Source organism: Cibotium barometz, chromosome 44 (assembly GCF_041138505.1).
Source record: "Cibotium barometz isolate CiBa-2024 chromosome 44, ASM4113850v1, whole genome shotgun sequence".
In the NCBI taxonomy this organism is placed as follows: Eukaryota; Viridiplantae; Streptophyta; class Polypodiopsida; order Cyatheales; family Cibotiaceae; genus Cibotium; species Cibotium barometz.
Window position 1 is genome coordinate 43,800,647 of NC_141089.1, and position 72,089 is coordinate 43,872,735.

A 72,089-nucleotide genomic window follows, 5' to 3' on the forward strand; every position below is an offset into this window, starting at 1 on the left:
CATCTTGAGCAAAACTTGCAAATTCCTTCTTCTCTGCACTTGGTACAGATGCATCAGCCATGTCCGATTCTTTCTTTTCTCCTTCTCTAGCCTTTTCTTGCACTCATTTATGTAGTGCCATGGTTTCCTGTAATAGTGACACTTGTCCTTGTTTTTAGGCTTATCAGCTTCTTTCTCAGAATCTTTACTTGAGGATTCTAATTTTGGCTTATAGCCACCATGCGAAGAAGCTTTATCTTTGCCTTTCTGGCTGGCAACAAAAGCTTGGTCACCAACTTGCATAACAGATCTGTTTTGTCTAGATTGCTCTTCTTGCAAGAGTACTGAAACCAGCTCATCAAACGTAAGGGCATTTGGATTTCCTTTCATTATGAGTCTAAGGGTAAAGGCAAAACTTTGATAAGAATCTGGCAATGCATTGAGAACTGTGGGCACCAATGTACTATCATAATATATCTCATCCACATTAGCGAGCTGCTCCTTTTAAAATCTTTGATCTTGGTCAAGAAGCTATCCATTGAGTCTCCCTCATTCATGTGCTTAGACTCCAACTGTTTGCGCAGATATGCAACACGTGCTTCATTGCGCACCTGGTATAATGTAGCAAGTGCATCCTATGCCTGTTTTTAAGTCTTACATGACCGAATATGAGGAATAATGCTTCGCTATGAGTGCCCATTCGAGCAGGTAAGTGTAGCATTATATGGTAGTGATGTGTGTGAACACACTTAGGACCGCCAGGACACTTTTTCCCTCACTAGGAGGTTTTTTCCCCCCGTGCGTATGTACACCCTCTTATCTACTCATTTTGGGGCACACGTTTATTCATTCTAATCTAGTGAGTTTGTGTGCTCTCAAGCTTCTCTATCTTGTGTGTGTGCATTGTTGCAACCCTAACCCTAATTCCAACAATTGGTATCAAAGCTAACTTCCTTGACACTTGATCTAATAGTCTACCTCCCTCCTCACGACCCTGTTTTTCTGTCTCCGATTGAGATACCCTCTTAGGAGAAGGTATATACTGTAGTGTGCGATATACTAAGTATACAACATTTTTGGGGTCCACGGCGCGTTTTGGGCACCGCAAAGGTTTCTGCAAACATTCTGGAGAGGCATCATTTTGGATTGGTTCTGCTCGATTTTGGGTGTTTAGGCTATGCAGCGACAAAGATTTAGTGTGCAGCAGCATCTACAGTGTCTTCATCAACATCGACCATGATACTTTCGCCACCAGTAACACTCTATTCTCTACTCTGTGTTGTTTTTCATACACTCTGTAGGTGATTCAATCAGTTGGCAACCATCCGAGGTTGCATTCAGTGAATACTGAGTACTTGCAGTGTCTTGATAGATTGTGCATTTGGTAGACAGTCATGGCTAGCAATAATGATGTGCTCAACATGTTGTCTGCCGAGGACAAACTTGATGGGAATAACTACCCATTGTGGTCCTATATGACGAGGAATGTACTGGGTTGCTAAAGGCCTTTGGAATGTGGTTAGTGGTAGTGAAACTCATCCTTTTTCACAACTACCAATGCAACCAAGTGTTGCAGGTACATTTGAAGTAGAATATGATACAGATGTGGCTCCTCCACATGCACCACCAGTACCTCCTATTGCTGCTCAAATGAGATGGGATGGAATTCATTGCTTGCACTTTCTGTGAAAAAAGCGATGGAACATATAAAGCAGCCTTACCATGTGCTTAATGCCAAAATAGGGAAAGTCTAAGGACTTAGTGTACATACTTGCTTAAGACTAGTAATAAAGGCCGGACTATTTTTTAGTTTGACCAACCAAGTGTGAAAACTAGCAATAAAGGCCGGACCATTTTTAAGTTTGACCAACCTAGTGTGAAAACTAGTGATTTGTATAAGTCATTATTGACAATAAGCAATACACAATCATTCCCTTGCAATAAAATACTTGTGAGCTCTCATCTTCCCTCTTTTTGCTTGCTTGTATGCTATTGGATTCATGAATGCTAGATGGATGCTTGCTTGAATAGGTTTGTTTGTAGTTTGTCTTCTTGCATTCATTCCTCGCCTTCTGTGAGAGAGAACCATCCCCATCTCTTGTTGTCTCCATCTAGGTACAGAGACTTTCCCACCCCTTTGGCAAAGGAACATTCTAGAGAGTGAGGACGTGACGGACGAGCTAACGCACCCACATAGGAAAGTTGCATTTGTGGCTCTAAGGCAAGACCCATACGACACATGCTTCGGCAAGGCTAAGGTAAGCTCTTGACTCGAACATCTTCTTTTACTGTCGTATGTACATAAGAGGCTATTTTGGAATTATGGTTAGAACTTAGATCACTAAACCACAAGGGATGTTGGCATGAATGGGGTGTCATAAAGGTTTAATAGATTATAGGATATGTTTGCCTTTCTTTAGGCCCTAAAGACCAAATAGAACATAGGCTTGCCAATAGCTCGTTTATCCTAGATGTGGGTGTCTTTTTGTATAAGGACAAAATTTTTGTTCATTGTTACTGTTGAGGTGGCCTCAAGGCAAGCGGGTGTCATTATTGATGGCAATAATGAAAGATTGTGGTAATGGAAGAAGCTGGTTGTGGTAGTGCTACATGGGTGGGGAAGCAAGGGAGGATTAGGCCCCTAAACAACTACTACCAAAGGAGGCTTTTAGGATTTAGGATGGTGTTGGGCTTTACAAAGATTATGTTGAGCCACCTCAGGTGCTATCTGGAGCTATTCTCACACATCTTGAAGTTTTTGGCATGTTGGTGTCATTTGAACCAGAGGTGGTTCAAAGTGGCATTTTGGAATCTTTTGATGTCGCATACTCTCTACTACTCAAAATTTAATTTTCCCTCTTTTATCCAATCTTTTTACCACTAGTGGTTTCAACTACTTTGATGTCATGGGAACAAGCTCTACCTTGGTAGAGTGTGGATGCACGGTCCGCAAGTTGGTCGCTCGCCGACCTACATACAAGCTCATAACGACGTGGAATTGCTTGACTAAGTGTAAAGTGCTCCAAGTTAGAATTAACAATAAAGAGCATTCAACTAAACTGCTCTATTTTCATCTTCTTCCTATAACTCCCATCAATAAGTGAACACTATGATTGTACATAATTCGAGGGATGCCATGTGGGAGGGTGTAAATTTTAAGGTTAAGACTTTGCATCATGACTTTACATAATTCAAGGGGTGCCATGTGGGAGGGTAACTTTTCATGGTTGTGCAAAAATATATCAATTATCAAAAATTTTAAAACAGCAAAATTGATCCCCAATTTATTGATGTGCTGTCAATTCCCGCGTTCATTTTATGAAAACTTTTTAAAGGGTAGCCTTTCATCTTTCTACAAAATACCATCATGCATGTAGCATAACGATGGTGGAATACTGATCCATCATCATCACCATTACCATTTCCCTCATCAAGGTAGCTTGTTTCAAAGAAACGTCTCCCAGGTTTTGAGGTTTTTCCTTTCCAAGGGTTGGCATCGCAGGAGTTCACACAACACAGGAGAACAACACAGGAGAAAGAAAAACTGGTCTTCTCTCTCTCTTGATGCAGTCGGAGCTTAGATGCTTGATGCAGTCGGAGCTTAGATGCTTATGGCGATGGCGATGTTTCCAACATTGCAGAGCTTTCGTCTTTGAAAGATTTTTGCCATGAGAGCAAGCAGATCCTTGCAAATCGGTCTGTGACTGCACACAAAGCACCGTAGCCTTCCTCCTCCGAGCAGGAAAAACCTCAGGGCAAACAGAAATCGGTACAAGCAAGCATCATCATCTGATTTCTCTGAGCAGGCACAATCAGGGCAAACAGAGATAGGTCTGTGAACGTACAGAAATCTTTACCAAGGACCGTCGCTCGCATTTCCTCCCAAAGCAGCCACTGCCTTCCCTCAAGGTTAGGGAAACCAGATATTGCACAGAAATTTGCAGTCTGTTCAACAAGTTTAGGGCAACGACAGGTGAAGGCGCAGAAGAAGCTGAGAACTGAGCCCGCCGCAGGTGGAACTGGAGATCTGTACCATCATCACCATCGCCGTTTTTCTGCACGCTGTTTGAAGCTTGCATGTTGATCAGTTGACGTAAGCTTGCTTTCTGTGTGGATGTGAGGAGATGTCCCCTGTGCACACTCGTACCGGCGGGAGGACACACCATCATCATTTCCTTCGTCACCATATCTACTACAAACCTAAGTCCAAGAAGAGGAGCCGTGACAGGAAATCCGCTTCTCAGATTGCCAAGATGCTACGCAGGGTATTCATCTGGTCTTTCCCTTCCTGTGCTTTGTGTTTAGTTTTGCAGTTTGTTTTGCTACGCCTTTGCTTGTTTGACAAGGGATTTTACAGAAGTACCGGGCTTAGTAGAATTTTTCTTGAACTTTAGGCTGAAACTTGCCAATCCTCCTAGGAGGATTTTTTTCCTTAAGCCTCATCCTTGCAAGTCCCTGTTTACAAGCTAGAGGTGTTTTTGTAAGAGAAGCTCAGCAGGACTTTTTCCATACACCTGCTCTTCATCTGGGCCAGCTATGAAATCTAGAGGTTGGCTGTCTCTGTCGATTTCCTGTTGCTCAATCTCCTGTTACTAGCCGTCTAGGCCAGATGGCAGCAGCTTGTAACGAGGTTTTTAGTCGAGAGATATGATCTCCACACATCCTTTTTGTCCCCCTAAGTAAGGGTTATGTCATCATTGCTTTTTTTCCATTTTATCGTCTACAGATTAATCAGGTCCAACGGTCAGGTTGAAATTATATTTCTTCCATTTATCGTGTGCACTTGAACTGAATGTGCATTTATCAGCTTGTCTGCAAGTTGGTGTGGTTATTGGCCTGCTTTATCAGTTGCCTCTTTTTCATTTGCATTTTTTGAAACTGTCTGTGGTTTGGTTCTCTTGTACCTTTTGCTGTTCTGGTGGTTGGTCTTGACAAACTGCTTATTCCTTGCTAGGGGCATGGCTCATCTTCCACCCCTCCCACTCGTGAGCAAAACATCCAGAACCAGGTCAGTTAGTCATGGTTATACATGGGCTATACTAGATGACGGTGCAATTTTTTGCCTAGGGATGCCACTCATTCGCCTGCACTCACCTTGAGTATATGATTCAGGACATTGGGTTCCTTGCTCCGTTTTTAGATTGTGAGGTGTTGGTGTGAGCATAAGGTGGTTGTTCAATGTCTATAGTTTTCTCATGGTGCGCTGCTGTAATTATATGCCTCAGCCTGCAGCCAACCTGAGGCGATCGTCCAGAAAAAGGAGACCTGCCACCCATGGAGAGTATGTTTCTTACAGTGACAATGAAGATGACTTTGAGCTGGTGAGGCATTTCTTGCTGCTTTGAGGAGATTATTACACTCTTTTGCTTGTTCGCAACTCAAAATGTTTTAGCAAGCTATCAAAATGTTTCAGTAACGAAGAAGCAAATGTTAACTTGGTGTTGCAGAGGAGGCCATTTAGGCAATCGAGATCTGCAAGGAACGAAGCCAAATCAAGTCAAGATGAAGATCAAGCTCTCCCAAGGCGAGAAGGTCTGAGGCCTCGTAGAGAAACACGGCGTTTGAGGCAGACGTCTCCTCAATCATCTGAGGATGAAGATCAAGCCTTTTCTGAAGAGGATGACATTGAAGATGATGGTGATATCGGTGATGAAGAAGAGGAAGAGAGAGAAGAAGGGGAAGAAAATGAAGAGGAGGAAAGGGAAGAGGAAGACAGGGAAGATGAAGAGGATGAAGAGGGAGAGGGTAGAAGGCGATATGCTTTGCGCAATCGTACAGAAGTTCAACGCTTTTCTCCACAGCATGAGGAGAGACCACTTCATCAACAGAGATCTTTGTCTAAATCTTTTACCTTTCAAACTGGTGTGAAGCGTAACCGAGAGGGAAAGCGAGTCAGTTCGAAGTCAGACAAAAGGCATCGGTCGTCCAGGGCAGATGATTCTGATGATTCTCTTTTGATCGATGAGATTGTCCAAACGCAAGGTCCACCATGGCTTAAAGGAGGTTCAGTTTCAGGTCAGTCATGGCTATTTGGTGGGCTTGATATGTCAGGGTTTCAAAGTCGAGGCATGAATGCAGCTGGTAATCCTTGGGGTCCTCAAGGTGACCAATGGGCCAGTGGAGTTCCAACGGCAGGCCTAAGTCACAAAGGTGGAGCAGATATTCAACCATTGCAGGTGGATGATTCTGTAACTTTTGATCAGGTTGGAGGACTTTCGGATTATGTCCAGTCACTCAAGGAGATAGTTTTTTTCCCTTTGCTTTATCCAAAGTTTTTTCAAAATTATGGTATCAAACCTCCAAGGGGGGTTCTTCTATGTGGCCCGCCTGGGACAGGCAAGACACTGATAGCCAGGGCACTTGCTGCTTCAGCAACCCGTGCAGGGCAAAGGATCAATTTCTACATGCGTAAAGGGGCTGATGTTCTCAGCAAATGGGTTGGTGAAGCGGAAAGACAGCTAAGGATGCTTTTTGAGGAAGCTCAACGGAACCAACCATCCATCATCTTTTTTGATGAGATTGACGGTTTGGCTCCAGTACGGTCCAGCAAGCAGGAGCAGATTCATAATTCCATAGTCTCCACACTTCTTGCTCTTATGGATGGTTTGGATGCACTTGGGCAGGTTATAGTGATAGGAGCTACCAACAGAGTTGATGCTATTGATGGAGCTCTGAGACGACCAGGTAGGTTTGACCGAGAATTGACATTCTCCTTACCTGATTCAAAGGCCAGACAAGAAATTTTGAAAATCCATACCAGACCATGGAAGGAGCATCCAAGTGAAGATTTGTGCAAGGAGCTGGCAGCTGCTTGTGTTGGATACTGTGGGGCAGACCTAAAGGCTCTTTGCACAGAAGCAGCTATTGGAGCTTTTCGAAAAAAATATCCACAAGTATATACAAGTGATGACCCACTGCTGATTGATGTCAGCTCTGTTCAAGTTAAGCGCCTGGACTTTTTGGAAGCAATGTCAACGATTACGCCAGCTGCTCAGAGGGGCACCTTAGTTCAATCCATGCCCCTGTCTTCCATTGTGTCTCCTTGTTTGGAAAATCAGCTTAAGTGCATTATGGATACAATTGCTGGTATTTTCCCCATGAATAAAACTGAAGGTGTTTCAAAGTTTCCTGCTGACAGAGAGGGTGCTGATCAGCTTGCTGCATTTTCCACTCTCCGATATGGGTCTTCGTTCCCTTTTGTGTATCGGCCAAGACTCTTGTTATGCGGGAAGGAGGCAGCTGGCCTTGTAAGCGGACAACATTAAAAACTTCTTTCTTATTTCAGAGTAGGGCCTGTAAATCTCAGGAATGAGTCCTTGTGTGATTGCACTGACTATTTTTTCTGTTTCTCTGAACAGGAACACATTGGTCCGGCAGTGCTTCATGAGTTGGAAAAGTTTCCTGTACATTCACTCTCGTTGCCTTCTTTGCTGTCTGACATGGGATCAAGGTCCCCGGAAGAGGCACTGGTGAACATTTTCAGAGAGGCCAGAAGAACTACTCCTGCTGTTTTGTACTTGCCACAGATAGAGCTCTGGTGGGACACGGTAAGGTTTATGCAGTCATAAGGCCATATGTTTTGTATGACTGATGCCACTGGTAGTAATAATCAGTTCTAAAAGAAATTTTATTGCCGACTCTGTATTCTTTTGGTTGGAAGATTATATTAAGCTCCAAGGATAGTGTTTGATACTGATGTAATGGATTTTTGGTTGATATGTAGGCAAACACTCAACTGAGAGCTGTTCTGTTGATGCTTCTAGCAGAGTTTCCTTCAAATTTGCCAGTGCTGTTTTTGTCAACCGCAAAAACACTTAAAGCCGAACTTGAAGAACAAGTAGCAAGTGTTTTTGGTAGCTCCATGTAGGTGTTTCAAATATGCTGACACAGTAAATTAAGCTTACATGTATCCATTTGAATGCTGATTATTGAGTCATGCTGTGGCATGTTTCACCTTTGTATGAGTGTCAGCATTTCACATCTTTATCCTTACCAGTTTTTAAATTGTTACAAGTTTGTTGATATGAGCTGGGTCTCCATAAGATAGTTGCCTTACTGCTTTCAGTGCTTCTAGATTGTGCAGGGCTTTTGTTTGGCACCTTACAGCCCTTTTCTTTAGCTATTGAGGTCCATTTTGGAACTTCATGTACTGGAGCTGTGATCCCCAAAGCAAGAGTTGTCTGCTGAGCTCTCCTAAGCTCGCCATGATGCAGGAGCTTTCATCCATGAAGGCAGAACTATTTCCTTGCCCGCAACGTGATGTGGTAGTGACTGTGGCAATGAGTCAACAGAGGCCCCAGCATTGGATCATCAAGTGGAAACGCACCACCACAACGGACACAAGGAGGTGCATTGAAGGCTCCAATGGCACCGACTGACACTACACCACATCTCCACTGACTGACACTCCACCGCATCTCCAGAGAGAGGAGATTCCACCAGAGGTTACGCTGCCACCCAAGGCATCCACCAAGGATAGGAGATGCCACCGTCTCGACCTCGGGCATATATGGCCCTCGTCCCACCTAAGAGGACATCCTTATCCTGCAGCCTTATCTCACTTGGAGGACATCGTTATCTTGCAGCCTTCATACCACTTTGTACCTTTTGTCATATCATCAGCTTGTGCTATGTCGTCCTCTTCACTGTGACCTCTGCTGAGTGTGCATAGTACAATGAAGGAAATGTATCAGTGTCTCTGAGTAGTGCAAGTGTTTTCGTTACTTCCACATTCTCGTCTCTTCCGCCTCTTCTTGTGTTGTGTCCCGTTATGTAGTGTCTTCTGTGTTGCACCGTGAGCATCGAGGACTTTGGACATATTGTCCAGAGAGGAGCCACCACGTAGTGTGCCGGGCAGCCAGCCCTGCTATAGGTACACTAAAATTTGGCACGCCCAGTGGAAATCTCGAAACTGGGAGTCCTAATAGCTCACCTTTTCATTTGTGTTGCGTCCTCTTTCCGTGTCGTATTGTGTCCTCTTTCTTTGTGGCTTCCTCTCTGCATGCCCAATACACGCTCTCGTGGTAGTCCGTTGAGCCCATCTAAAAGTCCTCTTTCAATACGTTGCTACAGTTGAAAGACATTCAGCTACTTGCGAGCTAGAGAACCTCCTCCACCCCCTCCTATGGCGGCTAACCTTGGTAACCCCACCCTTGGCAATGTGGGAGGCCAAGCCAACCCTCCTGGTCCAGCCAATCCTCTTGGCGCAGAACCCCTTTCCACGGTGCTTGGCTGAGTCAACGTCAAGCTTCCCACCTTCAAAGGATCATCCACTAAAGATGTGGATGACCACATCCGACGGTTCATCTCCATTTGTAAGAGCCGAGGTCTTGAGTGGGAGGATGCCTTCTTGGTGCTCTTCGTGTCCACTCTCCAAGGTTCTGTTAGAGCTTATCAACTTACCTTGGTGACTTCATGGTGCGTCAGTGGGTGACACAAGCCTTACTGAGATCCACCCAGCAGAAGATTTGAGAGAGTCGGCCCATACCAACATCATTGTTGGAATTCCAGGAGCTAGCCTCCCAACTTGAAAATGCACGACTCATGTTTGAGTGCGATGTCGGCTCTGCACATCCAACAGTGACACAATCGGCGGATGACCTGGTGGCTCAGTTGAAGCGGGAGCTGGAGGCACTCAAAGTGAGCTAGAAAGCTCCTAGCGGCGAAAGTACCTTGCTCCAGCTCAAAAGGGAGATTGAACACTTGAAGACCTAGCACGAAGCCAAGGGGCTGTGGTGTGCTATATGCCAGTCACTTGGACACACCATTCAAGAATGCCCAAAAAAGAAGTACTGTTTCTTTTGTGAAAAAGGAGGACACGAAGATAAAGATTGCTACTACCTCAAGGGGTTCCGTCAACTCCATCAACAATAACCTCCTCATCCTGCTTCAGCAGTTCCCAACCTTGCCCATTATGCTACTGGTGCCGGTGCCGGTCCACAATCCTTCCATGGTGCTACACCTCCTCCTTGCCCAACCACTCCCTAGGTGACCTACCTTCCATCACTCATCCCTAACCCTCCTTCGCCAACCACCCTAGTGAACCGTCCTATTCGCCCTCCCCAACCTCGCAATTGTCTCGTCTTTTGTTATAGATGTGGGAATATGGTCATTACCAAAGCCGTTGTCCCCTTCCTGAGGGTGCTCTGCCTTGCCGACATTGTCCAGAATCCAAGGATCATTATACCCGTGATTGCCCCAAGCAAAGGGCATCCACATCCTCCGACTTCACATTCCCAACTCCAACCACCCACTTAGTCTCAGTAGGACATCCTCGATCTCAAGGACATCCTTCTCCCATCAGACACCCTCTGTCCACTTGCCAATCTTCCTCTCCCACTCTTGGGGTGTTCGTCACACAACCCCCACACCTACCCATGAGGATCCACCCCACTTAGTCTCGGTAGGACATCCTCGATCTCAAGGACATCCTTCTCCCATAAGACACCCTCTGTCCACTTGCCAATCTTCCTCTCCCACTCTTGGGGTGTTCGTCACAACCCCCACACCTACCCATGAGGATCCACCATCCACCACAGTGGTCACCAGATCACAAAGGAAGGTCGTGCCTCAAGAGCAACAAGGGGATGAGTCTGATGATAAAGCTATGTCAGTTCCCTGCATAGTCATAGATCAATCCTTCTAGGCCTTCAAGGACCTCCACAACCAACCTTCGATGTTGGACAACTCACCTACCCCTTTCCTTCGACATTCCAAACTAGAGCTCACACCCTTCTGTGTGGAGGATTTACTCAAGGGAAATACCATGTCTTTGAACCTTTTTGACTTGCTCCGGATTAGCCCAAACGTCCGACAATGTCTCAGTACACTGTTGGAGCAACTCCACCAATTCTAGTGGTGGGCAGTATGGTGGGTTTCCCCTTCCCTCTGGTGTTGCAGGTTGCATGGATATCAGCCGTGCCAATCCTTCTCTTACAGACTACCGGAGCCCCCGCTTCTCTGTGGAGATTCATGGTACCTTGCTTTTTGGTCGTCGATTGTGGCTTTGGGGTGAACTTCATGCCGGAATTCACACTCCATGGAGTAGGCCTCAAAGTGACGTGGCCAACTAAATTTGGTGTTCGGATGGTCGACCAACGGGAGGTGACTCCTATCGGCCTAGTGTGGAAGGAGTCACTGTAGTCATCCAAGGGATTCCATTCCTACTCGACTTTGTGGTGATTTGGCTTCCTGAAGTCAGAGGGGCCTACTCTTTACTCATTGGTCGACCATGGCTTAGGAGTACAGGTGTTCTACATGATTGGGGTTCCGACCGATTGTGGTTCCTCAAGAGCATGGCCCACAGGAGCTCAAATCGGAGGAAGGTCTGGATCAAGGGATCCATGGCGCCACAATAGCCTCCATTTCTTCTCCCAACTCTATGACACCCACTTCTTGGCCAACGAAAGAAGAAGCCAATGCAGAGAGCGCCCCAAGAAGGCGGGCCAAACTAGCCCACCCAGGTCCCCACCTTGGGAGGACCCACCTCAAATCGAGCTAAGCATCGCTGTAGGAAGAAGCAATTTTCTCTAGCCTCCATACCTCTACCTAACTCCCAATTGCCACCTTTCCAACCCTTACTTCCTCGCCGACATCAACGTTCCTACTGGCACCCTTCCCTTGTCCCATCTACTTCACAGTTAAGCAAGCCTTGTTACCCTATGCTACGCACCATCTATTCCATCATCACCTTATTTCATCTCGGTCATCCTCAACCTTACGTCCTCTTCTACCCACACCACAAGGGCTACCCATCACGGACGCCCTTGATCCTTGCCACACACGCTTACCCATCTCTTGGCTATCTTCCCCACCATCCTACACCCTCTATCACCATTGGTCACTTTCCTAAAAGGTAAATTTGGGTTGACTACCATGAGTATATAACATGCACGTTCCTAAAAGGTGAATTTGGGCATGTTCGTGGATTCATCTAGGTATATAATTCAGCCATATTAGCGGACATGCAGATTTCACATTGTGAAGTTTTCGTCCGAGTTGCGGCCAGTTGATATTGTGCTTATTCTTTCTATCTTTAGCAGTGCATTTGCCCTATCAACTACTTATTTGTTGTACTAATTCTTTCTATTTGCTACTTCCCTTAGTGCTAGGCTTCATTATGGCCGAGTCTGCCCTGCATCTCCGGAGGTTTGACAGAAACTCAGTACGAAGAGCTTTGTGTGAATATATGCTCTTATGTGTGTGTGTGTGTGTGAGAGAGAGAGCATATCTTGATACAGAGTTCTACACCCACTATTGGGCACTGATGACGTTAGTGGGGATGTTGTAGGATCTAGTCCATACTATGCATAATGGAGTTGATAGTTATATAGTCTTGTGGGTTGACTACCATGAGTATATAACATGCACGTTCCTAAAAGGTGATTTTGGGCATGTTCTTGGATTCATCTAGGTATATATATTGGTCACTTTGGTAGGCAAGTGTCACCTCCTATCTCTAACGGACATGCCTAATAACCGTAGTCGCATTCTAGTACCGCAAGGCCACCACAAGCCGACAACTCTTGTAACCCCACCATGTGGGAGTCTTTCCTTTCACTCATAAGCCACCATTCCGCACTCGATCACCAGCTCTGCGAGTCGGGCATGGGACTGTGTCTAGAACCAGCAACAAGATCAAATCCCACAGAAACTCACCGCAAGCCCCACCCACCTTGGCAGCAAGTTTTCCTTTTAGCCTCTCATGAGTCACAACAACAAAAAAAAAACCCCAAAATAAAAAGAAATAAAAATAAAAATAAAGAAATCCCCACTATTCCCTCAACCATCCTCTGGTTTATCCTCCAACCCCCCTTGTTTCCTCCCATGCCATCCGCCTAACCCCCCTATGGTCGGATGTCCTCTCATCCTCTCACCCCCCTTTGGCGAACGTCCTCAACTTGGGGCCGTCCTCCACTGGACGTCCCCACCTTCGGGACATCCTAAACTTGGGATGTCCTCAACTTCGGACATCCTCAACTTGGGATGTCCTCAACTTCGGACATCCTCATCTTGGGAGGTCCTCACCCTCTGGCCATCCTCAATTTGGGACGTCCTCAACTTCGAGCCTTCCTTAACTTGGGACTTTCCCACCTTCGGGACATCCTCAACTTGGGATGTCCTCAACTTCGGACATCCTCAACTTGGGATGTCCTCAACTTCGGACATCCTCAACTTGGGAGGTTCTCACCCTTGGGCCATCCTCAATTTGGGATGTCCTCAACTTTGAGCCCTTCCTTAACTTGGGACGTCCCCGCCTTCGGGACATCCTCAACTTTGAGCCCTTCCTTAACTTGGGACGTCCCCGCCTTCGGGACATCCTCAACTTGGAAGTTGGGATGTCCTCAACTTTGGACATCCTCAACTTGGGAGGTCCTCAACTTCGGGCCATCCTCAACTTTTGGGACATCCTCAACTTGGGAGGTCCTCACCCTAGGGCCATCCTCAATTTGGGACGTCCTCAACTTCGAGCCTTCCTTAACTTGGGACGTTCCCACCTTCAGGACATCCTCAACTTGGGATGTCCTCAACTTCGGACATCCTCAACGTCGGGCCATCCTCAACTTGGGAGGTCCTCAACGTCGGGCCATTGTCAACTTGGGAGGTCCGCAACTTCGGGCCATCCCTAACTTGGGACATCCTCAATTTGGGACGTCCTCAACTTTGGGCCTTCCTCCCCTAGGGACGTCCTCCACCCGGACCATCCTCAACACCGGGACATCCTACCCACGGGACGTCCTAGCAAGGGGACTTCCTCGCTTCCGGACGTCGTCCACGCCTTCACTAGGGGATATCCTCTCACCATCAAGGAGTCTTGTGATAACTCTCTCCTACCCATCGGGGTGGCCATACGTCAATGCACGACTTTTGTCATAGTGCTTCGTGGCTGTGTTCCCGCAATATTGCGCCTCACGCTCCGGTGGCCTTCTCTTTTGCAACTTCCCCACACCGCCTCCATCAATTGTTCACCCCCTCACTCCCTCTTCGCGGTCTTAGCGGCCTTCCCTCAACCCCTATTGGCCACTCCCCCTCCACCACTCACCCTCCCCCTTTCACCCTATGTAGCAGACCCCCTTTTCCCTCAACCCCCCTTTTTTCCGCCACCCTCTCCATCGCTCACCCTACACGGTAGCCCCCCTTTTTTCCGCCACCCTCTCCATCGCTCTCCCTCCCCCTCTCTTCGTAGCGGCTAGCGACCCCCCCACCTTCTCTACCCTCTCTCCCCAACCCTGCTCGCACGCCCCCCCCCCCCCCCCCCTTCCCTTCTATCTTCACCAGCCCCCCCTTTTTCTTCTATTTTCACAGCCCTCCCTCCCTTTCTCCATCATCGCATGCAGACCCCCCCTCTTACTTCTCTCACCAACGCGCCCCCCCCTCCCTTCTTCTATATTCGCCCACAGCCCCCACTCCCCTTTTCTACTTCCTTGCACACCCCCCCCCCCTTCTCCCCCCTTCCTCGCTAGCAGCTCCCTCAAAATAAAAAAAAGAAAAAATCCCAAGCCTCCTTCATTCCTACTTGTTGCCTCTCCTTCTCTCTGCAGCAATGGCTGACAATTTACCTCACCACCCGGTACCTTACCAACACTCCATCCCTCACTTTAGTTGTATATACCACCTTTTATGAGGTTATTTTTGTTTGCTCTCTTTTCATCATAATGTAATGCATCATGTAATACCCATCTCATGCATACTTTCCAAATGTAACCCTCTACGCAGCTTACTTGTATCTTCCTCACCGAGGACGGTGAGCACTCTAGTGGTGGGCGACCTGTAGCCACCAAGGGTGCCTACATGGTGGACCATCCACTGCAACACAGACCGTCCACTTGAACGGACCATCCACCGCAACGTGATGTGGCAGTGACTGTGGCAATGAGTCAACAAAGGCCCCAACATTGGATCATTGAGTGGAGATGCACCACCACAGTGGACACAAGGAGGTGCATTGAAGGCTCCAACAGCACCGATTGACACTACACTGCATCTCCACTGACTGACACTCCACCGCATCTCTAGAGATAGGAGATTCCACTAGAGGCTAGGTTGCCACCCAAGGCATCCAGTGTCCACCAAGGATAGGAGATGCCAGCGTCTCGACTGTAGGCATATATGGGCCTCGTCCCACCTTAGAGGACATCCTTATCCTGCAGCCTTATCTCACTTGGAGGACATCGTTATCTTGCAGCCTTCATACCACTTTGTACTTTTTGTCATATCATCAGCTTGTGCTGTGTCGTCCTCTTCACTGTGACCTCTGTTGAGTGTGCACGGTATAGTGAAGGATATGTATCTGTGTTCTCTAAGTAGTGCAAGTGTTTTCGTTCCTTCCACAGTCTTGTCTCTTCCACCTCTTCTTGTGTTGTGTCCTGTTGCGTAGTGTAACATGCGGAAGCTTCGGAGTCGACTCGGTAACTTCAATGCTCAGAATTCAGCAATCTTTCACGATGAAAAATAACGCACAAAACTGAAGTAGATGTGCAGAAACTAGAGAGAAAGAGAGTAGGAGAGGACATAGTAATGGGTCGCAAATACCCTCTGTAGGGCCCCCACCACGAATGGTGTATTTGCTTTATTAGAATGATGCAAATCAGAAAATATAGATTGTACTTTGACCTGTTTTGGCTGAGATAAATCTCTGCCCTTGACCTTCAACCTTCACCCTTGCGTTAGCTTGTCCCTTGGCTGTCCGGGCCCTTGAGTTGCTGCAGCACTTTGTGAAATATGAAATGAATGGACTGAAAACAGGACTTGGGTGTTTATACCCCTTCATGTATCCAGTCGGCCAGTTCTACAGGAGTTGGCCAGCATAATAATGCTCACGACTAGCTAAAATAGCAATAAAATGCTTGAAAAGGTTGTTACACTTCAATAAAGTGGCTTGGCCACTTGCAATTGGCTATGGAGTGTTGGGCAGCCTGAGTGGGCTGCCCCACACGATGCCCTGTCGGTAGCCTGTCCAGAGGCCCTAGGGCTGGCTGTGTTACGACCCTGTGTTTTTCTTTGGACAGAAAGTAGGTGGGCAGGGGCACGGGATGGACAGTGTGAACAGCATCAGCTTGGATATGAAAGGGAAACCCATATGCGGCCAGCCCAAGTGTGAAAGGGACAAAAAGGGATTTTGAGTTTATAAGGTTTTATAACCTTTGATGACTTAAAATATTATTATTTTGGAAGTTTGTGTTTTTGCTATTTTGCTTTTGGCTTTTTGGAGAAAAGCGAAGAGAATCGCATCATCCAAGTCTATAAAGCGAAGGGTGGCGGATTCCAAGGTGTGGAGTCGTGTGGTGTATGCGGGTGCATGGTTGGTCACCAGAGAGCTCGAACAACACGTAGAACTTTATCGCAGGCAGCACTGGACAGAGAGAGCAGGGGTTGTCGTTTTCCTTCGGCTATGGCTAGCATTGTTGCAGGTGATGGTGAAGGTAGGGCGATGACCTCAGATGGTGGTGCTGGTGTAGGCGGGGTGATGCCCACAGGTTTGGGAAGGCGGTGCAGGGGATGGGTGCACAACAGCGAACCAACCGGGTGCTGGCGGACATGGAGCAGGCCACGTGCTGGTGGCGGCTGCATGTGTGGAAGCAGCTAGGCGGGCGGTTTTCTGCAGTGTGGAACAGGCCAGCATCGTCATCATCACCTTCGCTCCCCCTTTTCGCATGCGCTTTCATCTACTTTGTGCTAGAGTTGCACCGGGCCTCGTGAGCTTGAGAGGCTACTCGGCGCTCGGATCTATGCTCTCGGGACTATAACTAAGAAGGTGAGACGTGGCTAAGAGGCAGACTACAGAGTCCTTTCATGGTCAGACGCACAGAGGGCTGCAGCGTGAGCCTTTATGGAGACAAAAATCTGTTCGTCTGGGGTGCTACAGCGTTTGGTTCAGAAAACACTCCATGGGAAGGCCACGATGGAAGCTGTTTTGAAAGCCGGTTACAACAAAGGTAGACTTGCAAGAGAGCGAGGGCGCCATGAGAGGTGCCGGCTAGTGAGTCTTGAGCCTTGAGTGTGCACGAGGTCCTCGAACACTTAGGTTGAAGGCTTTTTGAAGACAAAGATCAAGGGTTAAGGCTTTGTGAATGGCTCTTGACGAAGAAGACATGGGGTAAGGCTTGCTAAGCACTCATGTGGAAGACCTGGGTGAAACTATAAGGGATCCTATTGGTGGAGGATTCTACAAGTTGTACTTTGTACTCAAATTTGATCAAGTAAAGAAATACCGCAAGGGGCGTCATTGCGTTTTGGGGCCAATCGGTGTCTGTGTATTGTTTGCAGGAGCACTCTAGCTCCCCCTGTTTATTTTTCTTTTTCAGGTCCCCATGGGTGATGAAGTGTTTGTTTCACCGACAGTCGAATTTCTGAAGGCCGGCCGGTTTCAGGCCGACAGCCCTTCCACATGCTCCATGCGTCGCCTAGCGTCGTCTTGTGCAGCAACACGGGCTACTGCCTCACGGTCTTCCATCTATCGACTCCAATGCACACATTTGTGCCTCGAGCATAGAACTTGGCCGCGGTCGTGACCCATCAAAAGGGTCATTTTGTAGAGGATATGGAATCTGGGAAACGGAAGGAAAGGGAGGAGACGGAAAAAGAGGGACTGGAGAACGGGTGTGCTCTTCTAGAGCCAAGATCTACGCCTTCTGCTCTTCCAATTTGGTACCCTATTTTGTGATTGCTCGCATCATCTCTCGGAACATCTCTAATACTGTCATGGCCCTGTGAAAATGGAGCAGCACAAGTGTGGGCATGGTGGTTGCAGAGTCAGAATATTGAATGATTCACATGGGGGGTGCCCGGACAGAGTTAAAGATGTGTGGACATCCCTAGGTGTGAAGGGGGGAACTAGAACATTAAACGTTTAATGTTTATTAAAGTTGCCCCTAGGCCTTAGTGGCCCCTAGGGACTTTTAAAGTTTGGGGCCCTAGGATTTTTATGGGGAGGAGGGCCACTCCACTTTTGGAGTGTGTGCTTCTCTCTCCTCCCTCTCTCTCATCTTTTTGGGAAAAAGGAGTCGTGGAGCAAAAGCTTGTGCTTATGCGTGGAAAAGCTGAGGAGAAGCTCTGGTCGACTGCTGAGGGGTGCTGTTGCTGAAATCTGTGTGCTGGAGCAGGCCGTACAGCAGCCGTACAGTGCTGTACGACAGCAGGTACTGCTGTGGACAGAGATGGCGCAGATAGCCAGAGAGGGTACAGAGGCTGTGGGCTCTGACAGGGGCTGTACAGCAGGTACAGACACCTGTACGACTGCTGCCAGGTGGCCGTACAGTCAGGTACAGGTGGTGTCTGCTGTACAACAGCAAGTACGGGTGCTGGGCGTCATCTTTTGAAGGCAGCGCAGGCGACCAGCATCAAAACAGTAGGCGGCTACTTCTGGTTTTCTGCAGGGACAGCCCGTACAGTCAAGTACAAACAAGTACATACAAGTACAGTGCTGTTTTTCAGATCTGTACAGTCAAGTACAGCATAGAGGTGAACACAAGGAGGAGGGTATAGACAAGTACATACACAAGTGTGAAGCAGGGTTGTGGAAACAAGTGCTTGCAAGTACAGATTGGTACCGATACTTACTCCAGTGCAGATACACGGGCTGATTTTGGTAAGCTCCGCATCTGTTCATCTATCTCTCTTTCTATTGCTTTATGTCTGTTGCAGATTTGAGCTATTTGGCCCCTTGTGAGAGGAGGGGTATGGCAGATTGACAAGGGTGGAGACAGAGGTTGAACAGTACATGTATGTATGAGTTGAGATGTTGAATCATGTGCTTGAGTTATGCCAGATGTATGCTCATGGCTGCCCTGCTTAGTGGTCTTGGCTGATCAGAGGGAGGCACAGTGTGTTGCTTTGAAACACAGATCTGTGTGCGTGGATCCTCTGTGCTAAGAGGTATTGTGGGCCGTCAGATTGGACATACAGGTGTAATCTCTTGGCTGATTTTTGTTGTACTCAGCCTTTCATACTTTTGGAATTGAATAAAGAAATACCGCAAGGGGCGCCAAGCTTTGGGGCCAACAGGTGTCGCCTTGTGGGGCCACATAAACTGGCTCCTTGCCCCACACTTCTCATCTTGTATGCGGGATTTTTTGTTGTGTATATACGTCTCTCTCTCTCTCTCTCTCTCATTTCTGCGTTTTTCTGCTCTGCACTTGCTCTAGTGTTTTCAGATCTTGTCTTCATCTCCGCTGCATATTCTGACATGGTATCGGAGCTCTAGGCTCTTGGAAGATCTTGGGAACTGTGTGAGCAAGAGGGGGGCTGTTTGTGTTGTTGATTGGAGGACTGTTTTGGGCTGTACAGGAAGCGGAGAAGCAAGCGAAAGGCGGGCCTTGTTGCTGGACAGCCACTTGTAGGCTTAGTTCTTCATTTTTTCCCAACCACCCTCCCTTTTCAGTTACACCCCCGCAATGGCAGATTTACTTGAGATGGCTGAGAAGCATGTGAAGATCCCGACACTCCCCACGTTCCCAGTGGACCGTCAGTTGGACGAGAACAACTATGGCATATGGAAGGTAATGATGGAATCTGTTTTGGAGTCTTATGACCTTGCTGATTTCATTGTTGTTGGGGTTCCACGGCCAGAGTTAGAGGAAGGGGAGTTACCTCTATTCGGAAGTAACGAGAGGCACATGCACAATTATGAGACCGTGTCAATGCCAGAGTCTGTTCTTTCATCTTCCTCAATTGCACACCACATGTGATCAACCACATAAAGCATATGATGCTGGCCAGAGGTATTTGGCAGCATTTGGCTTCTCTCTACAACAGGGTATCGCCCATGAAGAGGATCTCCTTGGAAGTTTAGATGCGGGTGATGAATCTTGCAAAGTCGTCGATGATGCGAAACATCAACAAGCTGCAGGCTCTTCAGTAGGAAGTTCTCTAGGTTGGGAAAGAGATATCATCGGAGCATATGGCCATAACGTTGTTGTCATATTTGCCCTCTTAGTACTCAGTTTTTTACTCTTCGTTGATTACCAGTGGCAGGCTCAACACGATCACATGGGAGGAGCTTGTGCCCGTGGTCTTGGACCAGGAGGAAAGATTCACAAACCCTCCACAGGGCGGAGGTTCTGAGGTCTTAATTGGCCAACAGTCGAAAGGCCGTAATAACAACAACAAGGGCAAAGGGAAGGCTTCATCGGAGAAGTCTTCTGAGAAGAAGCCCGACTCAGACCAAGAGAACTTGAAGGCCGAGAGGACCTGTAATGATTGTGGCGAGAAAGGCCACTATTGGAGGAAGTGTCCCAAGCGGACTGGGAAGAGTGTTGATTCTTTAGCTTCAGTTGCAAAGACTCCAGCCTTTGTGCACTTAGAGACGATGGACGCGGACGCTTCATCTTCTTGAAGCGAGGAGGTAGTTGGCTTCACTGCAAAGGATACTCGGGAATGGATTCTTGACAGTGGTGCTTCCAGGCACATGACTCCTTCCTGTGACTTCTTTCTGGATCTAAAATGGCAGTCAAGTCGCATTTTCATTGGCGACAATTCCACAATTCCGATACACAGTGAGGGCCGGATGGAGATCATTCCCGATGGCAGAGGGGGTAAGCATTCCTCTCGTGTTCTTTTTATCTATTGTCAGTGCATGAGGTATGCAAGATTAGCTTTTAGGTGGATTTTGAGGAGCATTCTATTGCTTTACGGGACCGCGAGGCTGGCCAGGTTGTTTGGGAAGGCGGCGTGGAGAATGGTATATACAAACTCTCTGCACTCTCCTCTTTGACAGGTTCTTAGGTTGGTGACTTGTGGCACTTTCGGTTTGGCCACTTAAATGTGGATGCCCTGCGGCGAGCTTTCCGGGACGAGATGGTGGTTGGCTTGCATGTTGGCAGCAGGCAAGGATGCTGCAATTCTTGCATACGTGGTAAGCAGCACAGGGAATCCTTTTCGAAGCGGGCTTCCAGGCAAGCTTCGAAACCATTGGAGTTGGTATACATGTGGAGCTATGCAGACCGCATCCTTGGGAGGTTCTTTGTACTTCATGCTGCTTGTTGATGATTGTTCCAGATTCACATGGGTTTATTTCCTTTCTTAGAAGGACCAAGCTTTTGCTCGGTTCAAGGAGTGGCATGTGATAGTGGAGAAAGAGTCTAGCTTGCAGGTGAAGACTCTCCGGGCTGACAAAGGAGGTGAATTTTCTTCTAATCCTTTCGCGAGATTTTGTGCGGAACATGGCATCAAGAGGGAGCTGGCCAATACAAGTTCGCCGTAAGAGAATGAGTAGTTGAACGAAAGAATAGGATTGTAGTGGAGATGGCGAGGACGATGCTGGAGCATGGTGATCTTCCTCGTCCACTTTGGGGAGAGGCTGTGGCTACGGCTGTCCATATCCTCCACTGGTCTCCAATGACTTCAGTACCGAACATGACTCCCTTTGAGGCATATTTGGGCAGGAAACCTGATGTCTCCCATTTTCGTGTGTTTGGGAGTCATGCATATGTTCACATTCCAAAGAAGTAGAGGGGGAAGCTCGACTCAAAGTCCCAAAAGCTTATCTTTGTGGGATATAACTCTCTTTCCAAGGGATACATGTTATATGATCTAGAGAGGAACGAGGATGTTGTTAGTAGGGATGTGGTCTTTGATGAGCATGTTCTGGTTTCCACTGTTGATGAGCCGCCACTTCTTGGAGACCGAGAGGATTCTGATGATGATTCCCAGTCTATTGTTCCAGCTGGACAACCTCAGTCAGTTCAGAAGGTTGAGCGCACAGCTAGAGTTGAGCACCCGCAGCAGCTAGAGTTGAGCCGCACATTCTGTTCGAGTACCCAGGTGGTTATTAGACACCCTTCGGGAGTCACGTGTCACGGAGCTTCCCTCCGAATGGACCACAGAGGACGGACCTTGACGATCGCACAGAGTCCGTGATAAAAAGTCATTCAGCGGAGCTTTTACAAGTAAACTATGCTTTGATGTCTCGTATCATGCGAGACAAAGAGCCCACTTCCGTCAAGGAAGCCCTTGCACAGGATACTTGAAGGACAACCATGCAGGTGGAACTGGATGCCATTGAGAAGAACAACACTTGGGAGTTGGTACCGAGGCCATTGAAACGGTCAATCATTGGTGTCAAGTGGGTCTTTAAGACCAAGTATGCCTCAGATGGGTCGGTGGACAAACACAAAGCCAAACTTGTGGCTAAGGGTTATGCTCAGTGGCCAGGCATCGACTATGAGGATACCTTTGCACCGACAGTGAGGATGACCACGATTCGGACCGTTCTTGCCCTTGCTTCTTCTCAGCGGTGGCTCGTATATCAGATGGATGTCAAATCTGCGTTCCTTAATGGTGACCTGTAGGAGGAGGTGTATGTTTAGCAGCCTCTAGGCTTCACGGTTCCAGGATCAGAAGGGATGGTTTACAGGTTAAGGAAGGCCTTGTATGGTCTTAAAGGCTCCTAGGGGTTGGAATCAGAAGATTGATTCCTTCTTTCTCCGGATTGGATTTCAGAGATTGGTTGCAAATCCCAATCTCTCTCTCTTTAGGGAACGCGGCATGGTCACGCTAATCATCCTTTATGTGGATGATCTCATTCTCACCGGTGGTCATGTGGAGCACATTAGAGTGACGAAGGCTGCCTTGTCAAAGGAGTTTGAGATGACCGACTTAGGCTTACTCCATTTCTTCTTGGGATTGGAGATCTGGCAGACCTAGAGGGGGTTTTTTGTCTCTCAGCAGCGGTATGTTCATGTTGCTTGAGGCCTTTGGGATGGAGAACTGCAAGCCTATTACTTTGCCGATGGACCCGAACACGAAGCTGACAGTGAATGATTCTTGTGAGCCAATTGATGCCTCTCTGTACCGGAAGCTGGTTGGTTCATTGATCTGGTTGTTGAACACCAGATTGGACTTGAGCTTTTTTGTGGGGCTGTTGAGCTCATTCATGCAGACGCCATTGAAGTCTCATTGGGACGTAGGATTGCGGATCTTGTGGTGTCTGCAGGGTAGGAAGGATCTTGGACTCTTTTACACAGGAGGGGGATTGATGGATGGAGTCAGACTCCACGGTTGGAGTGACTCAGATTGGGGAGGAGATCCAGACACGAGGAGATCCACATCAGGCTACAGTTTTTTCCCTCGTCTCAGGAGCGGTTTCATGGAACAGTAAGAGGTGACAAAATACGCAGCGAAGATGATAACAAAATCTGAGACCACAAGAGCAAGTAGAGTGCAGAAAATAAGCACAAGAGGAGGAGAGAGATAGGCGTGTAACTCTTCTCTATACACAAGATCCCGCAATGAAAACAAGATACAATGAGTGTGGGGCCATGGGGCCATTTTATATGGCCCCATATATGCAGTCGGCCTGCAGTAGGGACAGTCGACAGGACATAAAATGCCCACGACTAGTGAAAAACACCAGTCGGCCAGCTTCTTAGGGTCGGCCCTCACACGTGTGGAGTCGGCCAGCAGCAGCAGAGAAACTGGGACTGCCTGTGACCAGTCGGCCAGCATCTGGTACAGCTGACAGGTCCTACACTGCCTCCCATACCTTGGAAAAATAGGGGAAAATGGGAAAAAAATACGAGGAGTGAGGAAAAATGATAAAACACCTACAAAGGGTGAGCACACCCACAACAGAGGCCTTGGTGTTTGATGAAGACAGGAGATGACTTCTAACACCCTCTCTCAGCTCCTGGCTGTGAAATCAACCCACCCTAGGGAGCTGGAGTGCCGCTTGAGCGTAGAGACTTCGTGAAGAGGTCCACCGCATTGTCCTCCGTCGAACAATAAAGTAGCAAGATGTTACTAGCCAAGATCTTCTCACGGACAAAGTGATACTGTATCTCTATGTGCTTGGTCCGGGCATGGAAGACCGGGTTCCGAGCAATAGCTTATACAACTCTGGTTATCACACTGGATGGCTGTGGGCTCCTTCTGTGGAAACCCAATCTTGCCTAGCAGCCTCCGCAGCCACACAACCTCACAAGCAGCACCACAAGCAGCCCGGTACTCTGCCTCTGTCGAAGATAGGGCAATAGTTGGCTGCCTCTTACTCCTGAGCCGAGGGTAAAACTGTAACCTGAAGTGGATCTCCTCGTGTCTTGATCTCCTCCCCAATCTGAGTCACTCCAACCTTGGAGTTTGACTCCATCCCCTCCTGTGTAAAAAAGTCCTAGATCCTTCGTACTCTGCAGATACCGCAAGATCCGCAATCCTGCGTCCCAATGAGACTTCAATGGCGTCTGCATAAAAGAGCTCAACAGCCCCACGGAGAAGCTCAAGTCCAATCTGGTGTTCAGCAACTAGATCAATGAACCAACCAACTTCCGATACTGCGAGGCATCAACTGGCTCACAAGGATCATTAACAGTTAACTTTGTGTTTGGGTCCCTCGGCGAAGTAATAGGCTTGCAGTTCTCCATCCCAAAGGCCTCAAGCAACTCATGAACATACCGTTGCTGAGAGACAAAAAGCCCCCTCTAGGTTTGCCAGATCTCCAATCCCAAAAAGAAGTGGAGTAAGCCTAGATCGGTCATCTCAAACTCCTTTGACAAGGCAGCCTTCGTCACGCCAATGTGCTCCACATGACCGTCGGTGAGAATGAGATCATCCACATAAAGGATGATAATCGTAACCATGCCGCGTTCCCGAAAGAGATACAGGTTGGGATCTGCAACCGATCTCTGAAAACCAGTCCGAATAAAGAAGTAATCAATCTTCTGATTCCAAGCCCTGGGAGCTTGCTTAAGACCATACAAGGCCTTACGTAACTTGTAAATCATCCCTTCTGGTCCTGGAACAACAAAGCCTGGAGGCTGCTCAACATACACCTCCTCCTGCAGGTCACCATTAAGGAACGCAGATTTTACATCCATTCGATACACTGGCCACCTCTGAGAAGAAGCAAGGGCAAAAACGGTCCGAATCGTGGTCATCCGTGCTGTCAGTGCAAAGGTATCCTCGTAGTCGATACCTGGCCGCTGAGCATAACCTTTAGCCACAAGTCTGGCTTTGTGTTTGTCCACCGACCCATCTGACTCATATTTGGTCTTAAAGACCCATTTGACACCAATGACTGACGGTTTCGACGGCCTCGATACCAACTCCCATGTTTTGTTCTTCTCGATGGCATCAAGTACCCTGTGAAATGGCTTCCTTAACGGAAGTGGGCTCCTTGTCCCGCATAATACGAGACATCAAAGCATACTTTACCTGAAGAAGCTCCATTGATTGCTTTTGTCATGGACTTTGTGTCATGACTCTGTGTTTTTCTCTGGACAAGATGCAGATGTGCACGGGGACATGGTGGACAGTGTGAAATGGCATCAGGTGGGAGTGAAGATGGAAGCCCATGTGTGGATAACCCCATGTGTGAAAGGGGGCAAAGGAATTTTAGCTTTGAAGGTTTAAAAACCTTTAAAATCATTTATTAAGCCCTTCATTAAAGAAACGTGGCCCTTATGCTATATTTGGGGCCACGTGTGCTTTTTGGGTAAAAGGAGGGCTAGCAGGCAAAAGAGGCGCCTATCCCTACAGCAGGCGCATGTGCTTTTCGCTGAGGAGGGCTGGTCGCGACTCGCCTGAAGATGCATGCTGGCTGCGCATGGAAGGGCTGGACTGCAGGTACAGTGTACGGCTGCTGTGCAGGTACAGTCCACGTGGCAGTGTACGGCTGTTGTGCAGGTACAGTCCACGTGGCAGGTCAGGCGGCTGTCTGCAGGTACAGTCCATGTTGCAGATTTTGGTTGTGCAGATACTGGCGCCTACTGTGCAGGTCTTGGGCTGGCGGCTGGAACAGAAACTGCAGGCCTGTACGGACAGCAGGTACAGTCCAGTACGGAGGCTGTACGATAGCTGAATTCAGGTGGCAGCTGCACACTTTTTCGTACAGGTGGCTGCAGGTTGAGTACTGTTGCAGGCGGCGCATCACCAGGATACAGGCAGCGCATAAAAAGCTAGGCCATGTGTGTGCTTTTTGGAGGACGCCGTGTTTTTTACAGAAGGCAAAGATTAGTTTTCCATGAACATAGACATCATGTCGATGGCGTTCATCTGATGGAACTTTCAGCCTTTCTATGCTTTGATTCGGGACTGTTTTGGGACAGTTTATGGGCTGTTTTTGTTTGGTCGCAAATTCAGCTATGTGCTTGGGTCTTTGGCTGCAAGTACAAGGTTACTTGGTTATGTTTCTTGGCATGGGAGTGATGCAAGCTCGCATGGCTGCGTGCTCATGGAGCAGATTGTTTTCTTTCTCCTAGAAAGGAACAGTGGGACCTACAGTATAGGAATCTCTATGTTGCCAGATGTTTCATGAGGGAACAGGTAACTAGATGTATGGGAAACATGACATAAGTTTCAAAGGGAAACAGGCCTAAGGGTTTCATGTGGAAACAGGTCGTAGGTTTCTCGATGAGGAAACATGTTTTTGGGTTTCTCCAGGAGACAGGTCACATGCAGGCAGAAGGTACAGGAATGGACACATGTATGATACAGCCTTGCTACTGATAGGACAGGGGATAGGGAATCCATGACAGAGATGGATAGTACCCTTGGATGGTAGAGAGGGTTTGTACAGGTGTGTCAACTGTATGGTATGCTGTGCTGTGATACTCTCTTGAGAGACAGTTTGGGAGTCTGTGTTGTGATACAGGAGCACTGGATGTGTCAGGGTGTGATGCTGTTCATAGTGTGAGAGGCTATGGATGGTTGTGGCAGCCTTGATCATGGGAGAAAGCTTCTGTATGCAGACTCAATGTGAGAGAGTCTTTTGATGTGAACAATGGCTGGACTTGTTTGTGGATGCCGTGTGGATTAGAAGCCAGATGTAGGTTCTTTGCAGGCTTCAGGAGTTCTACTGGGACGGCTGAGTTGCCAGCCTTATATTGTAATCAAAGCTCTTATAATCAATTAAAGAAATACCGCAAGGGGCGCCACTGCGATTTGGGGCCAATCAGTGTCCGTGTACTATTTGCGGGAGCACTCTAGCTCCCCCTGTTTGTTTTCCTTTTCTAGGTCCTCAATGGTGTTGAAGTGTTTTATGTGCGAGTGTTTGTTTCACCGCTCTTTGGTTTCTGAAGGCCGGTTTACACTTTGTGCGATCTTCGAGGGCCGTCCTCTGTGGTCCACTCAGAGGGTAACTCCGTGACACTTGACTTCCGAAGGGTGTCCAACAATCACCTGGGTACTTGAACAGATCGTGGAGCCTCTTGCCGTTGCGGGGGCTCTACTCCAGCTGCGGGCTCAACCTCCTGTACTGACTGAGGTGTATCAACTGGAACAATGGTGTGGGAATCATCATCAGACTCTTCTGGATCTCCAAGAAGTGGCGGCTCTTGAAACATGCTCATCAAAGACCACATCTCGGCTGACAACAATCTCATTCCTCTCTGTATCCCTTGGAAAGAGAATTATACCCCACAAATATAAGCTTGCGGGATTTGGAGTCAAGCTTCCCCCTCTGCTTCTTCGGAATATGTACATACGCATCACTCCCAAAAACACGAAAGTGGGAGACATTAGGTTTCCTGCTAAAGTATGCCTCAAACGGAGTCATATTAGGCGCTGAAGTCGTTGGAGGCCCGTTGAGGGTATGGACAGCCGTTGCCACAGCCTCTCCCCAAAGTGGACGAGGAAGATCACCATGCTCCAGCATGGTCCTCGCCATCTCCACCATAGTCCTGTTTTTGCGTTCTACAACTCTATTCTCTGAAGGCGATCCAGTATTGGCCAGTTTCCTCTTGATGCCATGATCTGCACAAAATCTGAGAAATACATTCGAGGAGAATTCACCCCCTTTGTCAGCCCTGAGAGTCTTTACCTGCAATCCAGACTCTTTTCCACCATCACGTGCCAATCCTTGAACCGTGCAAAAGCTTGGTCCTTCTGTGAAAGAAAGTAGACACACGTGAATCTGGTACACTCATCAAGCAGCATAAAATAGAGAGATCCTCCCACTGATGGTGTCTGCTGAGGTCCACACAAGTCTGTGTGAATCAACTCCAATGGTTTTGAAGCCCGCTTGGAAGCCTGCTTCGGAAAGGATTCCGTGTGCTGCTTACCATGTATGCAAGAACTGCAACGTCCTTGCCTTTCTGCCAACATCGAGCAAGCCAACCACCATCTGGTCTCGGAAAGCTCGCCGCAGTGCATCCACATTTAAGTGGCCAAAACGAAAGTGCCACAGATCTCTGACCTAAGAACCTGTCAATGAGGAGAGTGCAAAGAGCTTGTAGATACCATTCTCCACACCGCCTTCCCAAACAACCTGGCCAGTCTCACAGTCCCGTAGAGCAACGAAATGCTCCTCAAATTCCCCCGAAAGCCAGTCTTGCATACTTAATGCATTGACAGAAGATGAAAACCAAGAGCAGGGACGTAAAGAACAGGGAGGCATGCTTGCCCCCCTTGCCGTCGGGAATAATCTCCTTCCGGCCCTCACTGTGTATCAGAATGGTGGAGTTGTCGCCAATGAAAATGCGACCTGAGTGCCGTTTCAGATCCAAAAAGAAGTCACGGGAGGGAGTCATGTGCCTGGAAGCACCACTGTCAAGAATCCATTCTCGGGTATCCTTTGCGGTGAAGCCAATTGCCTCCTCGCTCGAAGACGATGAAGCATTGGAGTCCATCATCTCTAAGTGCACAAATGCAGGAGTCTTTGCAGCTGAGGCTGAAGAATCAGCACTCTTCCCAGTTTGCTTAGGACACTTCCTCCAGTAGTGGCCTTTCTCGCCACAATCATTGCAGGACCTCTCGGCCTTTAGTTTCTCTCGTTCTGTTTCAGGCTTCTTCTCAGAAGACTTCTCCAGTGAAGCCTTCCCTTTGTCCTTGTTATTCCGGCCTTTCGGCCGTTGGCCAATTAAGGCCTCCGAACCTCCGCTGTGAGGAGGGTTCGTGAAACGTTCCTCCTGGTCTAAGACCATGGGCACAAGCTCCTCCCAGGTAATGGTGCTGAGCTTGCCACTAGTAATCAAAGAGGAGTAGAAAGCGGAATACTGAGCAGGCAAGTGGGACAGCAAAGTAATGGCCGTATCTTCTGATGATATCTCCTTCCCAGCCTGGAGGACTTCCTGCTGAAGGGCGTGCAGCTTGTTAATGTGCTCACGCATCGTCGACGACTTTGCAGGGTTCATAACCCGCATGTGCACTTCCAAGGAAATTCTCTTCATGGGCGATACCCTGTTATAAAGAGAAGCCAAGTGCTGCCATATGCCTTTGGCTAGCGTCATATGCTTTACGTGATTGATTACGTGTGGTGTGTAGTTGAGGAAGATAAATGACCGGACCCTGGCGTTGACACAATCCCACATCTGTGCCTGTGTCTCGCGGTCTTTCTTCATTGACAGTAACTCCCCTTCCTCTGCTTGCGGCCGAGGAACCCCTATAACGATGAAATTAGCAAGGTCATATGACTCCATCACAGACTCCATCATCACCTTCCAGATGCTGTAATTGTTCCCGTCCAACTGACGGTCCACTGGGAACGTGGGGAGAGTTGGGATCTTCGCATGCTTCTTAGCCATCTCTAACAAATCTGCCATCGCGGGGATGTAACTGAAAAGGGTGGGTGGGTGGAAAAAACAAACTTTAAACCTGCAAAGTGGCTGTCCAGCAACTTAGCCCGCCTTTCTCTTGCTACTTCTCTTCCCAAACAGTCCCTAACAGTCCACCAATCAACAACGTAACAATCCCCCTCTTGCTCAGAAAACTCCCAAGATCTTTCAAGAGCCTAGGGCTCTGATACCATGTCAAAATACGCAGCGGAGATGATAACAAAATCTGAGACCACAAGAGCAAGTAGAGTGCAGAAAATAGACAGCACAAGAGAAGGAGAGAGATAGGCGTGTAACTCTTCTCTATACACAAGATCCCGCAATGAAAACAAGATACAATGAGTGGGGGGCCATGGGGCCATTTTATATGGCCCCATATACTGCAGTCGGCCTGCAGTAGGGACAGCCGACAGGACATAAAATGCCCACGACCAGTGAAAAACACCAGTCGGCCAGCTTCTCAGGGTCGGCCCTCACACGTATGGAGTCGGCCAACAGCAGAGAGAAATTGGGATTGCCTGTGACCAGTCGGCCAGCATCTGGTATAGCCGACAGGTCCTACATTGCCTCCCATACCCTGGAAAAATAGGGAAAAATGGGAAAAAAATACGGGGAGTGAGGAAAAATGATAAAACACCTACAAAGGGCGGGCACACCCACAACAGAGGCCCTGGTGTCTAATGAAGACAAGAGATGACTTCTAACAAGAGGCAGCCAACTATTGCCTTGTCATCGACAGAGGCAGAGTACCGGGTTGCTTGTGGTGCTGCTTGCGAGGTTGTGTGGGTGCGGAGGTTGCTTGGCGAGATTGGGTTTCCATAGAAGGAGCCCACAGTCATCCAGTGCGATAACTAGATCTGTATAGCTATTGCTCGGAACCCGGTCTTCCATGCCCAGACCAAGCACATAGAGATACAATATCGCTTTGTTCGTGAGAAGATCTTGGCTGGTGACATCTTGCTTCTTTATTGTTTGACGGAGGACAATGCGGCAGATCTCTTCATGAAGTCTCTACCTCAGGCTATGCTCTGGCGGCACTCCAGCTCATTGGGGTTGGTTCCACATGCAGGATCTGAGAGGGGGTATTAGTAGTCATCTCTTGTCTGTATATTTACATCAGGGCCTCTGTCGTGGGTGTGCCCGCCCGATTTAGGTGTTTTCTCATTTTTCCCCACTCTCCATATTTTTCCCTATTTTTCCTTGGTGTGGGAGGCTGTCCTGTGCCTGTTGGCTGATCCAGATGTTGGCCGACTGGACTCTGCTGCCCCCAGGCTGTCCCCTGTAGCTGGCCGACATGATCTGTTGTTTGCCGACTGGAGGGCAGAGCTGGTCGTGGCTATTTTGCTGGCTGTCGGCTGCTTTTCAGCAGGCCGACTGGCTAGGTGGGGCCATATAAAATGGCCCCTTGCCCCCCCACACTTCTTATCTTGTATCTGGGATTTTTTGTTGTGTATATAGCAGAGTTATATGCTTCTCTCTCTCCCTCTCCCTCTCTCTCATTTCTGCATTTTTCTACTGTGCACTTGCTCTAGTGTTTTCAGATCTTGTCTGCATCTCCGCTGCATATTCTGACATCTCTCCCTGTCTCAAGAATAGGTGCTACCAATGGCAAATCCTCAATGTCCTTCAGCAAATTATTCAGCCCATGTGCGATACAATGAGTGAATGTGCTATGGGGATACCTCAACTCCAATTTTGCCCCTGCTGCTCTATTTGATGCTTCTCCATCTCCTATGACTTGAATCACATCTTCTGGACCAATGGTGTCAACAACATTTTCCCACTCCTCCACAAGCACATCGGAGCTCTTCCCTGTTTGAAATGCATCATGTGAAGATAAGAAATGCACACCACCTCGTGAATAAGCCACAATACCATGGATGGTGCGAGAGCGAGAGTCACTCCAGCCATCAGTGTGATAAGAGACACCCCATTCCTCTTCCAGCCAACACGAATATTCTCTGATGCTGCATAGTGGCCTCTTTCTCCTTTTTCAACAAGGTGGTCCTCAAAGTCTTTGAAGATGGAGGATTATATGTGGGTCCAAATCCAGCAATTGTACGGGCCATCTCTTGGAAATATGGTGATCTTGCCACATTAAATGCAATGTGATCATGAAATAAAAACTTGGCCCGAGGATCCCATAAACCAAGAATAGTCCTTTGACCACCTCGTGATGGTGGTGCCGTGGGAACAAAAGGCCCAAGAGGATTTACCCGGAGTAGAGCGGCGAGCCAGTACTCCCAGCATGTGCTGCGTAAGTACCACTAGATGCACTGGAAGCAAAAAAAGAGGGATTTACAGCCACAAACCTCGGAAGTGGAGCTCTGTAGCCTTTCCTGTAACTCCTCCTCCTCTGCTGGAACTGATTGGCAAAAAGCCACATTATGGCCAGGTTCATGCATTAAATGAGCTCGCACACGACTGGCACCTCTTGTCTTTGCTTGCTTGCAATACCTACACTTCCATTTCCTGGCACCTCCACTTGCATGTCTCATCACAGTTCACCTCTTCCCACCATGACCAAGTAGCTTGCTTCTTGGACCGCTTAAGCTCTAGGTGCCGTTGAATGATTGTTGAAAGAGAAGAAGATTAAAGTAGGAGGAGAAGGAGCACACTGTAAGCTTCCATGCCTGGGCCCTCAAGTTTGAAGGAGGTTGAGTGACAAATTAGAACGCTTAGTTCAATCACAGGGAGGGGGCGGCCAGCAGCGAGTGCATTCCTACAGCCGCCCGTGTTTTTTTTGGTTATCTTGGAGAAAGTGCCGTTTGAAGGTACTTCAGTACCTTACCTAGTATATTAGACACCATTGGTACGCTAGGTATCTCAAAGGTACCTTTGCACGATATTGGTGGCCGTTGCATTCCCAGCTGTCACACGGAACGGCCGTTCCAGAAATGGAAACAGCCGTTCCGACTACACCTCCACGTCAGCAGCTCGTTCCCGCCCGTTCCGGTGTCCTTGTGCATAGGAAACGTTGTTCCAGACCACCGGGAATGGCGTTTCCTATTACTACGCACATAACTCTGCACTAATCTATGACTAAATATGTTGAAGAATGAGATGATTTTTAGCAAGGAATGAGGGGCTGGTTATATATACTAAAGATGCTATTCTAAGTAGGCTGTTGATTCTTTTCAGCATGCATTTCATTCATGCACTGGATGCTCAACCTACAACCTAGGAGATCCACTTTAGTCTGACTAATTACTTGCTGCTTTTGCCAGTGAAATAGTGCAAGAACTAGCCTAGCCTGCTCTTTGTGTTTGTCTTCCCGATTTGGTTTTAGGGAAAACTTAATTTCAAAATTTGATATTGATTGCAGCTACGAAGTTGAATATCCGAGTTCTGAGGACAGAGCTAAATTCTTTTCCCAACTGTTGGAAACAGCAGTGGACATTTCTGAGCAGAGGTATCGTGAAAAAAAGAAACCAATTACTCTTCCTGAACTTCCTAAAGCACCCAAACAAGAAAGAGAGATAAGCGAGGCTGAACTGCAAGCCCAGTCTGAGGAAGAGCAACATACTCTAAGGCGAATGAGGATGTGCCTTCGAGAAGTCTGCAACAGGTGCAGATTATGAGAATCGATGCCTTTACGGTATATTGAGTAAATGTTCCGCTTCAATATAAGGTTTTTCTCTTCTAATCATATTGTTTTTTTGTGTCTGTTTGCCACAGGCTGCTGTATGAAAAATGCTTCAGTGTCTTCCATTATCCTGTTACTGAAGAGGAAGCACCTGATTACCATACAGTGATCCAAACCCCCATGGATGTTTCCACTTTACTGCAACGGACAGATAGTGGACAATATTTGACAAGATCGGCCTTTTTACAGGACTTGGAGTTGATTCCACTCAATGCAAAGGCATGCTGAGACCTTTTGTAATCAATTTTTTTGTGTTGCAAATCATAAAATAGATAATGTGTGGGGTTCGAACTTACGCACCCTCTGGGTTCAAACTCATGCACCCTTTTGGCAGTAACATATGATAACCACTCGGGCAAGGGCCCGCCGAATTTTCTGAAGACATTTATAGTTTTGACTTTTATTCATTTTCTTTTTTGTTTGACTTAAGAGTTTTTATTAAGGCATTTTTGTATTGCATTCATTGAGATGGCAGGCATATCATAAAGATGATTACAATGGAGCTCGCATTGTTAGCAAAGCTTGTGCACTTCGTGATGCAGTAAGTTGGCCTCTTGCTGTAGACTCCAGAATCATTCTTGAAGACCTTGGTACAAATATGAAACTTGGATTTGTTGGTGTTGTGGAATCAGGCACATGCAATGCTCTCACAGATAGACAAGGATCTGGTTGCCCAGTGTGATGCAATTTTAGCTCGGGGAGGTCCTCTTAAATTGAATGGGACTGAGCTAGCAGGGTCTCTTAACCCGCCAGTGGCCCAGCCAGCATACATCACTCGTGTCAGCGCAAGGCTGCGTGGTGTCCAGCCAGAAATTAATGTCTCTCAAACTGTGGAGTTCCATGGACGACGGTCGAGGCGTAATAGTGATGGAGATGTTGGAGGTATGCAAACTGCATGTACTGAAATTGGCATTGCTTGTACACTGAACTGGAGGTCTTGAAAATGAATGAATAAAACATTGTTTAAGGTAAGAACATATTATAGCTAGGCTGTCGAACACATCGTGTTAAGTGTTGCTATGGATGATTGAAATTTTTTGCGTGCCACAGCTTTTCAAGCTAGATCTATTTTCTAATGCTTCATGATGTCAAGGCAGCACAAACCTTTGGCTTGAAAGGCTTCATTGGGCACCCACAAATTTCTTCTATGCTTAACAAGCAATAAAAATTTCTACATGGGCTCTCAATTGGGCCTTCCACTCACCTATGAGTGTCACTGAGAGGGGAACTGTTGAAAGTCAACGTTCTACCCTTAGCGCAGGTAAAGCTTGCTATGGTCCAGGTTTTGAGAAGAGTTCTCGGTCCTTGGACACACCACCAGAAGGGAATTTGAGGGAGGTTTCATCGCAGACAAGGCACCTTTTTGGACGGAAAAGTAACTGTGGCCATGCTTTTTACTGGAGTTTTTTGCAAAAGCCATGCAGCTCATTTTCAATGAAATATGTGATGCCAAGTAGATGGCTTTGTACTCAGTCTGTGTTCACAAAAGTGCCACTGTAGCATTAGGAAAGATGCCTTATCATATGGGGTTGGGCTGGCTGGACAGCACAATATGGCAGATCGGCAGGCTGGACACAATGTGAATCTCCATTGCTTAGTACAGTTGCCCTTTGCTCTGTCACGTGCATCCCTCAATTGGATGCCACGTAGACATTTCTGTACAGAAGGTGCAGGACTTGGGATGATGAAGTGGTCCCATGTGAGCCCAGTCCGGGACGAGTCAGTAAGGGATCCATCTCAGTCGTCCGAGGTCAGGTGTGCATTGTCTTGCACGAGTCCAAGGTCAGGTGTGCACTGTCCTGCACATGAAACAGTGCCAGTCCGCGCTGTGAGTCTCCCTTTGGAATGATGTCAGTTGTTCTGTATGTTTGGTCTGCCACCAGTATCAGACAGCTGTGTAGATGTAGGTAGGCAGCAGATCTGGACACATGAAACAGTGCCAGTCCGCGCTGTGAGTCTCTCTCTGGAATGATGTCAGTTGTTCTGTATGTTTGGTCTGCCACACCAGATATTAGACAGCTGTGTAGATGTAGGTAGGTAGCAGATCTGGACACACGGAAGGCTTTGGGCCACCCAAAAATGGGGCCAAGCAGCCCCAGGACATGCCCACCAGCCCAAGGAAGGGCTGGGCAGGCTGTCGGCCAGCCCAAGGAGGGGCTGGGCAGGCTGTCGGCCAGCCCAAGAGGGCTTGGCCAAGCAGCCGACTGGCTCTTGGGCCAGCCCAGCCAGTTGGCTAGCCCTTAGGGCAGCCTGGACTGCAGGCGGCCAGTGCCCAGGCGCTGCCCAGCAGCTTGCGCTGGACTGGACAGCAGCCCATAGGGGCAGCCAGGGCAGTCCAGTGTGAAACTTGGCACTTTCAGCATTTAATAGTATTAAAACCAGTCGTGGAGGTACAATAAACCAGCCGACTGCTCCTGATGAGAAGTGTAAATAGTGGAGGCCATAATCCCAATGATTCATCTCATTTTTCACCAAGTGCTCAAGCAATCCAAGGGGCCAAGACAGCCAAGGGCTTCCTAATGCAAAGGGGTGAAGGATTCAGGTCAAGGGCAGGGTATTCCCAGCCAAGAAAAGGTCCAAGATTGCTGTATTTTCTTTCAGTTTTTCACATCATTCTAATAAAGCAAATACACCATCCGTGGTGGGGGCCCTACAGAGGGTAATTGGGATCCAATACTGTGTCCTCTCCATCTCTCTCTCTCTCTCTCTCTCTCTCTTTCTCTTTCTCTCTCTCTCTATTTTCTGCACTTCTCCTTTCAAGTGTTGTGCGTTAATTTCCGTCGCGAAAAGAGTGCTGAATTCTGAGTTTTGAAGTTACCGATCTTTCTCCGAAGCTTCCGCATATTACATGCTCATTGGCTGATCTTGATTAAGAAGACAACTTGAATCTAAGATGAATCAATATCCTTGCAACAAAGCATACCGTACTCAGATTCCGGATACCAAGTCCAATTAAGGTCTTACCTGAGCTAGAGGTGATGCCCAAGTCCTGTGTACTTATATGATGTGTTGTAAGGGTACTAGTTGGGGCAAATGTTAAGATGATCAATGCAATGGAAGACTGCTCCTGGCTTTCTTCTTCACTCAATATTGTACTGTCTGGCTTGTCAATTGCTGAATCCCAACTGAATGATTGATTAATGAGGCTGTATACACAGAAAAAATGACCTTTATTTAGGCAGGTCGGGCTGTACGTAAGCTGGCCATGGCTGGTTAGCTGTCTTTATTTCCCAAGATTGACCTTTTAATATTCATATTGGTGGGTGCGCAGATCTGCCCACCCAACACCAACTTCCCGTTCACTGCTGTCTGTGTCTACACGGCCTGCCCAAATATGACTGGCCTTTCTCCATGCTACCTGCAGAATTTCTCCCGTGTTTTGTGTGTGCTGCTGCTCATTCTGCTCCTGCCGTTTTGTTGCTGGCTGTTGTCCACCCATCTTGCAGGTGCAGGTGCATCATATGCTTCCTCAATATTAATATTCATGCCTTCCAATGATTCTCCATTGAGGCTTTTGACAAGCCTGAAGTATCACGTTTCATGTATAAGTGGAAGGTATCTACTATCAGGTGATATCTTCATCGTGAAAGTCATTCCAAAAGCCTGCATACATCTATTGAGAAAGAAAAATTGGGTCTGTTCACCATATGGTTCCTCAATATTAATATTCATGCCTTCCAATGATTCTCCATTGGATGTCTGGAAACCCTGCATTGCTAATTTGCAGTGTCCAAAGGCTTTTGACAAGCCTGAAGAATAAGTGGGAAGGTATCAGGTGATGGCTTCATCGTGAAAGTCATTCCAAAAGCTTGCATACATCTATTGAGAAAGAGAAATTGGGTCTGTTTACCCTGCTGATACACTGGTGTACAAGCTTATCCGTGTCAAGAGGAGCCAACCTTCCCTCCACTGGATATGTAAAAGTCAACATAAAAGGGGCTGCAAGAAATTCCCTGCTTGATCATCACTTTTATGCTTTTGGGCCATTCTTTCAAGCTACGAAGCACCTTTGAGAAACAGGTATACAAAGGATTAGTGTTATAGACCTGGTACCTCTAGGTAGTGCCATACGCTGATCATCTCAACCATTTGGCGAAAAATCAAAATTCAAGTAAGTACTTGAGATCTTGTTGCTGGAACTTGCAATAACAGCACACCTAAGAACCCCTCAGGCTTGCGGCTGGGGGGCCGCAAGACCCCAGATACCCCTCCTTTAACTACTGTGTACAACTTGGCTGTGAGTTTTAGCCTCGATATAGTGCAACTTCTCCTCCACCAAGCACTCTCATTGGATAATACATGGAATGACAAGCCAGATTCTTATGGAATCTTGGAGATGCCTTTTGGATTGTTTCTGCTTCTGCAAGGTCATGGTGTTCTTTGGTGTACACCTCAGAGTGGGCCCTGGTGGCTGGTCCACTTGTCCATGCCGCAGAGCAAGAAATTGATATCCTGGAGTGTTTTTAACCAGGGATCCCAATCGGCAGTGTGAATCGAACGTATGCATATTGTAGGTTTTATGCTTATGTACTAGAAATTTTGAGGGATTCTAAGTGGTACAGGTGGCTTATACAAGGTCATGTTTCACAACTAGTCTGTTTTTTGTACAATCACTGTTACAAGATAGTTTCTCCATGCTTTAAAAAAATGTCATCCTTGCAGGTGAGGCAGGGGTTGGAGTTTCTGGGCACACACATGTGGAATCTTCGCTGAAGTCCACTGATACTGACACCAATCTGGCAGCCAAGGAGATAGAATCCCCAGCCTCTCCCATGCCACCTCCAGTTGTCAACATGGAGCTAGAAGGACGAAAAGAGTTGTCAGTGCAGCTAACCACGGATATAGAGAAAGAGCAGCAAAGATGTGCTGCTGCCCTTGCTAACGATACAGATAATGGTCCAATACCCAGCTCTCCTGATTTGGGTGGAAAAGATTTATTGGACTGCTGGCATCAAGAGAATTCTGGAATGGATCCAGATCACCCAATGGCAGTTGTATCTGCCAGTCACATTGAGAAATTAAAAAAGCGGTTTGTGAAGCGTACACGCGAGTATGGAGTTTCTGACCTTGAAATGCTATATGCAAGGGTCTGTCAGGAAGTTCGAACCCAAGGTGATACTGAGAGCAGATCTTGGGTCCTAAATTTTTTAAAAAGGTTTATAGCAGACATGAAGTATAAAGAGAGTCCTGAACGTGTCGAGAGCTAGCTGTCACGTGATATTTGAGCAATTCAAGTATAATGCAATCCACCAATTTCATATAAGTAATACAGGACTGGCATAATTCTTTGAAATGAAATTTCTGCAGTGGTTGTCATAAAAGAATGCCAAGGAGGACTCTCTCTCTCTCTCTCTCTCTCTCTCTCTCTCTCTCTCTCACGTGCTCTCTACACACACACAACTTAGTAAATGGTCATTGCTAAATTGCTCATTAAGGACGTCTTTCATGAGCCATCAAGTTGACTCTTTCTGGAAACATAATTTGTAAATTTCCTCGTGATTTGTGTAGAAAGGTGCAAAACGCATCATTCCTGGTCTCCTTTAGGTGGTCTAAACTACGATCACACATGATATGCGTGTATTGGTTGTATAGTAAGTGCATGTTTCACCTTTGTGTTTAGCTGCAGGAACAAGAAAGTAACTACTACTCTGCTAAAATGAACTTACATTAGCATGTTCACTTTAAGCATTACATGGTTTGGACTAGCGTTTCTTGAGAGATGGCTTTCAAATTAATTTTTATATTGTGTGTGTGTGTGTGAGAATGAGAGAGCGAGCGAGGGAGAGAGAGAGAGATCAACGTCTACAAAAGACGTGAAGGGTCCATGAGTCAAAAGGATGCTACGTATAATCCATTAGTAAATTGGAGGGCAAAGACATTGGAACACAAAATGAACCCACTAAGCAGACCATCCAAGAAAAAATCAAATTTGATGGACATATATGACCCAAGATGTTTGACTGAACTATTGCAATAAGCAACGATTTTCTTGAGATTCCACTAAGAATTCTTATGCAGAGAGCATTGCATAGAGCACTTCACAATTGGCACGGGTCAGCTAGGTTGTGGGCAAATTGTAATGGGCATAGACCATGTGATAAATTCACTCCTTGTTGAGACCACCTAACATTTAGTATACGGTCTCCATACAAGATTCAAGAAACAAGGCTTCTAACTAAGTATCATATTCAATCTATGTTGTCACGTCTCATATATGTTAACACCTCTTTGCGTTCAATGTCCCATCACAAGGTCGCAATGGGAGAGAACAACTCAAGCTCATTTACAAATCCATGGGAGAAAACCGTGACATTCAAATCCCTAACTGTTTGGTCTACCAAAACCCTTCCGCTTACCTTGGAGTTAATGGACTTTGTTTAGCTTACATCACGACTTTAAATGCTTGTGTGATAGCTAGCTTTCTTGAAGTATTTGTCCTTCAATTCACAATGTTCCTTATGGTGCATTATGATTAAATAAACACAGTTGATAAATCCATGAATCGAATTGAGCAATTTAGTCTTGATTTTCTCTCTCTCTCTCTCTCTCTCTCAAAAGAAGGAGATCGCAACTCCGGCAAGAGTTACAAGAGGGTGGAAGCAACCAAGTCACTGATCGAACTCTAGGCTAAGGAAGGAGATCGACATCGCCTCCAATTGGGTGGAAGTGGTCAAGGAGGATCTCCAAATGGGTAGAGGTGTCAAAGAAGCAAAAACTGTCCCAACCCCTTCAAAACGCAATTGTGATGGCTATCTTTGAAGAATAATATCAGAGGCGAGTCGCTGGCCTCCCCGCTAAATACTCCCCAAAGGAAGGTGGAGAGACCTTGTGCATCATATTGACCTCATTCATGGATGCTTGGCGTGCAGGGAAGGAAGGACTCGGGAGAGGCTTTTACTTCTCAAGTTTAAGGACATGGAATCTTGCTCGGCCTTCTTAGCGAAGAGAGAAACTCTTTGCTCCATGAAGATCTACCTAATTGATGACCTCACACCATTGCAAGTAGAGCACATGAAACTTGGGATGGTCCAAGTCACGGAGGCATTGAAGGTAGAAAAATGGATCGTAAACCAAGAAGATCGTATCATTATAACCAAGCGGCACCCTGCATATCAATCGAGGTCAAAGGGGCTGTAGATGCACTTCACATGGCTACGTGGAATTTCAATGGGCATTAATGGTCCAATCCATGAGGTTTCATAAAAACTCACAAAAGAAGTGACATCTATCTATCTATTCTATTACATTTTACATATTAACTAAAGACAACCAAGGCACAAAGAGAAGAGAGAAAAGAGAAATCCTGGGTTTCTAAAAAATAAAAATAAAAAATCTTTTCGATTGATCTTTTGTATTTCGACTTCCTTTCCTTTCTTAATGTCTTTTATATACGGTAGCACTGCACTAGTTGAGTACTGGTTGGCTTTTACACAAAGACACATGAAAGCCGTGAAAGAGGGCAATTGGAGGTGTCTAAGTGTGTATAGAAGTTTACATATAGGGACCAAACCCGTGCCTTTTTTTGGGGGGGGGGGTGTACATGGCTTAGGAGGAGTGACATGCCTATTCACTTGTGAAGAGTGCTCACAAACCCGTGCCTATGGGTGGGAGGGGGGTGAGGGTAGGGGAGGGGGGTGTGGGTACACGACTTAGGAAGAGTGCTCACAGTCATTTGGTGGGATGAGGAGGCCCAATTCATGTGGAAACGTTGCGCTCGTGTGATTCCACATACTACAGATATACTACATATTGCAGTGTGTTACATCCTTGAAGCATTTGCCTTTGCATAGCACTCGCTACCCAATGGACAATCATCATATGCCCCTTTGTTTGCATAAATTATAAAGTTCTTCCAACAATGAGGCATTCTCTTGTTGGTGAGTGGCTTCAATGCATGGATAGCGAAGATGCAAGTACATATTATATATGGACTTGCATATGCAAACACTCAATAATGCTTGTAGAGATAGACCCTATACATATTATATATGGACTTGCATATGCAAACACTCAATAATGCTTGTAGAGATAGACCCTATGAAGTTGGGGCTACAACAATCATAATAGGATATTGGGCACATCACCACATCTGGCAGGAGTCCCATGGTCATGGGGTCTCCAGCATTGTGGCAGGAGTCCCTTGGTCATGGGGTCTCCAGCATTGTGGATTACTTGATGGGGTCTCCTAACCTTATGCGACTTCTCCACCCCACCACCACCACCCATTGTCTTCACCACGTCTTGCTACCCCTTGCTAGCCACCCCAAACCCCTCCACATCCACATTAACTCGCACCCACTTACAACATGACCTTGAGCCACTCTACGCTGATCAATTTTACTCACACAGCCAACCTACCTCTCATCACCGCTCCCCATTGTCAAAGCACGCCTCATATCGACTCTCTAATGAATCCACTCAACATAGTTTCTTACACACCCTTTGTTCTACTGCCAACTCCCAGTGGGTTATCCACTCTCTAATGAATCCACTCAACATAGTTTCTTACACACCCTTTGTTCTACTGCCAACTCCCAGTGGGTTCCCAACCCCAGAACGGGTGTCATAATGATGAATGTACAGTCACGCGGCTTCCCTTCCTGTTGGAAAAGGAGGCATAACAAATCTCGCTACATGAAATGCAATGGGCCTTCATCACCTCACCCACAACGAGCATGCTTGGCAAAGCACAAGTGAAACTTGTATCAGTACTTTAAGTGCGGTGACAACTTGGGACGCGTGACGTCTTTTAAAGGAAAAGAAGCCATCATAGATCCTCAAGGTCACATGGAAGACCTACACATACCATCTATATGACATCTACAATCAACCCCAACCTAACTATATGACATCTACTCTATATGACATCTACAATCAACCCCAACCTAACTTGTCTCACATCCCCATCGTTGCATCTCCACCAACCTAACCAAAACGAATGCCACCAAAACTCTGTTGGAACATGCATACTGGTAGAGCCAAGAATCACAAGGACCTATAATCAACCCCCACCTAACTTATCTCACATCCCCATCACTCCATCTCCGCCAATCTAACCAAAACCAATGTCACCAAGGCCCTATTGGAACATGCATAATAGTAGAGCCAAGGATCACAAGGATCTATGGACAAAGTACTTTACACATAAATGGCCCCTATTCTTGCAATATGGATGACACAACATCATGTTTTCATCCCTACAGCAAAAGACCCCATGGACCCAAATAGCCATTGAACCATCATAATTGGCCATACCTTGGCCAATAATTATGGGACATTATTGGAGGTAGAAATTAGCAACTTGGTAGAGAGATAAAGATAGAAAGCACCAAGGTCGGAGAGCCTTAGGAGAATCTATTGAACAATAGATCATACCTTCACCCTCAAGGCCATGGAGGCTAGGGTAGAAGACTGTCAATACGCCCACTATTGCTTTGCACACTTTTGGAAGGCCTTTGACTTTGTCCCCTCCAATCACGACTCCTTGACCGTTTATGTGAGTTTGTGATTGGTAAGATTTGAGCACCAAGGGAGCTTTCACAGCTACTCTTGAATGCGTTACATGCATTTTATGACTAGAGAGACCTCATTAAGCATCTCAGGAAAACCAACATCACGCTCCTTAACACCTCCTACAAAGTTGCACCTAGACATTCTTACATATACAGAGGTAATAACGTTAAGTTAGTCAAGTTATATGTATACTTGAGATCACAACATAAATAAAATGTTTCACATAAAATGCATTATCTCCATGGACATGTCCCACCTCCATGAGGATTTCCAGAAGCTAATGCATGATGTCATCATGTTGCCTTCACGTTTAGATAAGCAGAGGGGGTACCCCATGAGACGGATGGATGTGTAAACTACATGGCATTTGAGAGACAAAGAAAAGGGGCACTACATGCTGGAAAGTACTCGATGATGATAATGATAAAAAATGAGTGGAGTATAAGAGTACAAATAAAAATCCCTAGCCCTAGCCCTAGGGCTGATGTGGGTAACACACAAGAGTGTGTTCACATGGAAAAAACAGGGTAAAAAGTGCCTATGTGTAGGGCTGTTCATACCAAGGACTTCTAGGCTAAGTAGGCTAGCAAACCCCCCTAAAGTGGATGGTGTGAACGTCAACATGTTGTAGTAGAGGACTCTAAAAAGGGACTTGGTAAGCCCATCTGCTACTCTTGGCCTATGTAGGCACATAGGCCAAGGCAATCTCTCCTGCATGATGGAGCTAGGCATGACATAATGATAATGCACCTGACTCTAAAAAGGGACTTGGTAAGCCCATTTGCTACTCTTGGCCTGTGTAGGCACATAGGTCAAGGAAATCTCTCCTGCATGGAGCCAGCCCTGACATAATGATAATGTTGAAATTAGAGCAATGTGATGAGCTATGGTGGATCAAACACTAGAATCAACATCATTAACAAAGTGATTAGAAAATAATTAAGATATAATTAGTGAGTAATTAGCAAATAATTAAGATATGATTAGTGAGTAATTAGCAAATAGCTTAGTGTAGGCATGTATAATCAATAACCAGCGAATTCTCATTAAGGCCATGCCTCAATTTATAGTGTTTACATCCAAGCATCAAATCCCACTGATTTCTCCTTGATTCACTCCACCTCTCCCAGAATATCTCCACCTCTTTTGCTTGATTCTCTCCACCTCTTTACTTTTCTCAAAATATCTCCCAGAATATCTCTACACTTCCTAAATCTTCTCATGCTACCCTTTATTCTCTCCCAGTAGATTCTTCTCACCTTTTCATAGGTTCTCTCACATTTACTCATCCTCTATTAACAGCCTCTAACCAAGGGCTTGTTCCCGCACACACCCTATTCACTTGTATATTTCAACACCCTCAAGTGAATACTCTCTAGCACACCTGGACCCTATACCAAGTTTCCCTCTTACTTGATAGTCCGCGACCAGTGCCTCAAGTCCCTAAACTCATAGTCCTTGACACACACTCTCTCTCTATGTGTCCAAGGCTTACTACAAGTGCCCGCGACCTTTTGTAAAGTGCTCACACATACATCTACCACGTGGCCTACATCATCGGTGGCTCAGAGGTGGTTTTACTTTGTTGGGGCAGGTTATATTGGGTTGTGGGGTCTCTCTCTCTCTCTCTCTCAGAAAAGATGATCCGACTCCACTTCCTTTGGAGCCTCCATGAAGTTTACCGATGTCGTTCCTTCTCCATTGGGTTTGCTGTAGCAGTCTCTTGCCATGTGTCCTGGCGTTCCACATTCGTGGCAAGTGAAGGTCCTTCCTCCTACTCTGCCTCTTCCTCGACCTCGTCCTCGAGAGAATCCTCCTCGGGTGAAGAATGCTTTTTCTTCTCCTGCTGTTGAGTCGAGCCATTTCTTCTCTTTGCCTCTGCTCTCTTGCTCTAGTAGAGCTGCTTCTATCTCGTGTAGCTTTAATTCAGGTACATTCTTTAGTGTTGCTACAATGTTTTCATATTCTCCTTTGTCCACACTCTTCAGAAGCACTGCTAGTGCCTCATCATCTTCTACCTTTTTGCCAATAGCTGCAAGTTGTTGCTTAATGCTTTTATATCTGTTCAAGTGTGTGATTAAAGGTTCACTTTCCTTCATATCCAATTTGTAGAATTGTATTAACAGATTTATCTTTGAATTTTTAGCTTGTGTGCCAAATAATTTATTGAGTTCATCCCATGCATCTTTTGCCCATTGTATCCTTGTGATGTGATGAATGATTTCATCATTTAAACTGAGTGCAATAAGTCCCAATGCTTTTTCATTCCTGCTCTTCCACTCATTTTTCCCTCTCTCTGGACATTCATCTCTTCCCTCAACTAGCCCCCACAGATTTTTCCTCATGAGCAAATACATGGTTTTTGTCTGCCATGTGTAAAATTGCTCCCCATTAAATTTGGCTATTTTCTGTGCTGTACTCATGATGATGTGAAGGGGGTCTTACCTCTTGATCCGATTTCAAGATTCAAGGGCAGTGTCTACCCTTTTACAACTCAATCTGGTGTTTAAGAGATGATTACAACAAATTTATCAGCATAAAATCACCAGAAATTACATTAAATCAGGGTAACCAATTTGTACGGAATGGTTGGAGTATCAAACCAACTCCGAATTGCAATAAGAAGTTATAGGGATCTGTATCAGATACCTAATGGTTAATTTGAACCCTCAATTGCACCAAAATACAGTGATTATCATTGATTAGCAAATTAATCCATTGTTTTGTGTGCAAAAAATAGAGTATGCGGGGAGTCCAGATCTGGTGCTTTAGACTTCAAATGAACTCAAATGCTTTCAAAGCCATCAATAGCAATGAGTCTAGTAGAGGATTAAGCCAATAAACACAAGATTTGACCAAATATTGAAAGCTTAATCTCTGTTTTACCAAAGTCACCTGTAGATTTGATGAAGAGCTTGGATCTCACTGTAGACTTGATCAAATTGAATTCTGTCTTCACCAGCTTGTAGAGCATGCTTGAAAACCCCTGAGGCTATGAGGAATTAGACCAATTTGATTGGATGAAGCAACAATGTCAAAAACTCCTCAGAAAAATGGCGCCATTTCTCCTGCGTTTCTTGGCGGTTTGCTACGTCGACTCGACTAGCTGGAGCATTAGTGAGTTAGCTACCTTGTGCCATAAGGGTTTGGCCTATTTTGAAGTGTGCAAGGAGAATGAACTCCTCCACTGGATGGGGGTATAGAGGTGAGTTGAAAAAAGAGGAAAAATTATAATTAGCTCCTAATCCTAATTAGTAAAATGATTAACAAGATAATGGGTTCACAAAATGATGGATTCTAGGCATGGCTCTGATACCATGTTCAAATTAGAGCAATGTGATGAGCTATGGTGGATCAAACACTAGAATCAACATCATTAACAAAGTGATTAGTAAATAATTAAGATGTGATTAGTGAGTAATTAGCAAATAGCTTAGTGTAGGCATGGATAATCAATAATCAGCAAATTCTCATTAGGGCAATGCCTCAATTTATAGTGTTTACATCCAAGCATCAAATCTCACTGATTTCTCCTTGATTCACTCCACCTCTCTCCCAGAATATCTCCACCTCTTTTGCTTGATTCTCTCCACCTCTTTACTTTTCCCAGAATATCTCCCAGAATATCTCCACACTTCCTAAATCTTCTCATGCTACCCTATATTCTCTCCCAGTAGATTCTTCTCACCTTTTCACAGGTTCTCTCACATTTACTCATCCTCTTTTATAGCCTCTAACCAAGGGCTTGTTCCCGCACACACCCTATTAACTTGTATAACAGATAATGCACCTGGCTGTGCTGTGTCCGCGCAATAAAAACCAGAGTCCGTGCGACTGCATATCCTGTATGGAGCCAGTCCTGACATAATGATAATACACTGTGTTGTGTCTGCGCAATAAAAATTGGAGTTCGCAGCACGACTGCATATACGCTCTGACTGTCAATGAAAAATGGTGGTAGAAGATAGCTATCCAATACCAAGATCTGTTGATAGATGTTGTAGCTATACACATTCCTTAATAGTAGCTGTGAATGCTGCGCTATACTCAGCTTCACAACCTGAAGCGGCTACTATATCGGGAGATAGTTACCACTGTTTAACACCATATTTTCAGAAGTTCATGCCCAATAGTTATCAATGTAGGCATACAAACATAAAGAAAACGCATTTCTACTTCACTTTGCTTGCTAATGCCGAAGCTGGGGCAATGTTGAAATCTGCTCAACTGTGACACAGTACACTAAATTTCAAGATGAATACTGTATATGTAATAAGGCATCCTATGGTTCAGAATCGAAATCTTCATTAGAGGTAGTAGGATGCCCCCTCGTCGATGTCTATGAACTGGATACTTAAATAGTGCAAAGCCCAATGTCTGAACATCAAATGCATGGTGTAATGTCATGAGTAAATCATCAAGGCCAATTTCTGTTGAATCTGGTGATGAATGACAGCGGAGGCAACAGAAGGCTGAATGTATGACCGTACCAAATGATCATCTTCCAATGCATGACTGTACCTAATGATCATCTTTCAATGCCTTAAAAAGAGAAGGTGGCTCCTAATGTAACGCAGAAGTACCAAGGGCAAAATCAATAAAATAAGATGCATGATCAAAGGCAGTGCGTGTTCGACACCTATCTCACAGCGGGTGTGTATGGCTCACCCTAACCCTCCTTGAAACACATCCAACAAGAGATTACCTCGTGAACCACAACTGTCGGATCTTTCCAATGGCCGAGCTCGTAACCCTCAAGGTCTCCAAGCTCTACAACTCCTTGAGAAGCAATTCCACCATGTCTCCCGCAAGCGTTGTCACACCACCGCGTTACACTACGTGTACTCATCCCTCGTCTCACCTGACATCACTCACACACACTCACTGGCATGCATTAGAGAAAGAGATAAGTAAGAGGATTAGCAAGAGCAAGACTCTATTGCACAATGGGAGAGTATCCTTGTATTATGAGAGAAATTCATTTATATACATGGCCATAAGTGTTCACACTCACATAAGTGTTCACACTCACTTAAATTGTGGTTGGCTAGGCACTTTAGGCTCATAAGAGGCCTAATGCTATTACAATGGCTGGGCACTTTAGGCTCATAAGAGGCCTAATGCTATTAGGCTCATAAGAGGCCTAATGCTATTACAATGACTACTCTCATAATATATCCATGAAGTAAATCACTTAGGACTTCATCCTAACTTACTACCACATGCTCTTGAAGCAGGAATCGCCCATAGATATTCTGTCGAACCATTATGGGCACCCGTCCAAGTTGTAGATTTAGACACCATTGCTTTATATCTTGAATGCATGACCTTTTGGTGTATCTACCTTGACTCCTTGATATAAGATGATGGTACTAGCTCTTGTTAACCCTAGGAATGGGTTAACATTCCCTCCTTCCTGATGCCGATCGCGTCCTCGTGATCGTGTTGAAGACTATTGTGTGGGAAAAATTGGCAAGCTTTGTTGATGGTTTAGATGTTGAGTGATGTTCAATGGTTTTTGTTCCTCCGGAAGGAATAAGAAAGGCTAGTTAGTAAATGAAAAGGTTAGAGGTTAGTGGGAATTCCTAATGGGGTGGGGGGATTATTTTTAAAATTTATGAATGATTGCATTTTTATTTTGGCCTTCTTATATATATATATATATATATTTTGCTCACTTTATTTTTTGGCAATCATACGAAGAGTTACATGTGATTTGTGTTAGCAGGGAAGCTTATAGATATTAATGATGGGGGAGAAGAGAAGGAAGGGTCCGGAGGAGGAATGTAGACAAAATCATTAGAACAAGATTGTGATTCTCAGTTCCTCATTTGATTCATTGAAGTGATATTCATCATTTGAATAAAATGGCCTTCGATGAAGTCCCTTTTTGTGTGGCAGGAGTCGTGTCAGATGTGTTGTTGAGTAAGACCTATTCTCCTACATGCTTCTTCCCATGTGTTTTTTATGTTTTTATGAATTAAGTGCTCTTATGAAGCAGATATACATGAAGTACAAGAATTGAGTCATATAGACTCTTATTGAGCTGCTCCTGTTGAAGTAGCCACTTGTTGGCGAGGCTTGAAAGAATTACGACGACTTGCAAGGCTTAGATAGATATCTTCACAAAGGATTAGATATCATTGTGTTGTGAAGATTCTAGCTTTGTTTGGAGAGGTTTGGCAATTTGAAGGAAAATTCCAGGCGATGGGTTGTACCATTGACTAGATTTTTGCCCACCATGGCCCCCTATCCAGAGATGTACCTAGAAGGTTGTCGATGATGAGGTTTGGTGCAAATGTCCTCCAGTGCATGAGTATGGATATGTACTCATGAAGCAGCTGCTAGATTAACTTAGCCAAAAGAATAGTAAGCTATAAGCTTAACAAAGATGTAATGGCTATTGAAGATCGTTGGAAGTTGTTTGGGATATTCTTTATTTTTAGGTAGGCCATATATGTGACTCCCTTGTGTTTTTGTTTTTTTATTTTTTTCTCTTTCTCTTTTTATTTTATTTTATTTATTTATTTTTTGTTACCACCTTGTGGGCAACAGGTTCTTATGTCTACTCTCCATTTTGAGAGTATAGGTGCGTATGTATGTTGTTGTGGAGCTTTTGCTTTATGCTTCACATCCAGAGGGATGAAAAAGAGCATTGTGAGTTTGTCTTTGATGCGCTCATAAGTCTTCGTTGTTGCAGACGTGGGAATGAAATCTTGAATTTTTGGTGTGTAAGTGTTGTCGAGGCGATAGGTACAGCTTCTGGTTGGTTGCCATTGGGTTTGAATGAACACGTAAGCTCTTGTGTATTACTCTTTGTGCTGCCTTTGTGCTTGCAGTAATTGTTTTGGTATCCACACTTGTTGAGTTGTTGGAGTTCGTTTTTGAGGAACTCACATAGGCTTTTGTTTATGGTGTTGTGGAGTACTTTTATTTTTCTTTGGCCTCTGAGTGCTGCGTTGAGGAAGAGGCTTTGACTGTCGAGGCACCCAAATTTGATTGGCACCTTCGTAGTAGCCTTGAGCTATAAGTAGCTACTTCTCCACCCATATTTTGATACCATTAAGATACCTTGATTTGTGTAGTCTTGGTGGATTTTGCTTTTTGGTGGAAGTGGAAGGTTTTGGTCCCTCCACATTGGTTGGCGTTGAGGCTGCAGATTTGAGACTCATGGGTGGGCGTTGTTGATGATGAGGTTCAAGTATCTTGTAGAGTGGCTGTTTGATGATGTGAAGGCTTTTGAGCATGCAACCCCCTCTTTTGGCGAGGTTGGTTGATGAAGATGTGTTTGCTCTCTGGGGCTTTTTCCTTGAGTTCCTTCTTTGAGATAGATGGTTTCGATTGGGGATCTTCTTTAGGAATAGAGGTTGATTGTGTGGTTTTGGCATTAAACTTTATTGTGAATGGAGTGGAAGGGATAGATGCTTTGTTCGAGTTGGCCATTAATGAATATGGTAGGTTATTGTGTAGAGGGGCTTATGTGGAAGAGGCTTGTAACTTTTTGCATTCAGCATCATAGAAATCCATTAGGGTTGGATCCTCTTCTGTGCAGTATGGTATTGTCAACTCTGCATCGTTGATCGTCTTGATGACCTTGTCGCTAGCAAAGCACAGTAGTGCTAGGGCATCATTAGTCCATTTATGCCCCAAGATCAAATCTTCTTCCAACACATACTCAACCACAAAAAACTTGCAAGTAAGGCGGTTAGTTTCAATATACATTGTATATTCAAAGTACTCCAGACATGGCATGTTCAAGTCTTGTGTAAATGGAATTCTTTCGGGATGAGCGGTGAGTGTTGGTTGACCTAACAAATCCCATAACTTGAGGGTCATGAGATTTTGCTCTCGTGTGGATAAAGCTATGCTTGAATTGTGGTGATTATATTGGAAAGTTCTAATCTAACCATAATTCTTGGGATATTCTCAGTAAGATATATTGGAAGTTTCAGCTCCTCCAAGGTCTCTTCCTCCCATAAGAGCAATTGCACAATGCTTGCAAGAGTGTTCAAGGAGGTGACTGTTTTCATGGATTTATCAAGTGAATACAATGAGTCACGTATGCATAGCTAAAGTAACCTGGAACTTCAATGTTTTGTCCATTGGTTCTTCTTGCAAGACTAGTGTCTTTAGGGACGAGTTTAGGTTTCCCCAATGACACCCAAGTGTCTATTGTCAGGATGTTATGACTAGCTCGAGGGCTAATTAATGCGCGTTTACACTTAACATCATTGCCCATAGGGAAATCTAACCATACCATAGAATCTTCAAGAGGAACCATGGATGTTTCAATTTTTGTTTTAGCTTCAGGTCCTCTTCCGGTTTCATATTCCCATTCACTCTTATTCTCTTTTTGGATCTCATCTTTTTCAGTAGTACCCAGTGTGTAAAATGGTACACTCGGTCATCTGACAATTCTAACTGAGTTCTTTTTGGAAAATTTTGAATCCATACAATCCCATTCTATGTAGCTCTTGATGTCTTTGTATAACTCATGTTTAGCCGTGTTAAAGGGGCAAGTGCTGATGCTACGCTGGCTTCATCACATGAGAGAAGAGCACTCCTCCAAATGAGGATTTGAGAGAGAACTTTAATTGCGTAAAGGATTCATCGAATTCCTCACGCGATTTTTCAACTGTATAATTCGTATAATGTGCCTCTAATGACTCTTCTATAGAGAGTACGTCTTCCTCTTGAAAGAAGGGAAATTGATACTCCTCTCATTCTTGTATTTTGGTTGCTTTTTTAAGATTGGCATTATGAGGTTCAATCACAACCGGTGATCTTGTATGACAGTCAACCATGCTAAGAATGCTCTCTCGAGCTTGCTTTTTGTGTTCCACATATATCATGTGATCATAATTTTTAATTTGGGGTGGTTGGACGGGTTCTAGTTTCTTGATCGGTCTATTTGGTGCACTGAGTGACGAATAAAAACTTGTTTCATCCTCACTTAGCAATGTACTAGAACTTGTTTCATCTTCTGACTTTCTTTGGATCATCAAGATTTCATTATGTTTGCCTATGCGACGAGAATGTATTTTCTTTTTTGCTTCTTTGTTCTCTGTCTTACCCATGGGTTTTGTGGTTTGAGTGGTAACCTATGAGGTGGATGCTTCTGCATCATGTATAGCTTTTGGCTCGTTCGGGTTTATGTCCTCAATCGACTCCTTTTCCCTGTCCTTTAATCCGACCTTGGTGTCGACAGTTTGTTGCCCCTTGTTTTTCTTGGGTTTAGAAGGTTTTGCTTTCTCTTTTGGTTTCTTCTTTAAAGCATGTTCTTCTACCCATTTCGAAGTGTTTTCTTTTGCATTCTTTTTTACTGTATCTTGTGCCTTGGCTTGTAAGCACATTTGAAAGTACCGTGGATAATTGCCCGTTTTGCACACTTAAAATGTTAAGAGTTGTATTTTGTGAGACAAGTTGCAGGGAAGCAACTCGCCTTGGGCAATCTTGGAATATGTGATCGATGCCACATTGTTCACATAGGGATTACAAGGTGTCAGTGATTATGGGCATGGAAGTATTCCACACTGTGCAGTAGATCTACCACTTTGTGAGGTCCACGACAATAGAAACATTGAAGTGTTTGCTTAACTGCTTCTTGAGCGGTTTCTACCCTTTGGACTGTTTCTGTTTGGTGCACGGGATATGGAGGTTTTGAGTTAATTGTTGATGAATTTGGAATAAGATTGTGTCATGAACAAAGGTTTTGCAAAATATGCAGTACAGAAAAATAGGTGCCTTGTTTACACAATGGGTATTGGGATGGTCGTAGTGATTGCACTGAACACAAGGCATTTCACTCATCACTTGAAGAGGCATTAAGGATATTTGGTTTTGAAGGATCTCATCCTCTCTTAGAGATGTCGGCTGTAAGCTTTTAAGCAAGGCTGCATAGAATTCAGGGAATGACAACTCCGGGATCAATTTTTTGTTAGCCATTGCTTCACTTGGTTTAAATGAGAAACATCTCGTATCATGATCATCTTTCATCCTGTTGTCATCTAACCGTATTACTTCTTTACAACATTGATCGAATGTTTCAGGGTTGGATACAATTATCAAGTTGTGTAAGCTGTTATTCTTTAAGCCCATCATGAAACATCTCTTCAATTGAGCATCATTTAGTTTCTCCCATGGCTCACATCGTGAGCCAGTTGTGTAAGCTGTTATTCTTTAAGCCCATCATGAAACATCTCTTCAATTGAGCATCATTTAGTTTCTCCCATGGCTCACATCGTGAGTCCAAGAGTTTTATCCGAAGGATAAAATCCCGAATGGTTTCGTTTTGTTTTCGCTAAATTGAATAGAGTTTTATTTTTGCTTAATTCAATAGAGTTTTGTCGCTGTACTCCACTAATCACCTCGTCTTGCTTGAAAAGCCGTGGATAAAGGCTTTTTCAAGGTCTTGAAGTTTATCTTGATCGCCAGCATCAATGTGATGAACCATCGACTAGCCTTTTCCACTAAGCATAGGTTAAATGCATTTACCTTGGTGGGGCAGTTTAGATTTCCAAAGGCTTCATGTCTCTGTTCAAACATTTAAATGAATTGAACAGGATCAGTCGTTCCATCATATTTACCCATGATTTTTGAAAGCATTTCTTTTTATCTTTTGCTCATTTTTTTTCTTAGGCTTCTCTAATCAATTCTAGGGCCATTTGTTTAGGGACTATTTGTATAGGGATGCTCTCTTGACTCGACCCGATTGACCCTTCTTCCATCATCCCTTTGTGAGAACCATCCTGGATCAAGACCCTTGCCTACTCTTTTTGGTTGTTCCACCTACCTTTTTTAGAGGTAGAAATTGATAGTGGTGGAACATCCATCTTGTCTTTGTTCATTTGGTGGATCTGCACATGTGTCGACACATTTGATGGTGCTATAATACATCCTCATTGTACACTAATCAAGAAGGGGCCTTTTTTAGGATTAGTGGGAGTTTTTGCTTCCCCGATTGTTTTGTATGGATAATACTTGATTAGGTGGTCCAATCCACACTTCGTACATGTAAATGTTGCAGCTCTTTTATAGCTTGTTTACAGAGCTTACTTGTTGCTAAGTAAGAACATCCATTTTGTGTGGGAACTCTTCTACCCTATGAGGCCCTTGATAATGAAAACATTGTATTTCGGGCCTCTGGGTTGCTGTGTTCCCCTTTCATTGGATAGAGGTTTGAAACACGTGCATTAGCATTTCTCCTTACATAACGTAGAAATAGGGCACAATATCCTAAAACTCGTCATAATAGTCATGATTAAGTTTTGAATCAGGTGAATATTCACTTTCTTCCAATGGTTCTTGACCAAAACTTGATTGACCGGGGTAATCTTTTGTGGAGGTGGTTGTGGTGGTAGTAAGGGCACATCATAGGTAAGGACACATCATAGGTACCCTATAGATTCCCCATGTGTATCCTTGTCCTAGCATAGGTGTAGATCTAATATTACCATTTTGGGGGGGGGGGGTTGGTGGTGCTAGTAGAGCTAGGTTTGGTCTAGCTACTGGAACTTATGTGCTGACTAAGCACCATATCTGCACATAGATGTCTCATGATTTCTAATACATCTACAATGTGTGCAATAGAGCAATGGTATGGGTCACAGATGTAGGAATTCACTACATGTATGATTCTGTCTACATATTAAGTACCAGAATAACTCCCTCCTTGGATAAAGGTGTGTATTACTAGGAGATTCCCTTACCTCTTTTAGCTTGAACTTTTCCATAATTTTTTATGTTAACTCATTGGCTGTCATATTTTTTACCTATATATCCCTAGTATATCTGAGTCATGATGACTCAACACATGGGATGGCACATATGGAGCCTTGTTTTCCTCAAGCTAGGGTAATTCTAACATGTTATTCTTAAATTCTATGGCCAATTTACAACACGCATCCAATGTGGCAGGTTTTGATAAGAGCGGATAGTCATGCATTCTAGGGTCTCATACACCCTTGAAGAAGCATAACAATAGCTCTCTCATCACAACAATGAGTAGATAATTATGCATTCTAAGGTCTAATACCACACCCTCGTGTAGAGAGGATTATCACAGAGAGATCCATCCAGGAAGGGTGAGGGGAAGAGGGAGAGAGAATATACATTTTACTAAACCACCTATGAACTAGTTCCGATCTTAACTACAGCTACCCCTTGTGATTTTTTAAGAACTCTTGAAAAAACTCCTTGTCGATCCAAACAACTTCGTGAGTGTAACTTGGAGTAGAAAATTTTGAGTCTTTGATCAAAACCATGCTTCCACTTGTGGAGGAGAATCTACTCAGGCTTGCTTACTTCTACTTTATTGACCATTTTAGGATACTGCTCATTCAAAATTTCTTTCAAAGATTGTCCAACATAAGGCATCAATAATGAGACGTGCATAGTCCAATTGTCTAGTCACTTGAATGTCATGGGAGACATTGCTGAGCTTGTTCATAATAGGAGACATGCCAAAGATTTGGAAAGAGAACTTGGGACAACTCTTTCCCACTTTCTTCAACTGTTTCTTCATGATTTGGAGAAAAACCCAATCTCTCTCTTTGTAGTCGGCATCTTGGCTTGCATGGTGTAGACTTCTTGTGCTTTATCTAAGTGCTCCTTCATAGACTCAATAATCTTTGAGAGTTTTTATTTAGTCTTGTTGGCCTCTAATAATTGCAACACCATTCTCATAAGAAGAGAAAATAAACAATGACCACATGCTGGCTCATATGGAGTCCGGCTAATACTAGATGAATGAGTGTTATTCAGGATAGCCTGGACCAATGGAAGATATTGTTTCCATTTTGATTGCTTGTCATGGAAATAATGGAAATACGATTTGATAACATCAAAGGAAAGATGTTGAGATCTCTGTCTAATTTGATTGTTCATGGGGGTAAACCACAAACGGGGTACCAAATTGGGATAAAGAGGCAAGTAATATATTCTAATGTGATTTTGTCTACTTGCAAGAAATGAGCATGAAAAACTTATTGAACCAATAAAAAATGGTTATACACTATGTATTCCTGGTTCCCATAGCTACTAGAAGAGGGCCTACAAATTCCACGCTGATATTGTGAAAAGGCCCCTCGAGAACAAGCAAAAGATACCACAACCTAGCCTGCCTTCGAGTGTAGAAAATAACACTAAATTATTCAAGATACTGTTGAACTCCATTGGTCCCTAATAAGAGAATCATGGGTATCATGAAGGAATTCCCATCTTTTCTCCCCCTTTAATACACATAGCCAATATTTGTAGAACAACTAGCCATCTTGAATTATAAAGTGACTCAATTCTGAACTAAGGGCCAAATTATACTAAGTCTCGAATTCCCAAGATATCTATATGCTGTGCCATCCAAATGTTTTCCTTGAATTTCTAGCACAATGGACTCATGTAAGGTTTGAATGGTGGTCTTTTGATTAAGAGCACCAGTAAACAGACATGGTTATTTTTACTAGGGACATACTAAATCATGCCTCCAAATTTTTGAAAAAGTTAACTCTAAGTGTCTTGCCTATTACTCCATTGGCACTAGGCATGGTCTGTAAGCATTTAAGTGCATTGTTATCCCCCTTGCTACTATGAATTCCCTCCTATAAGGAAAGGTTTCAAAGCTTGAACGTTGTGATCACCCGTAAAAGCTCCTTGTCATATACCAAAAAGTTCTTTTTGGTAGCATTCAACTTGCGACTGTAATAAGCTATTAGTTGGCCATCTTGCTATTAGATAACTCCAATGGAAAGATTACTAGTGTCAATAATAGAGCCTCAAATAGATCATCCCATTATGCTAACTTAAGAACTAGTGCTTCTAAGGCCACCTTCTTCAATGTATGAAATGCCTAAATAGCCTTGTTTGTAATGGACACTTTCTGGCAACAAAGGGGTTTACCCCCTTGAGAAAATTTGAGAGATGTTGCAAGGTTGAAAAACTTGTCCAAATGGGTAATGTGGGCTTGGGAAAGACCCCAAATGACCTAATTTCTTGAGCAATTATGGGAATACCCTAATCTAGTATAGCTTGCATCTTTTCAAGGTCAAGGCAAATACCATAAGCACTAATAATGTATCCCAAGTAATTAGTCCAAATGCACTCTTCTTCTCATTGGTGTAGAGCTCATTATTCCATAAAAGTTATAGAACCTTCTCCACATCCCAGTCATGCTACTCTATAGTGGAAGAAAAGATAAGTACATCATCCAAAAGATGAATACACACCTTCTAATAATCTCTATGAATACACGAGACATCATCTTATTGAATGTCCTTGGTGCGTTGGTGAGTTTGAATGGTATTGCTGTAAACTTATAATGCCCAAGCTTGGTTCTGAAAGCCCTCTTTGGGATCTCTTTGGGATGCCGTCCTTGTCAATGCCATTTTGGGGTTAACAAAGGCACTCCTTATTATTACTACACACGGGAGTAGCCCAATAAGTGTTATGTAAATGGCACTCAAAAAGTTGTATATATTATGAGAAAAGCTAGAAAATGACCAAGCTTAGTAGATTAGGATTACCTTTGGGTGCCAAAGTATGAATAAGGGCTAGTTGTGTAAAAATGAATTTCTCGTAAATGAAAAAACACAATCCTCCTTTGTGCCAATTCAGTTATGCATGTCTACTTGCTCTGATCATGTTGAGAGAGAGAGAGAGAGAGAGAGAGAGAGAGAGAGAGAGAGAGAGAGAGAGAGAGAGAGAGAGAGAGTTAAGAGCAGAGTTTGTGATTCTTTATACATATGTCTCTTGCTCATTCGTGTTAGAGTGGGTGAGAGTGAGAGAGTGACTCCTTGAAAAAAAGGTGGAGTATCTTCTTGGAGGTGACAACAAGGAGGAAAGCACAGGAGCTTGGAGCTAGGAACCATTGGTCGAGCTTGGAGACTATGAATAGGATATTTTCTTTTTGTGTGTGCGTGTTACGGTAATTAATTTATTAATTGTTGGGTGACCTAATAATTGAAAGTAATATCTTGGGTCAAGGTTATTGTGAGTGAATCCGATCAATGTAACACGTGTGAGGATGTGCCCAGGCTAAATCCGATCAACTCTTTACCCAGGCTAAGTTGATTGTGACTGAATCCGATCAACTCTTTGAACACGTGCGATTCGTATGAGAACATTGTGAGTGAATCCAATGTGGGAGTGAATCCGATTAATCATGTGTGATGAATGGTTTATGTGTGAAGCATTGGTAGTGAATGATTTCCATTTGTCAAAATTATTTTTTGTGAGTGATTCCAAAGTAATTGTGATCTAACATTGTGGACTATGTTGAGTATAGATCATGAGTTCAGAACAACCAAGGTGGACATTGCACGAGATTATCTAGCTGAGCACATGTGTGCTAAATATTTGATTTTGTATGGTTTTGGTCCATTGTACATATGTTGGGCAAGGTTTATTTTTGATGAGATACTTTAAAAGCATCGGACTATGGTTTAATTTTGTAAAATCCCAATTTTGGAATAGCTATGCTATTTATGGCTCCAAAGGCTAAATTTATAATAATATGATTTAAATACCGCGTGTAGGAGTGGAGCCATACACGCCAGGGTAGAGATTCCATCCAATCTTGTGTTTTTTGATTTTTATGCTCTTGAATTATGCTATATGGTATTTATGGTTTATTTCTTCTATTATTCAATTTATGGAATTTTCTAATCTCCATGTACCATGGTCCTATAATAGTGGTATCATAGCATGGCAAATTCAAGTATTGAATTTGGGTTATGGAGACTTGAAGAAAAATGAAGAAATTGATTTTTACCAAAGGTTATTGGCTTGGAGTAAATTTTTGAAGGCTTTTCTTCTATTGTTAAATTTTTGCACTGGAAAAAGGAAGCCTGTAGCACAAGGAGTACATGTACTTGAGGTATGTATTACCCTTTGGTTTGAGAAGGAAAAAGGGAGAAGACCATTGGGCAAATAAGAGAAGCTTTATGTGAATTTTCAGAGCCCTTAGATGTGATTGAAGATCAAGGGCAACCAAAGAAGATGGAAAACCACTTTGCACAAGACCAAAACCACCCTTGTCATTGAAAAATAGTTTTTCAATTCTCTTAGCCTCTTCTTGATCCATCCATATGGATGAAGTTTGCAATTTAAGGAGGATTGGGCTTAGCTTTTGGATTGCTAAACCACTGAGCATGATAGATTTGTATAATGGAGGGTGAGTCATATTAATCTTCCAAATCAAAGATTTTCTAAATTATCCTTACACCAATTTCAAGAAAGGGAGAAATTATTTTTGGAATTTAATCCCATTATTTTTAAAATTTTATTAAAGCATTACTAATCCCATCTCTCTCTCCTTCCCTGGGCGATGGCGACTCCTACAAGAAATCTTCTTTTTTCCCTCAAAATCGTGTTGCGTGCTGGTGGCGGGTTTTTGTTGTGCGCCATCTATAGGTGCATCAAATACTTCTTTTGTGAAGCTTTTTACAAAGCTTCAATAAACTTTACTTAAAGGCTTTACTAAGCTTTAATTAAAGCTTAGTCTTAAAGCTTTAAAACTCAAAGCTTTGGTCATTTTAAAAGCTTAACACAAAAAGCTTGCTGCAAAAGCTTAAAGTAAAGCTTTTACATATCATCAAAAAGCTGAGTTTGTGGGTTTCAAATCTCAGTTTGTGGGAATTAAAATCTCAATTTGTGGACACCAAATTTCAACAACAAATAATTTAGATTTTGAAAACTCTTAACAAAATTTTTGCAAATTGTTCGAGGTGGAAAATCTAGTAAGCGTTCCAAAATTTCTTTTAGAATTGTCGACACCAAGGCATTATTGGATTATTATTCTTATTGCTTATTGGACACAATGGACTTTGAGCGCTTCAACAAGCTTTCTTTTGAAATACACGGGAGGTAGATAAGCTTCTTATTTTTCTATTTTATTTCTGCACTCCATATTATTTTACTTGATTCTTCTACAATGGCACCCTATCCTTAACCACTAACTATCCAAGATCAATTAAATGCACTTCAAGCTCAACTCGACACTGAGAGTAATCAAAGAGAAGATCTTGAGCAAAAAGTCGATCACAAGAAGTTAAGACATGCATATTCTGAATCTGATTCTTTGGATTTTGAGGAGGACCCTATCCAAAGGACTATGCGAGAGCTATTCTCAAGGCTCAAGAGTCTCCAAAGGGACACAAGATCAGACGAAAAGCGGCACAAGATCAACACAAGTATATATCTTAGAGAGTACCATATTTGCCCAGATTTTCAAAAATCTAAATGTCTTGGATTTTCAATATCTAGATGTTATTATTTACCATAAACATTAAATATTATAAAACATACCCTTAAGGCTCAGCTTACATATATTTTCTCCACTATATGTCTCTCTCTATATATATTATCTTAAGGAAGACTTTCCCAAACTTGCCACATGGCAACAATTTTGAGGTTCCAGAAGAGAGCAGGGGGTTCGAGGAGGCCAGGGTAGAATTTGAATTTGGAGGTTCGAAAAGAGGGGCTTCGCATAGGTCCACCCACTATATTTCTCTTTTTCCTTATCATTTTTCTAATTTTCCCTCACGTTTTTTTTTGGGGATTTTTTTTAGGGTTGCTAGAAATGAGAATGAAGCGCACCATTTTTTGAGAGAGAGTTTTTCATTCAGTTTTTGCAGAAGTGGTATGTGTGTGTTGTGTGTGAGAGAATAGTGTGTTCTTTGATTTTTATGCTCTTGAATTATGTTATGGTGTTTATGGTTTATTTCTTCTATTATTCAATTCTTGGAATATTCTAATCTCCATGTACCATGGTCCTGTAAACAGTGCGCATGTGTGTGTGAGAGAGAGAAAGAGATAGAGGTGCCTACCCGTTTAGAGACGGGTGACAGCCACTAGTGTATATAAAAATGCAACTACTTAGTGACCCGTGCATTGCTACTCCCCTCACCCTCGAGCAGGGGAGCACAAGGAGCTCCCACATGGCATAGCAAGAGGGCCCTTACTTGACCATGTGAAAGTTCGCAGAGCAAAATAGTGTGGATAATGGAAAATCGTAGAGATGACCCGAGAGAGAGAGAGAGAGAGAGAGAGAGAGAGAGAGAGAGAGAGAGAGAGAGAGAGAGAGAGAGAGAGAGAGAGAGAGAGAGAGAGAGAGAGAGAGAGAGGGAGTAGCGCATTTAGTGTGTATGAGAGAGAGAGAGAAAGAAAGGAAGAATGTTTCTTTTTGTGTGTGCGTGTTACGGTAATTCATTTATTAATTGTTGGGTGACCCAATGAGTGAAAATAATATCTTGGGTCAAGTTGATTGTGAGTGAATCTGATCTATGGTAACATGTGTGAGGGCGTTAAAGAGAATGTGGGGGAGAGGGAGATTTTCAAACCATTAGCAAGCAAACACACACACACAAGAGAGAGGAAGTCACAAGAGAGAGATGGATGGTTGAATTTTCTTCTATCTTCTTCTTCTCTACTCAACCAACATAACATAAAGATAAGAGTACACACTATATCGGTTAGTACTCAACTACTACAACATACAAGGGTCGATCCATAATGTGAACCCAACTAAATGAGCTGGCGTTATAACTATGCCAGTATCTAGTAATCCAAAATGGCTGTCACACAGCCTGTCATCCCATTGGCTGCATATCACCCATAATCTCACCAACCATGCCAGTGGTGTAAATGCGGAAGCTATCACCCAAGCGGGTCATCAATGTCTACCATAGCACTAGTTGAGCTTGATATCTCAATACTCCCCCTCGAGCTCAACTCCACACACTGCACTCTAAGTAAGCTCCTAAACTTGTGGAGCTTCTCTGTGCCCAATGCCTTTGTGAAGATGTCAGCCACCTGATCCTCTGTGTGCTGACATATACCAGATCTACATCTCCTGCTAGAACCTTCTCCCTCACAAAGTGATAATGCACCTCAATGTGCTTTGTTCTAGCATGATATACTGGGTTACTGGCCAACTATATGCTGCTCATGTTGTCACAATATATGACAACTGCCTTATCCATGGGCTCTCCCATGTGACCAAGTAGCTTCTGAAACCAAGCTACCTCACAAGCTGCCATGTACTCTGCCTCTGTACTCGACAAGGCAACTGTTGGCTGCTTCTTACTGCTCCAACTCCAGCAGAACTCCCAAATGAGAACATAAAACCAATGGTAGATCTCCTGTTTGCAATACTACCTGCCCAATCAGCATCTGTGTACCCATGCAACTGTATCTCTGTACCAGTCTCATAGAAAAGTCCATAATCAACTGTGGACTTTATGTACCTGAGGATCCGTCTAGCCGCATCCAAGTGTGGCTTCTTAGGGGCCTGCATAAACTGACTCACAAGTCCAACAACATAGCTCAAGTCTGGTCTTGTAATGGTCATGTAGATCAAACTACCCACTATGCGCCTGTATGTAGTGGAGTCCTCCAAAAGCTCACCTATATCTGTGGAAAGATTTGTGTTATGCTCCAATGGCACTGGAATAGGCTTACAGATTGTCATGCCATACTTGGACAACATGTCCAAGCCATACTGCCTCTACAAATAGCAAAATGCCATGAGGTGATGTCACCACCTCTATGCCCAAGAAATATCGCAGCTCACCCAAATCCTTCATCTCAAACTTCTGCTTCAAAAGCATCATGACATCATGTATGTTTGCATCACTATCACTAGTGATAATCAAGTCATCCACATAAATGACTAAAAGCATGATCCCTCTATCTGTCTTTTTCACATATAGTGAAAAATCTACATTGGATATCTGAAATCTAATGGATAACAAGATACTCCCCGATCTTGTTTGACCATGCCCTGGGTGCCTGGCTTCAAGCCATACAAGGCCTTGTGTAACTTGCACACAAAATTTGGACGTGCATCACTCTCATAACCTGGTGGCTACATCATGTACACTTCTTCTTGCAAATCACCATTCATGTAAGAAATCATTCTTTACATCCATTGGATGTAAAGACCAACCCTTCGCTGCAGCCATAGCAATGACAGCTCTCACGGTTGCCATTCTTGCAACCGGGTGGCTGAATGTCTCCTCATAGTCTATGCCATAAGTCTGCGCATAGCCTTTGGAACCCAATCTTGCCTTGTACCTGCTCTCACTGAACCATTAGCATTGTGCTTGACTTTATACATCCACTTACATCCAATTGCCTTCTTTTCCTTAGGCAAAGGCACTAACTCCCATGTTGCATTTATATCCAATCCTGCCATCTCCTCATCCATGGCATCTTCCCATATCTTATTTCCAATTGCTTACTCAAAGCAAGTGGGCTCAACCTCATGTATTGCTTTTATCATCATGTAAGCATAATGATGGGTTGTATATCCATCATATCTCAACTTGTCAACAGGGTATCTAATCCTTGTAGACCTGTGTACACCTGGATCACTGCTAAGTGTCCTCAAAATAGCCCTGGTTTTCTTACATCAGGAGTAACCACAGAGACGGAATGCCAAGCTCCTTATCAAGGCTCTGCTTAGAGCCACTAGAGTCACCATCCACATATGAGTGACCTGTTTTGAGACAGATCAGGTGCACAAAAGGTTGATCTACCTTTTCCTTCCCTTTCCATGATACATGTGTACCTGCATCATTCCTCAACCTGCCTGACCATGGGCTACCATGGATCCACTACTCGAGGACTCCCCAGGTCCACTCAACACCTGTATTGCTGCTCTACATGTGGTGCAACATCAGCACTTCTTACATCTGCATCTTCTGTTGCCTTCACTACTGGTGCATACTAGCTACTCATCTCTACATGTGGTGCAACATCAGCACTTCTTACATTTGCATCTTCTGTTGCCTTCACTACAAGTGCATACCAGCTACTCATCTCATCGAAGACAACATCTCTGCTTACTCGCATCTCACAAGTGGTAGGGTTATAGCATTTATGACCTTTTTGCTCCATAGAATAACCAATGAAGATGCATTTCTCTACCTTTGGATCCAACTTTGTTCTCACTTCATCAAGAACATATACATATGCAATACACCCAAACACTTTCAAGTAAGACACATCCGGTCTTATGCCTGCAAACTTCTATTCAAGGAGTCATACCATGAACAGCTACAGTGGGTGTCCTATTCATAATGTACACAATAGTTGCTACTACTTCTACCCACCAAAAGTAATGTAGTATATTCTTTTTAGCCATCAAGGCACGTGCCACTTCTGCAATGTGCCTGTTTTTCCTTTCTGCAGCAACACCATTCTGTTTTGTGGAGTGTACCTACATGTAAACTGCCTCTTAATTTCTTGCTCTCTTAGGAAATAGCTGAACTCATTGGAAAAATATTCTCCCCCACCATATGATCTTAGGCATTTTATTTGCATGCCTTTTTCCTTCTTGACAAGGCTTTAAATCTCTGAAAGTGAGCAAACACCTCACTTTTCTCCTTCATGAAATAAACCCACACTTTCCTAGTGTGGTTATCAATGAATGTAACATAGTATTACGTGGTGCAACATGCAATTGTTGCAGTCTTGGTCAGTCCCCATACATCTGAATATATGACATCCAATGGCCTTGCACTGACATGCTTTTTATGTGGGAAAGCATGTCGAAACATGCAAGTGAATGGGTGTGTGCGGGAACAAGCCCTTAGCAAGAGGCTGTAAAAGGGAGTTTATAATATGTAGCAGTGAAAAGGTGAGAGGTATATACTGATGAGAGAATCAAGGGTAGCATGAGTGAATATAGGGGTGTGGAAAGATTCTAGGAAAAGGTGCCCCAGATATAGGGGAGGTGGCACAAATCAAGGAGAAATTAGGTGGATAAGATGCTTCATATCTTGTGGATGTAAACCCTATAAATTGAGGCATTGGCCTAATGAGTATTTGTTAGTTATTGAGTACCCATGCCTACATTATCGAATTAGATTAATTGTTCACTAATCTCATCTTAATCTTATCTTAATCACATGTTAGTTATGTTGATTCTTGCATTTGATCCACCATACGTCATCATCTTGCTTGCATTTTAACATGGTATCAGATCCAAGCTTAGGATTCACCTAATTTGTGAGCCTAATTATCTTGCTAATCACTCTAGTAATCATAATTAGGAGATAATCACATTTAAGTCTATTTTTTAACTACTCTCTATACCCCCAGCTCCCTATCCCTCTAGGCTCAACATTAGCTCAAAAGACTTTAGCCATAGCTAGCCTCAATCCCCAATCTCTAGCCCATCACCTCAAATCATCAAACCGCCCCCAAGAGCTGCTACATTTCGCGATTTCGCTGGTGCCTTCTTTCTGGAGAAGATCTCAGATCTACACTCACACATAAGGAATTGGTCTAATTTCTCTTAGCCCCAGGGGTTTTCAAGGGTTCTCTACATGCTGGTGATCTTAGATTTGTGAAATTTCTCAAGGAGAAGTGGCATCAAGCTTTGCATCAAATCTGCAAACAACAAGTGACTTTGGTAAAACAGAGATTAAGCATTCAATGTTTGGTCAAATCTTTTGTTTCTTGGCTTGATCCTCTACTAGACTAACTACTATTGATTCTTTTGAAAGGATTTGAGCTCATTTGAACTCTAAGGCACTAGATCTGGCCTCTCTGCACACTCTATTTTTTGCACACAAAACAAGGGATTATTTCACTAATCAATGATTAATCAGTACTAATCACTGCATTTTGGTGCAATTGATGGTTCAAATTTACTATTGGGTATTCGATACAGGTCTCTATCACTTTAGATTACGATTCGGAGATGGTTTGATATTCCAACCATTCAGTACAAAAATTAGTTACCCTTGGCTTTATGCAATTTTTGGTGTATTCATGCTTGTAAATCTATTATAATCATCATTTAACACCAGATTTGAGTTGTAAAAGGGTAGACACTTCCCTTGAATCTTGCTTGCATTTTAACAAAGCATGTTTGGCCTGCTTACCAAGTTGGCATGCTTCACATACCTTATGTATACCCCATCAACCTTAAACTTTGTGGCAAACCTGCAACAATATTTTGGTCCTGCAACAGAGACTTCAGTCGTTGTACATTGACATGACCAATGCGCTTGTGCCATATGTTAATATCTGTAATGACACCTGTTTCATGCGCAAACATGGCTGCCTTTATCTCAGGCATGTTCACATTCAAAGTAAACATCCCGCCATTTCTGTTACCCTTTGCAACCAAGCGACGCTTATTTTTGAAGTCTTCCACAAAACATCCTTGAGGATTAAACCTCACTTGCAGACCCTGCTTAACCATCTGTCCAACAACAGAAACCAGGTTCTTTGTAATATTCAAAACATGAAGTACATCAGCCAAGTACTTCACTTTTTTATTTTGCATAACATGCGCAATGGGATGCGCAGTATCATCACCTGTTTTTACATAACCTGGTTTTTCCATTTTCTACATATCTCTAAACCACTCAACATGACTGGTCATGTGGTTAGAGGCGCTAGAATCCACATACCATATATCTTGAGATCTTGAAACATCCCTTGTTATGGAACTAAGCATGTGTTGTATCATAAACAGTTGCTCACTTCTGTCACATCACCTCCATGTTTGCTAGATGATGCATAGTTGCCTTGCTGTAACTTCCTACTTTTAATGTCATTCTGCTTTTTGTAGCAATCCTTTTCCATGTGTCCTCGTTTGCCACAGTAATAGCACTCTATGATATTTGCATTTTGATTTCTTTGCCAACCACCTCGGCCTCTTTGGCTCCCCCTGCCTCTAGACTGGCCTCTTCCACCTATGTATGATTGCTGTTGTGAATCATTTGGGACTGTTGTTGTCTAGAGTTTTGATTTCCTTGTTGTTGGCCACCACCTTGGCCTCGACCATAACCTCTACCTCTACCTCTACCTGAATTAGAGTAGAAGGCCTCTTCCGATGCTTTGTGAAGAAGAATCCTCACCTAAAGCCTTTTCTTCTATGATCAGCATAGATATCAAGTCCTGAAAGTTGAGAATATTCTCCCTAATTGCAATGGAGGTCTTGAATGGCTTGTACTCTTTGCCAAGCCCATTCAGACAGACACTCACCAAATCATCATCCTCCACTAATACATTGATAGGGATTCAACAATGCCCTTTATCTTTAAGGCATATTCATTGATGGCTTTTCTTTTCCACAGTATGCAACTCTTGCCTTAACTGCAACTTCCTTGCATTTGTGTTAGTCTGGAACATTTGAACCAGAGTCTGCCATGTAACTGCTAGAGTGTTTTCATCCTATATGTGTCCTATCATAGTGTCTGTGACACTAATTGAAAGCCAGTACATGACTTTTCTTGCACCTTGATTCCAATCCTTGAATGCCTTTATATCTGCAGGAGTGGCATTCTCCTCAGATAACTCTGGAGGCACCTCATTGTCTCCTTCTACATAATCCCAAAATCCTTTACCCACTGGGAAATTGGTCATTCTGAATTTCCAAGCATGGAAGTTATTCTTATCCAGCTTCTCACTAATAATCTCATTAATTCTATCAGACATGTTTTCCTACAGCAATCAAATAACCTGCGAATAGACAACTTCTGTATGCAACCTGTAATACAACAGTATCTCCTCTAATTGCTGCTGCAGTAGCGGTACTTCAACACAACCTGTGTGTCACCAAATGTGACCAGAGTACATGTACATACACCCAGTATCAACAATACATGTGCAAACCTTGTCTCCACTTCCAAAATGCACTGCTGCACTGTAATAACTAGATTTCGAGCAGAAACAGTTCTCTATTAAAACTTCCAAAAAACTGTTGAAAATACCCTATAGTGACAAAACGAAACCCGTAATGCACCTGAAACGCGAATCTGGCAGAAAAAGCTCTGTCCAATAGGATGATATACCTGCCCTGTAGCTCTGCTCTTGCAAAGATAGCTCCTCAATCAGAGATGTGTAGCTCCGAGAGGTACTGAGGGGGTGTTGTACCTAAACCAAGAAGGGAAAAGAGATGATGGTGCTTTTATCCGTGTACTGCTTTCTTTCTTGCTTGTTCTTGCCTCTTGCTTGCCTCCTTAACTCTCACACGAACCAGGCTCTGATACCATAAAGAGAATGTGGGGGAGAGGGAGAGCTTCAAACCCTAGCAAACAGGGAGAGCTTCAAACCCTAGCAAACACACACACACAAGAGAGAGATGAATGGCTGAATTTTCTTCTATCTTCTTTTTCTCTACTCAACATACATAACATAAAGATAAGAGTACACACTATATGGGTTAGTACTCAACTACTACAACATACAAGGGTCGGTCCATAATGTGAACCTGACTAAATGAGCTGGCACTATAACTAGGCCAGTCTCTAGTAATCCAAAACGGCTGTCACATAGCCTGTCATCCCACTGGCCGCATATCACCTATAATCTCACCAACCATGCCAGTGGTGTGGTGGAGATGTGGAAGCTATCACCCATGCGGGTCATCAATGTCCGTCCTCGTAGCACTAGTTGAGCTCGATATCTCAACAGACATGCCCAAGCTAAGTTGATTGTTGTGAGTGAGTCCGATCAACTCTTTGATACATGTGCAATTTGTGTGAGGACATTGTGAGTGAATCCAATGTGGGAGTGAATCCGATTAATTATGTGTGATGCATGGTTTATGTATGAAGCATGGTATGATTTCCATTTATCAAAATTATTTTTTGTGAGTGATTCCAAAGTAATTGTAATCTAACATTGTGGACTATGTTGAGTATAGATCATGAGTTCAGAACAACCAAGGTGGACATTGCACGAGATTATCTAGCCAAGCACATGTGTGCTAAATATTTGATTTTGTACAGTTTGGCCCATTGTACATATGTTGGGCAACGTTTATTTTTGATGAGATACTTTAAAAGCATTGGACTATGGTTCCAATTTTGGAAAAGCTATGCTATTTATGGCTTCAAGGGCTAAATTTATGATAATATGATTTAAATACCTCGTGTGTGGGAGTGGAGCCACACACGTCGGGGGGGGGGGGGGGGGGGGAGATTGCACCCAATCTTGTGTTCTTTGATTTTTATGTTCTTGAATTATGCAATGGTGTTTATGGTTTATTTCTTCTATTATTCAATTTGTGGAATATTCTAATCTCCATGTACCATGGTCCTGTAAGTGCTATCATAGCACGGCAAATTCAAGTATTGAATTTGGGTTATGGAGACTTGAAGCTGGAGACTTGAAGCAAAATCAAGAAATTGATTTTTACCAAAGGTTATTAGCTTGGAGCAAATTTTTGAAGGCTTTTCTTCTATTGTTAAATTTTTACACTTGAAAAAGGAAGCCTACATCACAAAGAGTACATGTATTTGAGGGATCTATTTGGTTTGAGAAGGCAAAAGAGAGAAGACCTTTGGGTAAAGAAGAGAAGGTTTATGTGAATTTTCAGAGCCCTTAAATGTGATTGAAGATCAAGGGCAACTAAAGAAGGTGGAAAACCACTTTGCACAAGACCAAAACCACCCTTGTCTCATTGAAAAATAGTTTTTCAATTCTCTTAGCCTCTTCTTGATCCATCCGTATGGATGAAGTCTACAATTGAAGGCGGATTGTGCTTAGCTTTTGGATTGCCAAACCATTGAGCATGACATATTTGTATAATGGAGGGCTTATATTAATCTTCCAAATCAAAGATTTTCTAAATTATCCTCATGGAAAAAGACTATGTGCGCCGATTTCAAGAAAGGGAGAAATTATTTTTGGAATTTAATCCAATTATTTTTAAAATTTCATTAAAACATTACTAATCTCCATCTCTCTCTCCTTCCCTAGTAGGCGACGGTGACTCCTACACTTGATCTTCTTCTTTTTTCCTCAAAATCGCGTTGCGCACTCGTGTGGCAGTGCGCCGTCTATAGGGTCATCGAATATTTCTTTTGTGAAGGGTTTTACAAAGCTTCAATAAGCTTTACTTAAAGGCTTTACTAAGCTTTAATTAAAGCTTAGTCTTAAAGCTTTAAAACTCAAGGCTTTGGTCATTTTAAAAGCTTAACACAAAAAGCCTACAGAAGCTTAAAGTAAAGCTTTTACATATCATTAAAAATCTAAGTTTGTGGGCTTCAAATCTTAGTTTGTGGGCATCAAAATCTCAATTTGTGGACACCAAATCTTAGCAACAAAAAATTGAGATTTTGGAAACTCATAACAGAATTTTCACAAATTGTTCGAGGTGGAAAATCTAGCAAGCATTCCAGAATTTCTTTTCCAATTGTCGACATCAAGGCATTATTGGTTTATTATTCTTATTATTCTTTGGATGCAATCGACTTCGAGCGCTTCAACGAGCCTTCTTTCGAAATACACGAGAGTCTGATAAGCTTCATATTTTTCTATTTTATTTCCAGACTTCCATATTATTTTGCTTGCTTCTTTTACAATGGCAACCCACCCTCAACCACCAACTATCCAAGATCAATTAAATGCACTTCAAGCTCAACTAGACATTGAGCATAATCAAAGAGAAGATCTTGAGCAAAAATTTGCTCACAAGAAGCAAAGACGTGCATATTGCGAATTTGATTCTTTGGATTCTGAGGTGGACCCTATCTAAAGGACCGTGTGAGCTACTCTCAAGGCTCAAGAGTCTCGAAAGGGACACAAGATCAGAAGAAAGGCTTTTACTTTTCAGGATTATGATGGCAAAAAGGATGCACTCATCATACTCGCATGGTTAAGCCAAGTTGATGATTATTTTTTTGGAGAAAACTTTTTTGAGAAGGATAAGGTTAAATGTGCTACTAATTATTTGGTAGGCAGTGCAGCTCTTTGGTGGAATGTTATTAGGTAGGGCAAATGCAAACCAAAGTCATGGAAAGAATTCCAGAAGTTGATCAAGAAGTATTTCTTACCTTCACCATATAAGTGTATAGCCAGATAGAAATGGGATATTTTTAGACAGCTCAAAAAGGAGAACATATTAGTCTATGTTGATAGATTATGGTAAACTTTATTGCAACTTCAAGCTATAGAGAAAGTGCATGAAAAAGAGCAAAGGAGGAAGTTCATAGTAGGTCTGAAGCCAGTTATATTAGAGCAGAAGTGAACATGTTTCATCCTCATTCTCTTATCTCTCTAGCAACAAACTCTGCAAGAAGAAAAATGGATTTTCGAAGAACATTACAGTGGAAGATTCTCATATTCCTCAGTTTTCTTGATCTAAACATTTTGGAAGTTTCACCACAAAGATGAAGCAGGGAAGGACAATGGTTCACAAGTGAATGGGAAGAAAATTGAAGCTATAAAGAAGACCAACAATGGTGGTGGAGATCAAAAACCTTGTGTGATTACATGCTACAGGTTCGACAAAGAAGGGCCTTATGCATATGAGTGTCTAGAGAAGAGAAAGAATCGAGTTGCAGTTGTGAATGTGATTGAAGACGAAGATAACAGCAACCAACCTAAACAAGAGGATACTCCCATGATTTCTACCACTAGAGAGATAAGCCTAAAACTCATACTTATGCATTGTTCAATTAAAAAAATAATAATTTAGAGTCCTTAGGTGACCTTCTTGCCAAGCAAGAGGGAAAAAACTATAGTAAAATTCAAATATATTGGTCAAGATAGTTCAATGATTGATATGTACTTTCTACACACACAAGAAAATACATATTAGACCATTCACTCTCAGGACTTGAGTTAACTAACAATGATGCATATATGTTTTTCGATTGATCACCGAAGAATATATGTAACTTATTATTATTTCACATTTAATCTTTAAACTTTAACACCTCATTTAAAATACTTTCTTCAAATTATTCTCTTTTCTATTTCAAATAAGGTTAACAAGGTGTTTTTGATGAAAGATACTCATCTTAGTGTCTATGAAAGATACTTATGTTGGTTTCTGTGAAAGATACTTGCGTTGGTGTCTGTGAAAGATACTTATCTTAGTGTCTGTGAAAGGTACTCATGTTGGTGTCCGTGAAAGATACTAATGTTCGTGTCTGTAAAAGATACTCATATCGGAGTATGTGAAGGATACTCTTTTAATGTCCGTGTGACAGATAATCTAAGTGATATTTATTTGTGTGACAGATAACTTATCATAATTTAGTGTTGAGAGGGATTCTATTTGTGAGAGTGTGTACATATCTCTATGTGTGCACGTGTGTCCGTGCATGCGAGTGTGTGTATGTGTATGTTTGTGTGGTGTGCGTGTGTATGTATAGATCTATTTATATACATGCTTACATACCTATAGATACATACATACATAATATATATATGTTTGTGTGTGTATGTATGTATATATATGTGTGTGTGTGTGTATGTATGTATTTATATGTGTGTGTGTGTGTGTGTATGTATATATTTATCTATATATGTATAGGTATGTATATTCTCTCACTTACACATGCACATAATATAATATTAGAAGATATATGTGTGTGTGTATGTGAAGGAGGGGGGGATTGCTTTCTAATGTATGATATATACATGCTTACATACCTATAGATACATACATACATACATACATAATATATGTGTATTTATCTATGTATGCATTGGTTTTTTATATT

The 72,089-nt window shown here is 43.9% G+C and overlaps 1 protein-coding gene and 1 long non-coding RNA gene across 2 annotated transcripts; both read left to right on the forward strand.

The window, feature by feature from the left end:
• Window positions 1–3,937: 3,937 nt before the first annotated feature.
• On the forward strand, window positions 3,938–38,426 carry LOC147613323 (ATPase family AAA domain-containing protein At1g05910-like). The gene is made up of 11 exons (XM_086782618.1): window positions 3,938–4,244; window positions 4,934–4,987; window positions 5,205–5,300; window positions 5,427–7,226; window positions 7,338–7,526; window positions 7,703–7,842; window positions 32,785–33,027; window positions 33,138–33,324; window positions 33,581–33,646; window positions 33,738–33,987; window positions 37,768–38,426. Exons 1-11 carry the CDS (start codon window positions 4,104–4,106, stop codon window positions 38,310–38,312), a joined length of 3,711 nt encoding a protein of 1,236 aa, XP_086638744.1. The 5' UTR covers window positions 3,938–4,103; the 3' UTR covers window positions 38,313–38,426.
• Window positions 25,360–25,899, forward strand: LOC147613324 (uncharacterized). Its single transcript, XR_015263406.1, has 2 exons — window positions 25,360–25,557; window positions 25,594–25,899. It is a non-coding gene; the product is annotated as an uncharacterized LOC147613324 (long non-coding RNA).
• Window positions 38,427–72,089: the final 33,663 nt, after the last annotated feature.

Bases quoted from the DNA above. Each gene is read 5' to 3' on its own strand.
- LOC147613323 (XM_086782618.1), top strand. From the start codon at position 4,104: ATGTCCCCTGTGCACACTCGTACCGGCGGGAGGACACACCATCATCAT. The intron at 7,527-7,702 runs GTAAGGTTTATG...GTTGATATGTAG, and splicing joins TAGAGCTCTGGTGGGACACG to GCAAACACTCAACTGAGAGC. The intron at 33,988-37,767 runs GTATGCAAACTG...TCATCCTTGCAG, and splicing joins TAGTGATGGAGATGTTGGAG to GTGAGGCAGGGGTTGGAGTT.